At 40.5% G+C, this 60948-nt stretch overlaps 1 protein-coding gene across 6 annotated transcripts; it reads left to right on the top strand.

Moving 5' to 3' along the window:
* The first annotated feature begins 649 nt into the window (after positions 1 to 649).
* Positions 650 to 23912, top strand: fbxw2 (F-box and WD repeat domain containing 2). Of its 6 annotated transcripts, none has more exons than XM_053677042.1 (8): positions 650 to 748; positions 3161 to 3243; positions 3674 to 4183; positions 17303 to 17497; positions 18067 to 18200; positions 21071 to 21157; positions 21535 to 21704; positions 22266 to 23912. In XM_053677042.1, exons 2-8 carry the CDS (start codon positions 3183 to 3185, stop codon positions 22555 to 22557), a joined length of 1449 nt encoding a protein of 482 aa, XP_053533017.1. In that variant the 5' UTR covers positions 650 to 748; positions 3161 to 3182; the 3' UTR covers positions 22558 to 23912. The 6 variants fall into 6 exon arrangements, with proteins under 6 accessions (XP_053533017.1, XP_053533015.1, XP_017316042.1 ...); XM_053677040.1 differs by lacking the exon at positions 650 to 748 and adding an exon at positions 1333 to 1611; XM_017460553.3 differs by lacking the exon at positions 650 to 748 and adding an exon at positions 1333 to 1774.
* Positions 23913 to 60948: the final 37036 nt, after the last annotated feature.

The following is a 60948-nucleotide window of genomic DNA, read 5'->3' as shown; positions in this document are numbered from 1 at the left end:
GAGTCTGGTTCCTCTCAAGGTTTCTTCCTCATATCATCTTAGGGAGTTTTTCCTTGCCACCGTCGCCACTGGCTTGCTCAATAGAGATAAATTCACACACTTAAATTCTGTATTTATATGTTTCTGCAAAGCTGCTTTGAGACAATGTCCACTGTTAAAAGCGCTATACAAATCAAATCAAATTGAACTAAGAGGGCAATCCAAATACAAACAAACTTTCCGGACCAGAAGGCAGGGTTCAAAAAGGGGTTTTCCGCACCTGTTCTAAAACAATGTTTTAAATTAATTATTATTATTATTATTATTATTATTATTATTATTATTATTATTATTATTATTATTTCTACATAATGTTTCACGTTGTTTGTACTAGTAAGAAATGAAAAATATTGACTATAGCACCTTTAAATACTGGCTCGCTGGATGTTCAGTGACGTCAGTATTTCGCGACTGTGTGGTGTGTAACGTTGAATGTCACCGCCACCTACTGGTCATAATGAGATATACAGCGGATACGAGTTCTTCAAACACCTTTTAATTAGAGCTGTTGTTTATCCCTATATATTACCCATATCTGTTTTTAATTTCCCGCGGATTTAAGTGAGAAAAAAAAAAAAAAAACATGCACAGTAAAAATCTATCCTGCACACCGAACTCAAACCAAAATAAAAAAAAGTTTTATTTATTTTAGCATTATTAATGGACGTTATTTCTTCAGTCTGCACTATTCTGGATATTCTTGAAAACTGTGAGTATAATATTTTTTATGTCGTGAGATTGGTTAGTTTAAGACAATTTATTGTATGTTGGCCATCACCCAGTTCTGTTCACTTTTAAGTTATTTAGCTGTAGATTAAGCCCATTCAAATGCAGTGCTAAGGCAATTAGGCTTAAACTAGAACTAGCAATACTAACCAGTGGTGGACAAAATACAAAAATCATGTACTTTAGTGAACGAAAACGCATTAAAACTAGCACATTTTTATAAACCTGTCATTTGTTACAGCCGGATCTGACGTCAGAGCTGTTGTAGAACATGAATGCACATCTGATTCGAGAAGTCAACCGCTCCAAGTGGGCGTGGCTTGTGGCCGGATAACTATACACCATTTTTTTTGTCTTAACCAATCATTCAACTCTTACCTTCGCTCGCGAGTTTCTCGTCTCACCCGTTTTTATTTGTTAGTATACCCCGCCTCCTGGGCCAGGATTGGTTAGTAGTCCATCGTCTAATCAAGGACTGACTGTAAGTTTGAATAACTAGCCAATCACAACACGAGAACTGCGGGTTTGTCGGAATACGGGTGGGAAAATAAGGTGTGAGCTTGCTCTAAACTTCCTTCCGCTCGTGTAGAACCTGCTCTGAGACTGCTAGCGGACTCTTTTCTCGTTATTGATTAGCAGGGCAGTTCATCTTAACGCTGCGGACTCATGAGTGTGTTTGATTGTTTTATGGTCATGTAAATGAGAGGACTATATATTAATGTGTTTATATAATTTAGTATGTCTTATTCGTTTTTAGTTCTGTTAATATTTAACATGGTAGCTGTGAGAAGCTGTCATGCTAGCCAAATATCTAAGGGTTTTCGCTAGCTAGCAGTTCAAGGCTAGGTAAGGTTGGACACCAAGTCATATCACATCAATAACACATCCTTGGTCATTTAGTACAGACGCATCAGCTCTTTTACTAGCACTGGTTATCTAGCGGAAGTGTTTTCTGCCCGCTGGTTCGCTAGCTAGCATCCTCGCTAATGATTGGATTCTCCTGGAAATGGTAAGTCGCTCGCTAGTTAGCTGGATAGCTGTGAGGGGTTTTGGTTAGTACACTTGGTCTGCTTTCCCCACAGAGCTAGTGAACGAGTAAGAAAGGTATGAATATTACACATATTTTTGGTGGCAAGCCTTAACTGACAGTTAGCATTGCTGTGTTGCTAACATGAGTTTTTAAAATAGCCAACACTCTTTTTTTTTTTATTTAAATCAACGACTTTTGATTTATAGCTAAAACCGGGTCAGCTGCATTATTAAATGTGCTATCTAACGACGCTTGCTTAGTAGTATTAGTTTTGATGGCTTTTATGGTAGGAGTAATTAGTTTGTATTGTTAAACCCCTGGTTTGTTGCTGCTGGGTTCGTGTGTGTGGACGGTGTGTGTGTGTGTCACTCGGGTGATTGTTGTAGAGATTTCGGTGGGGTAGCTGATGGGCTGTAGATCACTAGACACCACATGATTTTGGTTTAAATAAAGGATGCCACAGAGCAGATATACTTCCTTGTGTATGGCGTGTAAAATGTGGATTTCTGCCAACATTCAAATTTTTCTACTATGACCACTGCCTGCTTTTAAAACACATGATCCATCATGAACAGAGAAGGCTTTCATTTACATTTACATTACCTTATTCTAACACAACAGAAACTAATAAGTGTGTCAATGGACAGGTTTACACATCACTGAACATTACAGTAAACACCAGCAGTCTTTCATTTCAACCCAAATCCTCTTGCTCCGGATCTCCACACGACGACATAGGGCAGCAGGGTACAGTGTTAAATCCGGGGTGTCGCACTGTTTCTATCTATAGCCGAGTGAGCCGTACCCTAACCACGTACCCGTGCTGAATATGTTTACTCTTGCAGATGAGTGTAGTTTACTGTGTCTCGTGGTCAAGAATTCTCCATGTCAGGAAACCCAGCGACAGTCGCACATATTTTTAACATTTCAATTACATATGTTCATCAGCAATTGCACAACCTTCACCGAACTAACTGGTGGTGCGATGATCTGCACACAGGTGTTCAGTAAGAATTCAGGAGTAGTTCAGGATTGATGCCGCGTTGCACTGATCTTGTCACCGAGCAGTTCGCTGCAGATGTGTGTCTGAAGTGTTTGCAGCATGCAGCTGTTATGTTCCCTTTTTAACAAGTGTTTCAGTCTACACCAGCTGCTTTAGAAGTGCATAAATCTCGAGCCCACATGTTGTGGTGTCGTTTCCTTTTTTTCTTTCTTTTTTTTTCTTTGCTGGCAGTGAAATCAGCCCTTCTTTGACTTTAAATCATTACCTACAAAGATGTCATGAATGTGTAGTCTGTAGATTATTAGAAAAGAGAAAATCAGAAAAGTCATCTAGGCTGTTTGTGCACTGCTCCACTGTTTCAGGAAAATGTGAGGTGTGGGTTAAATGGAGTGGTGTGAATTCAGGAGTAGAGCTATGAAGCATAAGATCACACAGCCAAGCATAGGTCAGTGGTCTGTTACAATAATGAAATGTATAAAATTCTCATTTACTGTTTAAAGTTCATCAGAAATGTTTGGCACTGTTAACATTTAATAAAAAAAAAATTGAAGCTTTAGCCAATGTGATAGTCTGATTACTTGGTACATTGATTCAGAATCTTTTAAAGGAGAACCGTATACTCTTGTTATAGCTGAGTCTTAATCTAATCTTAGAAGCTTATATTTGATTTTTAAAAAAAAAAAATTATTTCCGTGAATTGATTATAGAGATGTCAGACTTACTGCACTGCAATGCCATAAATGTTTTATTCGTCATCAGTTTGGTAAAGAATTGGAGTGTCCAAACACCAGACTGAGAACTGTTACATTCAGTGTTGTCAGTTGTAGATGCTGCCAGCTGAACTTGACTTTTTAAACCATTGTTGCTCTTTTCAGGTAGTCGCCCTCATGTGCCCATGGAGAAGGAGGCCTTCGAGGGATGGCTGGAGTCGGTCTCCACCTCCTTCTTGGCACTGAATGACCAGCAACGCAATCATCTGCTGGACCACCTGATCTCTCTGAGTGGTGCTGTTCAACTCCGGCACCTTTCCAATGGACTGGAGGCACTGCTGAAGCGTGACTTCCTGCGCCTCTTACCCCTGGAGCTGGCCTTCTACCTGCTGCGCTGGCTTGACCCTCAGACGCTGCTCACTTGCTGCTTGGTATGCAAGCAATGGAACAAAGTAGTCAACACCTGCACTGAAGTGTGGCAAGGTGTGTGCAGAGACCTGGGCTGGCGAATCGACGACTCCATCCAGGATGCTGGCCACTGGAAACGTGTCTACCTTAAGGCCAAGCGTCGCATGAAACAGCTGCAAGAGGAGGATGCATTTGAGACCAGCTCCTTGATTGGGCACAGCGCTCGAGTGTATGCCTTGTACTACAAGGATGGCCTCCTCTGCACAGGTGTGGATTTTTACAGCCTAGGAATTGGGTCTTGCTTTTATTTTATGGATTTTGCATTTATAAAGTAGGCTTTTTCACCCAGATTTCTGTTAGACCTAGCTCTGTAACTGGTGGAACAAAATTTTTACATCAGAATGCTACTATAGAGGACTTATTTCTGTGGAAATTTCAGGTTTATATCTGGTCCCTCACCAGAGATATTCAATCCGAATTGAGAGGAATTAAACACATTTCTCGCCCCCATTCAAAAAAAAAAAAAAAAAAAAAGGAAACGTCTCAAACCTGAAATGTTCTGTATGCACACTATCCCTAACGAAGTACCCCCTAAAAATTAAGACAGACTCGGTAGGGGTGGGAATCTCTAGGTGCCTCACGATTCGATTAGGGTTCACAGGGCTGCGATGTGATGATGAAACAATTATCGATGCATCTTTTTATTTATTTATTTATTTATTGTTATATTGACTAATTCGGTGAAACCCGGAAGTATGCCAAATCGCCATTACTGCTTAGTAATGTTGTGGATAAAAAATGTCATAAAATAAACATAAGGGAGAAGAAGGAAAAACGGGCACCTAGACACGTAGAAGCGGGATTAGGCGAACATTGACAGATTGGAATTACGAGCAATTTAAGAGCAGTAATAGTCAAAAAAAAGTCAAAAAGAAGTGTACGAGCTGAGGAGTGCTAAAACACACACACACACACACTCGTGCAGTCAAGGGCGGGCAAGTAGACACAACATACATAAACACACATGAATAACTTTAATAATATCTTATAGTGATAGAGAAACTCTATAAAAAACAGAATAGTAGCATATGCAGGACAGTAGAACTGTAATGATATTAAGAAGTTGGAAGTACAGTAAACCGCTTTTCAAGTAGTATAAATATATATAAACTAAGAAACATAGTGCAAATATGAAAATAAATTATAAACGAGAAATACAGGAAAAAAAGGAAAATATAACTTACTCATGATTCAGATGGTGAAGATTCTCGTCTCGCAAGGAAAGCCTTAATTTTTAGAGAACCATGAAGAAAGCCAGATAAGCGTGGCTGCCCCCCCCCTCGAGATAACGATAAGACCAAGGTCCCTCCCGGTTGTTTAGTCGTCTTGCTTACGTCATTTTTTTAACCTAGGGAAATAGGAATCCTGGTTTTTGAAAACCTAGGTAAAAGAGAATCCTGGTTTTTGAAAACCTAGGTAAAAGAGAATCCTGGTTTTTGAAAACCTAGGTAAATGGGAATCTTGGTTTTTGACAACCTAGGTAACTAGAAACCCTGGGTTTTTGATTCCTGGGTTGTTGGAAATGCCTGGGTTCTGATTTTATGTATAAAGTAAAACCCCTGGTTTCAATTCTATGGGTAAGTGAAATAGGCCTTTTCTGGAAACCTATGGGTTATCTAGTGTGTAAATACAGTATAAATACTGGAGCTTAAGCTCAGGGTATGGGGATCACTTCTGAGAATTCTCATCGGTGTGGATCTCGTGTGGTGGAATGAAACAATAAAGCTGGACCCTTGCTTCTTCTCACTCACGGCTGGTGTATTTTTTCTATCTCCAACTGGTCTCAGAGGTAGATGTGAGTATTGGCTTCTAAGTTGAATTTTAAATGTTTTTGGGTAATAGGCTAAATTCGAGCCAACATTTGGCACCCCAGATGGGACTGGGCTAAGATCTATATGTCTGGAATCTCTCCCGTGGGACTTCGCTCTCTAAGCAACAGACAGGCCGTATAGGAAAAGGCATTGCAGACGCCTGTTATTTCAAAGCTCTGTTTTAGTGGTCTGTTGTTACGATTGAGAAGCCCCGGGGTGGGAAGAAAGACTAAGTGGGTCTCCAAAAGAACCTGGAGTGAGTGAGAAGAGGTAAGAGAGAAGTGTAGATTGTAGAATGTACTTTTTATAATTGTAATAAAGAAATGGTATATGTGTTGTGTGAGTGAAAGTCCTGCAATACCGCTGGAGGAAGGGAAAAAAGGTAGAAAAAAGAGTAGAGAAATAGAGAAATACTCCAGGGCGGGGATAGAAAGCAGGTGGAAAATGAGGCCTCAGACCCCAGATACCGGCTACTAGACTTGACTAGCAGTCTAGTGGTGGCTGCATTGGTGGGGACCCCTAATACCGCTGGAAAAGGATTAGATAAAAGATAGATAGATTAGATTCCAGGGCTGGATAGAGAGGGGAATAAATCCTGGGCCCAGGTCCGGGTCGTGCAATACAGCATGCCCGGTGTATGAATGGAATATGTACTAACAAATGTGTGTGCTTAAAATATATGTGCTTATAATATGTATAATATGAGTGTGGTGTGAGAGCGTGTAAGTTTTGGAGACAGGGAAAATGTATTTATTAGTGCTCTGAACAAGAGAGCTCCATACATTTGACGCTTGATAAGATTTAGGGAAAAAGAAAAAAGGGAAAAAAAAAGGGAGAATAATAATAATAATTTTTTTTGAAAAAGTTGTATTTAATTTATGTGACTGTAAGCTTCATACATGCGAGCTGGTGTGAAGGCGTTTTATATTCTGAGACCACAATGGTGTGTATGTAATAACTAAATATGTGAGAGTGTGTGACACAATGTGTATATGAGTGTGCCGACGTTGTTGATAGAAAGGGGCTGTTAGCCCACAGTTTTGTATTTGTCGGGACCTGCAGATTCTTGCTTCCCCTCAAAAACCAAACCCCAGTCTTTCGCAGTCAGGGGTGGGTGAAAAAACCTCTTACGAGGAAAAATTCCCACCCTGCCAGCACCATGTGCTCAGCAGCACCATTATACTTTTCTGTGCCTGATTGCGTCACACTTTTTTGCCCATCACATTACATGTCATGTCACATATCACAGCATTTTATAACACTCGGCATAACAGTCTCTATCGGCAGTATCCCTCTGTACTCCAGTTGTCTTCGGCTCAAGCACTTTACGTACTGTAGAGAACCACCCTTTGGGGAGAGGTTAGGCTAGCACTTACACCCAGGGTATGGATCATCACATCTTCTTCTCACCCCTCAGGGTTCAGTAGATCTGCAACACAAATGAACATATAGAAAACACCAATAGGTCCCGTTTGTCTCGGATAGGCCCATTACCTTGCCACTACCTTGTACAAACGGGTCCTTGCGCCCCCTTTCCCATCAGTCCTGGCTCATGTCCCGTCTCATGTTCTCGTAGACGCTGGTGTTGCTGCTATCACTGCTCATTGACCCCTGTCTGTCGCTGCTGTCGCTGCTCATTGTCTCCCGTCGCATGGTCTCAATCACCACCCCCCGTTGAGGCGGTAACGCCTCACCCTTAACAACATACTGGCCAGAAAAGGGGGCTGAGGACATCACCATCCACCGTGCGCAGGGGATCACACAGCAGGCCACCAGAGCCATAAGGAGAAGGAGGACGAACAGGGACGCTCCCAAGCGGGTCAGGGCAGCAGTCCAATCTCCAGAAAGAAACCAGGAGAGCCACGGCGGGAGGCGTAGACTAGACCCAAAGCCGGAGTTAGCCGCTTGCTCCGTTTGGAGGGCTTGTAGTTGGCCCAGGACCTTGGAGAGGGCTCCCTCAGAACCAGTGTGCAAAGGGATTGCAGCACAGCACTCGGGACCAATCATTGTACAGACACCTTCCTCCGGGGCCCGCATCTGGTCCAGGACAAAACGGTTCTGAGCAGCCATGAGGGAAGTGGCATGGAGCTGATCACGGACCAGTCCGAGAGCACTCAGCGAGTAGTTAATGAAGCGTTGCTCGTTGTACCACATGTAATTAATCCATGCCACGTTGCGGTTGATCTGCACGGCCGGGAGCAAAATAGACGCTACACCACTGCCAACGGCCTCCATGGCTCTGTAGCGAGCAGGAACGCCAACGGGGGTACCCCAAAGTCAAGATGGACGGTCTCATCAGCAGCCCAGTCAGAATAGTTCGCTGCATCAGCGTCATGGACATACTGAGTCCATTGGGCCACGTCGCGGCGTGAACGGGACCGGCCGGATGACGGTTGGTCAGCCACCAACAAAACACGGGTCTTACCATCCAACCTAACCGGGGCTCAGCATCCCTGCCACTCTGCAGGCAAGGTCTGGCGTACACGTTGGCCCCCGCAAAACCAGAACACATCCGCAAGGGGAACAGTACCACCACTAAGATCAGGTAGGGGAATTACCACGTTGGGGGTGCATGGGGGTGAATCACAAACAGAGGGGGTTTCAATTTGCAAATCATTAGCGAACAGGGAGACATTACATCGGGCAGACATATTTCCCACAGGATATACGCCAACAGAGGAGCAGAGGCAGATGGGAAAGAACGAGGGCAGAGATGGTTGGACGCGGACAAAAGTCGACACTTGAGTGGTTACAGGGTGAAACAGGCATGAGGAGCTTGCATTGTGCATCCACGATGGGCCAAAATCAGCCGAAAGGGCCCCAAGGAGGCACACAGTAGGACACAAAAAATCAACGGAATAGGGGTTGGTGAGACATTCTGTGAGGTTCCCCATAGGCAGCATAAAATGGGGGGTGAGGCTACGATCATGACATACGAGACACGAGCGATCCGTCACAGATCGAGCAGTGTGGACCATCCATGCCATGTACATGTTACTCTGCTCCTCCGTGAGCGAAGTGTTAGCGGTAGAGATTGAATAATATTGTAATTTCATTAATTTATGTGCGAGCGGAGTTGACATCGGGGCAATGAGGAGGGGGTGGAGAGCCCGGGATGCGAAGGGTGACCCTGTACTATCATGGTAAGAACATGCCGTAGCCGAGCAAAGGAACGGTAGCCACAGGGGGCCAATCGTGGGCAGCTCGAAGGAGCACCTACTCGTCCGTGCCCTACCAGTAATTCTAAGATGTCCTACGCGAATCTCCACAGACCGAGCTGGGGAGAAAGTGAATGAGGCCAAATAGGGACTTCTCCCAATCAGGGACTCTTCATGGGCGAGTCTAAGGAGAGCTAACGCGCACATCGAGCTACGGGAACCTATAGTGGAGCCAGGGGCCGTCCAGGATCGAACACGCCTAATACGAGGATAGAGGGCTGTGCGGGAAGTAGCAGTCGCTAGTGGGCGTAATGTATGATAGGAATCCAGGGCATTTCTTTTAAACATTGGGTCGTAGAAAAAGAAAAAGAGTACTATTAGCCCTGCTGTAAAAATCAGTTTACCCACATACGTGCTACTATTCTGTGGAGCTTGTTCCACCGGTCCCCTCCGGAACCGGGGGTAGGGGAGTGCGCAAGGATTCATGCGGAGACTGACGTTCAGGAGTAAGCTCGGGTAAGTTCAACTGTGCTGCTAGAGACTGTAGCGTATCTGAGTTGATTAGGCTCAGAGGCAAAGCGGTGTCGTCAAGGTCCTGCCAGAGAGTGGTGAATGTAGACAGAAAATCCTCCGTTGCTGGGGTTACAACTTCCTGTGGGCAGATAACTACACCCGTCACTTCTATTTGGGGCGTGAGAACGGTGAGGCTACTGGCATCAGACTGAGACAGTCTATCGAGTTTTTCCACAGCTCGCCGCTTATTCTGGGCTCGAGTGCCGTAGGCAGGGCTCAGGGATGCACCCGAATCACTGTCACTATCAGTGAACACCACTGCCCCAGTGGGCTTCCTTGTACTGTCTAGTCTTGAGGTCGATGGTTGTTCGTCGGTAGTGTCTTGCAGTAGCGGTCCCTTACCTGGTTCGGCGCTGCTGCAGTGGTTCAAGTGATACCAGTAATTCCTCCCCTCTACTTTCACAGCCGTGGGGGTTGCAGCGACCACGGTGAATGGTCCTTCCCGACGTCCCGCAAGGGGGCTCTTTCTCTTGAAAACACGAATGTATACCTGGTCCCCCGGTGCCACTAGGCGCACGTCCTCCCGTACCTCGCTCTCTCCATGGACTGCCTCACGAACCTGTGAATACAAATGTCTATGGATTTTGGTGAGGGTTCGCACGTAATCCTGCATTTCGTCCTCCAATTGTGCCAAAGACGGCCCTGTGTATGGACCTCGGGTGAATGCCATAGGCATTGGGCGCCCAGTAAGCATTTCATGAGGAGTCAAGTGCGTCATACGATTGGTCTGAGAACGCATTTTCATCAAGGCCAGTGGTAAGGCCTGTACCCAGTTCAGGCGAGAGCTCTCGCATATTTTTGCCAGTTTATTAACTAGGGTACCATTCACTCGTTCTACCATGCCCTGGGATTGAGGATGATACACACATCCTAGCTTATGATCTATCCCCAAGGCAGATGCCACATTGTCAATGACGTTATTCACAAAGTGGGTACCGTTGTCCGAACTCAGAAAATCTGGAATACCGAACCGGGGAATGACTTCGCGACATAAAAATTTAGCCGCGGTCCTTGCATCTTCCTTGGAAGTTGCAGTTGCTTCCACCCACCTGCTGAAGCGGTCTACTGCTACTAGAATGTAGCGCTTCCCTTCTTTCCGGTTGTCTGCTCCCATGTCTACATAATCCATCATTATATGCCGGAATGGCCCTGTCGGCGGGGGAATATGTCCTAAAGGAGCAGTGAAGTTCTTTCGCACATTGTTCTTGATACACACTTCACATCTATTCAACGCATAGTCCACCATACTGGCCAGAAATGGGGACCACCATTCCTGACGGATTTTTCGGATAGTTTCGGTTCTATGGGCATGATCCAAGCCATGGGCTTCTTTGATCAAGAGCGGGAGGTAACTGGCTGGGGCTATACACAATCCTTCTATGCTGCGCCACAATCCAGTACCCGCCTCTTTTCTCGCCCCCCGTTTTATCCACGCCGATACTTCAGCCACACCTGCGGTGTTCTGCAGCTCCACCAAGTGGGCCACATTGTCTACCTGCGGATGCCGCATCGGACTTTCCCCAGGCTGAGTTAGGGCCATCATCTGGCCCGGCCCTACGGCAGCTTTCTTAGCTGCCTCATCCGCCAGTGAGTTCCCTTTAGTGATAAAGGAGTCATCGGTCCTATGTGCCCTGCATTTCACTACAGCTAATTTTGCGGGCAATGTCATAGCATATAGTAAATCTGAAATCGCCTCCCCGTGGGTCACGGCGGTCCCATCTGCCCGCTGGAATCCCCTTTGAGCCCAGATTGGTCCAAACACATGGCAGACTCCATGAGCATAGGCTGAGTCCGTATATATATTGCAACTCTCATTACGGCCCAAATTACATGCAGCTGTCAACGCCCGTAGTTCAGCTAGCTGGGCCGAGCAGGGTTGGGGGAGCGGAACACTCATCACTACCTCAAACGTCGCCGGGTTTCGTCGTGCTTCTACTACTGCCAACCCAGCCTTATTGCCCGTATCAGTACGATAACAGGAACCGTCCACAAAATACGTATGCTTAGCATTATCAATAGGGCAGTTCTCCAAATCTGAACGCGCTTTCAAAAATATCTCTGATACTGCTACGCACTCATGGGGTACACCATCTATCGGGGTTACCAGTTTATCGGCCGGATTCACCGTGGTGCACCGTTCTATGGTGAGCTCCGGGGCTGACAGAATGGAGTCATATCCTGTTCGACGGGAGTTCGTTATCACAAAGGTCTGACTCGTTAGGAGCGCATGCAGTGCATGGGTCGTATATAATGTAACTGGGTGCCCCATGGTGATTGAGGACGCTTTCTGATATGCAAATGCGGCCGCTGCCAAAGACCGATAACAGGGGGGCATCCCTTTTTCCACGTTATCAAGAGCCGTGCTGTAATAGGAGATGGCCTGTTTTCCCATCCCTTGTTGCTGCTGAGTTAGGACGGCCGATGCGTACCCCTTTCTTTCGGATACATAGAGGTGAAAAGGTTTGCTATAATCTGGGTTAGCCAATGCAGGAGCGGTCATTAAGGCCATTTTAATATCTGCGAGTGCAGCTAGAGCTTCAGGAGTCCAGACGAGGGGGGCATTTGGCTGTGATTGGTCTGCTGCCTTAATCATATCCCGTAATGGTTGGACCCTTAGCGCGAACTCATATATCCATGGACGACTGAACCCCGCCATTCCTAGAAATGCCAACATCTGTCGCACGGTGGTTGGCTGTGGGGCCTTGCGTATGGCCTCTACATGCTTTGGTGCTATAGTACGGCTTTCTCCCTCTAACACACGACCTAAGTATTCCACCTTTTGTCTACAAAATTGCAACTTTTCTTTACTTACTTTGTGGCCATTTTCGGCCAACATTCTTAGAACCTTTAGAGAGTCGTGCTGGCATTGCTCTTTAGACGCACTACAAATCAAAAGGTCGTCGACATATTGCAAGATGGTGCTACGGCACTCCAGGGCTGAGAGGTCTTGAGCCAGTACCTGATTAAATATGGATGGGCTTTCACAGTATCCCTGCGGAAGTCTAGTGTATGTGTACTGCTGCCCTTCGTATGTGAAAGCAAACAAATGCTGTGAGTCTGGGTGCAGTGGCACGCTAAAAAATGCTGAGCATAAATCTATGACAGTATACCATTTGGTCCCTTCTGGAATGTTCGACAATTGACAGTTGAGAAAGATAGGGACGTGTAGATCAAGTAGTTAGTTACTGTAGTGTACTCATACGTATGGCAGTAGTAGTAGTAATAAATGATTAGGGGAACTCAGTTAATCTTATAATCGATGTAGGCAAACAAACGTATAATCAAGGTAGTTAAATTCGAAATGAGATATATATATATACATAGTTAAAAGGAGAAGTAAGTTAAGGGTTAAGAGTTATGGCTAGGTACATCTACACATGTCCGGCGCAAAGTGAATGTAGGGGGGTCCTAAGGCCCATTCTCCAGCTGCCAATCTACTATGAGACCCCAGGGCGCACAACACTAGCACGTCTCCCACCAGGTCTACAAAACCTCCTCAGCTCCTGTTCGGATCAGTGTTGCGTAGAAGTGGTTAATGTAAGGGACCCATTGGATTACGGGGACGACGGGCGCAGGGATTATGGCCTTGTTAGAGTAATCCTCCGACAGCTAGCGGGGGACGGCCATGGGGTGCGGCAGAACCAGTTCCTCCACAGATACCCGCTTAATTAAGGTAGTGTATGAGGCTTCACAGCCTCAGAGGGGGAAATGTTGTGGATAAAAAATGTCATAAAATAAACATAAGGGAGAAGAAGGAAAAACGGGCACCTAGACACGTAGAAGCGGGATTAGGCGGACATTGACAGATTGGAATTACGAGCAATTTAAGAGCAGTAATAGTCAAAAAAAAGTCAAAAAGAAGTGTACGAGCTGAGGAGTGCTAAAACACACACACACACACACTCGTGCAGTCAAGGGCGGGCAAGTAGACACAACATACATAAACACACATGAATAACTTTAATAATATCTTATAGTGATAGAGAAACTCTATAAAAAACAGAATAGTAGCATATGCAGGACAGTAGAACTGTAATGATATTAAGAAGTTGGAAGTACAGTAAACCGCTTTTCAAGTAGTATAAATATATATAAACTAAGAAACATAGTGCAAATATGAAAATAAATTATAAACGAGAAATACAGGAAAAAAAGGAAAATATAACTTACTCATGATTCAGATGGTGAAGATTCTCGTCTCGCAAGGAAAGCCTTAATTTTTAGAGAACCATGAAGAAAGCCAGTTATAAGGGTGGCTGCCCCCCCCCCTCGAGATAACGATAAGACCAAGGTCCCTCCCGGTTGTTTAGTCGTCTTGCTTACGTCATTTTTTTAACCTAGGGAAATAGGAATCCTGGTTTTTGAAAACCTAGGTAAAAGAGAATCCTGGTTTTTGAAAACCTAGGTAAAAGAGAATCCTGGTTTTTGAAAACCTAGGTAAATGGGAATCTTGGTTTTTGACAACCTAGGTAACTAGAAACCCTGGGTTTTTGTTTCCTGGGTTGTTGGAAATGCCTGGGTTCTGATGTTATGTGTAAAGTAAAACCCCTGGTTTCAATTCTATGGGTAAGTGAAATAGGCCTTTTCTGGAAACCTATGGGTTATCTAGTGTGTAAATACAGTATAAATACTGGAGCTTAAGCTCAGGGTATGGGGATCACTTCTGAGAATTCTCATCGGTGTGGATCTCGTGTGGTGGAATGAAACAATAAAGCTGGACCCTTGCTTCTTCTCACTCACGGCTGGTGTATTTTTTCTATCTCCAACTGGTCTCAGAGGTAGATGTGAGTATTGGCTTCTAAGTTGAATTTTAAATGTTTTTGGGTAATAGGCTAAATTCGAGCCAACAGTAACTAAAACTAAATCTTTCTTCGTGATCTGCCTTTCCTCTGCAACATTCTTTAACAGCTCAGACATATTTGCAGCCGTGTGGCTCTCATTCACTGCTCTTGTTTGGAGCACATGAGATGCTAGCTGCTACTCTTCAGTGATAAAATGTACGGTTACTGTGACATAAGATTTTGTGGCAATGGATTTCTGTGCATCACATGTTACAGCTATCCTACCCACTTTCTTCAGTGATTCCATGACTTTGGTTTTGGTCTCATTGTAGAGTGTGGGGATCGCTGGATCAGTAAAATATCTTTGAGATGGGATGTTATATCTCCACTCCAAAGTGCGCAGCGTAGTGTGAAAACCCTGGCTCTCAACGACTGAATATGGGCACAAATCCTTGGCAATAAAAGTTGTGATAGTTTGTAATTCGATTCACACTTTCCAAGTTGGGTGGAAGCCTTTTGTTGGCAGCAACTACAACCGGGTGTTTTTCTTCCTCCTCTGGGTGGAAACGTGTAATACGGTTTCTCACGTTTGTCTTGTTTCTCAAATATTTTATTTTAGTTTGACACAACTTGCATATAGTGTGGCTCTTGTCCAGGTCTTTTTTTCCTCTTCAACTTCATAGAAGCCAAATTGCTTCCATACACTAGCTTTTAATTCAGAGGGTGCGTGGTTGGATTTCTCGCTCAGCCATTGCGCGTCTGTTATGTGCACGCCACAGACTGTCTGGGCACTGCACTTCTGCGTTCTGCCTTTTGCGTTCACCTTATCAAATAACATTTAAAAAATGGATTTTTGACATTTTGTGAATCGATACAGAATTAAGACTCGGACCCTTCCCATTATAAATTGACCCTAAAAGTGGAACTGTGAGCAGTCTTGAACATTTTATTAGGCCTTTAGATCTAAGTCTAAGGAACAAGAATGTGCAAAATGTTAATATACGTTCACGTACTTTGTAATGTGTGCTAAAGATTGTTTTTTGTTCCTAGAAGCTAGGACCATTCTCTGCCGAGATATGCCATGGGACAAACAGGTTTTTATTCCAACCAAGATTTAAATAAATCAAATAATAATAAAAAAAAAAAATCCTTCAAATTTTCCCAGAAGTAATTAACTAGCTAAGACATGCTTCCTCTGTTTGTGTCTTTAGCTATAAGGCGAATGTAGCTAAGAACTAATACAACAACATTTAGCAACTTGAAACTTCATTTAGTACCAGTTCATTTGATATACACAGGTGCCAACATCTATCTGTTAGCTGTAGCATTTTAAGATTTTAACCCCTTGTTATGGTGATTAAGGGAGACGAAAACTATGGTTTTCTGTTGTTGTTTTTTTTTTTTTTTTTTTTTTTTAGCTAAAGCAGTGGTCTCTGATCAAGCGATAATAATAATACATGGTTGAATCAAAGTTTAAAGTGGAAAGGATGCTGGAAGTGAAAGATTTGTGTCTGGTAGCTACTGTTGCTTCACGCTGATATCAAGGTGACATGTGACAAACATCGGTCTTATCAATAAAAAAACAAAACCTGGGCCTGTGATCTCTTTGGTTCGAAAAAAAAAAAAAAAACAGTAGCTGCTCGCTAGAGGTCACGTCAGTCTTTTGCCGTGATATATTTTTCATGTTGCTTTGTCCATGTGGGGGGAAACAAAAACTCGATGCCGCTGTATTGCCGCTCACTTCTGGTGTAAAATTTTAGCGGTGCAGTGCTTACAAACTGCAGTTTTGTTGTCATTTCACATGAGATATCTTTACACACAGCACAAAATTGATGTTTTCCCGCCCTCTTTGATTGACAGGATATAATCGGCCCTGATCACCAGATGTTTTTAAACTATCGGAGATATATATATAAAATTCGACAAACAATTGTTTTTACATGGAAAAAAGCACTGATAACTATTGTGAATTAATAAAATCTCACTTTCAATGCATCTTACGCTTTCTGTTCTTGCTGCCTTTAAGCATATTGTTTAACTTGTGTTTACTTTGATCGTACCGTTTTAATTAGACATTACAGATATTACTTGTGCTCTGTGGCTCAGGTGGTAGAGCGGGTTGTCCACTAATCGTAGGGTTGGTGGTTCGACTCCACATACCAAAGTGTCCTTGGGCAGGACACTGAACCCCAAGTTGCTCCTGATGGCAAGCTATTGCCTTGCATGGCAGCTCTGCTACCATTGGTGTGTGAGTGTAGTCCAGTGTAAAGCGCTTTGGAACCGCTAAGGTTAAAAAAGTGCTATATAAGTGCAGACCATTTACCATTACCCACTGTTTATCACCGCATCTACGCTGCGAGTGAGGAGCAACGCGGCCTCATTACTCATAGATCACTTACATAGCACTCCTCATTAGTAATAGATCACTTACAGATTGCTCCCGTTATAATAAATAACAGAATTTACACTGCAAGCGTGCATATATAGCATATAATAATAAACTTGAATTAAACTAAAACTTTTAAGCAACTCGCACCATTTTTCCTTGCCCCTTGCACACAGTGGAGCATTTTGGATATAAACATAAGTCTGTGCTCATGCGTCACTGTCGTGCTTGCATGCTTGACAATCTCTGCTTTGTAAAGTTTGCCAGTTACAATGTTCTTGGTGGAATTTAATATAGATAATGAGATTCATGGACAACGATTTTCTTAATAAATTATTGTTGATTTTATAAATTAACTGTTGCAGCTCTAGTTTCAATGCAGCATGCAGCACTTATTTCTTAGGTTTTCACTCCTAAACTGCAGGGCAGTTATAACTTTGAATTTTAACCTATACCAGAGTAAGCACTGCTCCTGTAGGGCTACAGGTAGACATATTGAGATCCCAATAATTGAAAACTAGGGATGGGTTACCCCCTAAATTTAATATTTGAACATTTCAAAGTGACTTGGTGCAGATGATTGTTTAACATGAAGGATGTGTGTACTTGTCCTTCAGGTTCTGATGACCTGTCAGCCAAACTGTGGGATGTCCGCACTGGCCAGTGTATCTACGGCATCCAGACACACACCTGTGCTACTGTGAAGTTTGATGAGCAAAAACTAGTGACGGGGTCATTTGACAACACCATTGCATGCTGGGAATGGAGTACAGGCGCCAAAATCCAGCAGTTCCGTGGACACACTGGTGCAGGTTTGTGTCCCACTGCGATGTTGTAGTGTCGGGTATTCTGCGCCATGCAGTAGAAATGATGAATCGAGTTGTGAATATACAGGTATTTAGTGTATGTGCTGTGGCTTTTCGGTCTGCACAAATAGAAATATTATAGTTCATTAGGGTTATGTTACGTAATGTCTGTTGTATAATACGCTTTATCAACAGTTGACACTATAGTTTGGTGGAAAAGAGAGGAGCCTCCCTGTATGTGCATCAGAAAGACCGTTGCAATGGATAATGTTCTTACCCTCTCTCTCGTGTGTTATTTTGCCTGATATTTTTTGCCAAAGAACTCATGGGCTAGAAATAGTCAATTTTGCTTCGTATTAAGGCAGTGCTACAAGGCTTTTGATTTATTTATTGTGGGCTAGTTTTATTTTTACTTTTCTTGTTGATTAACTTGTTCATCAGGATCTTTATCAGGTAAACTGCGATTAAGATAAAATGATTGCTGCAAAGCCTGTACTACATGACCATGCAGGTGCTTACACTGGAGCATTAGGATGTGTTTTTTTTAAGTTTTTTTTTTTATTCTTCCCTCTCAGTGTTCAGCGTAGACTACAATGATGAGTTGGACACACTGGTCAGCGGTTCTGCAGACTTTACTGTCAAAGTGTGGGCTCTGTCAGCCGGAGCATGTCTCAACACCCTCACAGGGCACACGGAGTGGGTCACTAAGGTAATACTTTTATACTTAAGTACATTATTTAAGCACACAAGCAATGTGCCACTCTCTAGCTCGATCAGTTCCATGCTTTCTTACTACAAACAAGCCGGTTTTTGGCCTACAAAACAGGTTTGGTTCCAGCACCAAAACACTGGTGGTCTAGAGCAGTTTTACCTGCAGAATCCTTCGGTACGGTCTGATGAGAGCAGGGGTGCCATGAAAAATCCTTCAAGTGTTTATAAAATGCTAAAATGTGTATAAAACCTTTAATATATATGATGAATATCTGATGTCTGAAATAATAACACAGCCACAGAAATAAGAAGACTGACACACATGCATAACAAATAATAATAAAACATTATATATAAAAAAAACAATTATTCCCTCCCTCTCGACCTGTCAGCAGCACGTCAACATCAGTATGCATAACGTATGTGTGTGTTTTATCCTAATAATTGGCATGATGATGCGTGTGTAGTGTAAAAGAATATGGACAGATTTCTTAAAAGAAAAGCTCCAGATGTTTCTGGACCATCAACTTCATCCTCATGTAGCTGAAGCCTTATTTATACCTTCACCTGGCTCCGCACTGCAAGCCTCCACTGACTGCGTGCGCACCTCCCCAAACAGGCGAGGAGTTTATACTTGACACGCTCGCCATTGTAATATTCTTTGAAACGAATGGGGGCGACTCTGAGTTATCCGCCTATAAAACAACAGGCAGTAGTTTGTTGGAACAACCATAGCTTACAAACAAGGCGTCTCACGTGTAGTTGCTGAATGCTGAGGAGGAATTGTTTTGTTGTTGATGTTTGCTTTCAGTAAACTTCAATAAAACCCACAGTATGGGGGAAAAAAACAGCAAAGAATCATATAAGTATCATATAAAATTAGAGATGCACCGATATGAAATTTCTCAGCTGATACCGATAACCGATTATTCAGTGTGATATCGGCCGATATCAGCGATAGTTCATTTAAATCTTTAAACGGTGTACTGACCCTTTAATTCAGCGCAAGCAGTGCAGCAAAAAAAATCGATGGTCTAGAGCCATGATCGTTGTGTAGTGTGTAGCAATACACTCCAATCTCGATTCGATTCATGACACAAGCTTCACTGTTTTGATTTATGATTCTCAGAATATTTGGAACAAAATTTGAATGAAGAAAAATTATGACCGAAAAGACTCATTTATTTTGTTTTGTTTTTTTGCTCATTTCTGAATTATAAACAATACATTTATAAATTCTTCCAAATTTTGATTGAATAAACAAAGTGTCTACCCGGGCACTTGACTGACTGAAACATGATGAGCTTTGTAGCAGAATCAGCTACAACGTCAGCAAAAATGTCAGATTTCCACAGTCTCTGGTGGTGTTTTGAAAGCTAATGAAGTGTTCTTTTTAACCATTATAACATGTTCAACGTGTAATGCTTGTTTGTTGTTACAATCCGGAGATATCGGCTTCACAAGTGCAGATTTCACATGCTCTCCATGAAAGAACGATCATGTGATCAGGGTGCCCTCTGTATATTTTAACCCTATGGATTGCACAGATGGAGTGAAACTGCATTAGATGTGTAATTAATACAATGTGTCTTCATATGGGGATTATCTAGTATTGGGTCTCAATAGTGTAATAAATAACTTGAATGTCTTGCTTGAGTTTGTACAGCTTCAAAGTGCAGGTGATGTTCCAGTTTGTGTCTGCTAAATAGGCATTTTTTATATGGTTGCTAAGTTGAATAGCGTATTCTTAGAAATCCCACACCTGCATCTGACTGCAGGAAAATGATTGAAGTCAAGCCTTTTGTGTTTCTCGACAATTGTCTGATAACAAATGTCTGATTTATTGGATAACAAATTATAATGTTTACAGTTTATAGTGCTATGTACAGAATGTCATCAGTTATTTATTATTATACCACAGCTCTGTTAAATTCTCGATTCTGATTGGCTTACTTTCTGAGGTCTGCAAATATTTTTCAATAAGTGCACAGCCAAAGTAGGTCCGGTCAGGTTTTGGACGCATTACAGTTCCATATCACTCGGCCAAGTTAACTCAAATAACGGAAAATTTAGTTTAGTGTCCACACAGCACATGCATTGAACAACAAAAAAAAATGAAAACCATTTTGATTTTTCAGAAAACATATAGTAATAATTGATGACGGGCCGTTGAATTATTAGAAAAATAATGCGCATCCGAGGTGGTAATGTGGCCACGAGGCGAAGCGGGGACTTGAGCTGTTGATGTGCAGTTATATGAGAGAGAGAGAGAGCGCAAGGGGGGAAAAAAAAGAGAAAGCCTGAGAGCACATGTGATTGTAGTAATGAGACCCAAAAGATGGCAAACATGTCTAAATATTTATTTATTTATTCATCATATTATTTGCATTAATAAAAAATGAAAGATTCCATGAACAAGTAGGCCGATCAATATCTATTTGTGTTTTTTGTTTGTTCTATTTTTATTTTATCAGCATGAAATGGAAAAAAAAAACCTGAACTCACACTCTCTCTCTAAAATAACTACATATCAATAGTTCAAGCCTCTGTCACTAGCTCTAAAATGATGTTTTGGAAGGCTTGAGGTGGAATGTGTAATACATTAGTTCCACATGAGCGTTTTAAGACAAAAAATATCTGACACATGTCTTGAAATAAAACTTCTGGGCGATGTTGTGAGGTGTAGTGACTGTGGTATAAGCGGAGTAATTGATAACGGTTCATTGAATTATTACAAAAATAATGCACAACAGTGATTTTCACCCCAGGTGTGCATTAAATTCTAAAAATTCAGTGGACTGTCGTCAATTATTCCTTACGTGTAATATGTTTATCTATGATATGAACTTGTCATTCACCCTGACTTAGGTACTACTTCAGAAAAGCCAAGTTGAGTCCATGATGCACAGTCCTGGGGACTACATCTTACTGAGTGCAGATAAATATGAAATCAAGGTAATCTAAAGATCATTTTCACCTTGATTGAAATCACAGTGTTTGTCATTTGCACGGCTGACACATGGGAAACTGCACATCGAATTTCTTATGGTTGTTCCATTGACGGAGACTGGACGTATATTAACAGATAACATCTACTAACAAAATATACTAATGTAAATGCAACATGAAGGATATCCTGGGTAAAAAGAAAAAAAATAATGTACTTTCAGGATGCAAAAATACACACATATTAGAGATACACAATATACATAAATATGAGTGGGTAGTGTGCATACTAAACGTGCATGGTACTATATGATCATTGAATACAATGTGTAAGTATTATGACGGGACTTTACAGAGGGCATGGCCCATCTCTCTGCTCAAAACAGGTGTGGCCTATAGGGAGAGAGATCAACTGTACGTGCTTAAAGACTCTGTCCGTGTCTGAGGATCGCAGTGTCTGTCTGCAGCCCCGCCTACAGTTTGATGGCCGCTACATTGTCTGCAGTTCAGACCTTGGTGTCTACCAGTGGGACTTTGCCAGTTTTGATGTGCTAAGGTAAAGCTTTAATGCCAATTACACAAATTGGAAACCGACAAAAGTCTTCCATACGTGTTCCATGATCTTAATTTTCCTTTCTCTGCATTGTTTATATTACATAATGATGAGTAATATTCCACAGTCTGATTGTATGAGTAGAAGAATTGTCATGTGGTAAAATTTTATGAAATAACAATTATTGTGACCTCTGGATGGAATTATGGGATAATGTATGTAGCAACCTCTTTGCTGGATGTTAGACTACGTTCACATTACAGGGTTGGAGTGTACAAAATAAGTGAATGTAGCAATAAGTTAGTTCATTTAAATATAGCCAAATGTCTTTTCTGTACACATGAATATGTGCACCATGGTTGCAATGGGCTGAGGAGTCATTAAGCCTATCTTGTGGTTATTTACTATAAGTTTCACTTGTGCTTCACTTGTGAAGTCTTTGCCCATGCCTTTGCTTGCTTGTGGCAAAATGTTAATTTGTCTTGCCACCCTCGTATGATTTTATGTAGAATTTGTCACTCTAATCTTTTCTAGTGTGTTACATGTCCTTTATGCCCCTCACAGAGTTATCAAACCACATCAAGACCCAGCCAGTCCCTCCCTTCTAAGCTTTGGTGAGGTATTCGCTCTACTGTTTGACAACCACCACTTGTATGTAATGGACCTGAGGACTGAAGCCATCACAGGCCGTTGGCCGCTGCCAGCCTACCGCAAATCCAAAAGAGGCTCCAGTTTCCTTCCAGGAATCACCTCATGGCTCAATGGCTTTGACGGCAAAAACGATGCCGGCCTGGTGTTTGCCACCAGCATGCCGGACCATAGCATTCATCTGGTTCTGTGGAAAGAGAACGGCTGAAGAAGGAAGTGAGCATGCGCCAACTTTAGTTGACACCAGGGCCGCTAAACAAAAAAGACAAAAAAGGGTGCTTTTGATTTCAAAAACCTGCAGCTTAGATATTGCATGGACCAAAGTCTGTCTTTCTTCATTTCATCTTTTCAGTTTCTGCTGGTTGCTTTTAGGTTTTAGAAGAAACTGGCTCTTTCCTTTGGTCAAGTAAAAACCGTTCTTGCACATTCTGACATGTATTTTGAAGTGCAGTATGTGGATACAATATGAAACCTTGAAGAAGGTGCTGGCTGGGTTGAACCTCTTTCTGATTGCTACAGAAATGTGAAAGCAACTGTGAATCAAGTACTTGACTGAACAGTAATATCCTGCCACAGCTCAATCATCCAAATTCATGAAAACATGAAATTTATATAAAAATAAATTGTCATTTGGATTTTTTTTTTTTAACCCTAAGTATTTAGTTGGTCAAAATTTGTGATCAGAAAACAGGATAATGAAGATTGCCTTAATTTCTTGATTTCCTTTCAGGATTTTTGCAGATAGCCACACCCATGCGCTCTGGCATGTCACGTGTGGTGTACACTTTGTTGTGTGATAAACTATAGACTGTATGGTTGGTTTGTATGACAGTCATTAGGTTTTTACTAATATTGACCCTTCAACTTTCACTTAAAATTAGTCATGTGCCTTTTTCCTTTAACACTTAAATGCCTGCAGGTATGTTATGAAAGATCTTGAAATTCATTAGTACAATCCTTATTGGAACATATTCCAGTATGAAAGGTATATTTATTTTTTACAGTTTCGTTATTTTTAACCCAGTATAATCAACACCACAGTATGTACTCTTACCGTTCTGCAGAGGCTAATTCACTTAAAAATGCTTCATGTGAATCTCTGTGAATGTTAATTTTTTAAGCTTCATTTTTAAAGACTAATCAACTTCATTCGAAGGTTAATGTTATTTTCAGCACAATCCTTTAGTTCTACAGGACGCATAGATGTACAGAAAAATCTAACTTTTTTAACTTGCATCAAAGTACATGGACAAACTTTAACCTAAAATATTTGTCTTTTGGTAGCTGTTCAATAGTCAGGATTGATGGTTGGTTTCAGTAGTGCGAGTCTTCTTATAACATCAGGGGAAGCCTTTTTGCTTTTAGGGCATTACCAGTGGAACCTGGGCTATACCCTCCACATTGCATGGTTTATCACAACACTTCTTTAAGACATAGACCTCACTGTAACATTCACTCATGCCACTGTAGACCATAATGCCATCAGTTCACAATGAGCAATTTCTGGTATGTTGATTGTATATAACATGCTGTCTTTTGAATAAATGAAAATGGCTAAGAAAAGATGGTTCTTTGTGGGGGGTGGGGGGGGGGGGTTCCCTCTTTTTCTTTTTCTTTTTCTTTTTCTTTTTCTTTTTCTTTTTTCTCTCTTTGTGCAAAGAGTGCTGAATATGCAGTAAGTAAAATAGGAGTATTTTCCATCTTACTTCAGGGCTTTGTTCTGTGTTTTATATGCAGAATTTCCTTTAATGTGCCAGCATTATCTGTGTCCCAAATCACACATTTATGAACCACTTATACTTTACACAACTGTGTAGTGCCTTCACACTGAAAATGCAAGCAAATTAAAGTAACAGAAGTGTGAAGCAATGGACACTTTGTCACTGATGTGTCCCATCATCCCATCTGTCTCAAAATTGTAACCGTTACTGAACAAGATGAAAGATGTTAATCAGTTGGTATTGAATCTGACACATTTTATGAATATATTGTGAAACAAAGGCACACACAGGCAGGGTTTGAAATGGCATATTATTTATTCTATCTTACATACTCTTGCTTATAATAAGATAAAAATTAGTTCATTGTTGCACTACACAGTCATGAGACTTGTCAGTGAAATTCACAGAATTGTTTTTGTACAGAGGGTACACTTTGCATGTAAAATATGTTGTATCATTTGGTGATTTAAAGTAAAAAATGAGTCACTGAGGCAGTACTGAAACACATAAACCATCAAAAAACCGCTTTAGCTTTAATTTTGTATGAACTATCATAGCCAGTTAAGAATTCAAGAGATTTTGAGGGAAAATGTTAATTACCAAAAGCCATTCAATTTTCAGATCTTTGTAACTTCCAGAGAGAGAGAGAAAAGAGGCCGGCAAGAGAACGACTGTTTATACTGTAGCTGCTTGTAACATACGTGTAACTTGCTTCATGGAAGTGTTACAACATTAGATGTAATTAAAAACAGATCAAATGTATATGTTGTTATTTTAATGTGGTATTCAAGGAATAAAACACTTAGGGACATGCTGCTATAGGAAAATAATCACATTTGAGATGGTAATACGTTCCAACACTGCTTTGTTGATTATTTTTGCTTTAACATCACATCCAGTGTGTTTTCTTCTTTACATGACATTGGCATTCAATTAAACTAACAAGCTCGTCATCTGTTGCTAACAGCTGGCAGGTAAGGTTTGCTTGATCACAAGGGAAATACATTAGCTATGATTTTTTTTATGTTATTGGATTTACAATGGATAGGGTTATTAAATATTGCCAAGAAGTGCCATGCACATAAAATCTAAATCAAAGCTGCTTCAACAAAGTATTAGTTTACGGGTGTGCACACTCATGAAACTAGGTTATTGCAATTTTTTTTTTCCTTACAAAAATGTCTGTTTTTCGCTTTATTGGTATACTTTACAATTACACATTAAAGGTGAGAAAAGATCTGATATTATTTATCTTAGTTTCATTCTTTTCACAAAAACCTGCCATTTTAACAGGGGTGTGTAGACTTTTTAGATTCACTGTAAATGAATAAATATTACACTATAATCTTTTGAGACAACAATCCATCCATTTTCTGTACCGCCTATCCTACACAGGATCTGGGGGAGCCTGGAGCCTGTCTCCAAAGAGTCTCTGGGCACAAGGCGGAGGACACCCCGGGCAGACTGCCAACCAATCGCAGGGCACAATCATGCGCGCACACACACTATGGACAATTTAGAGATGCCAATCAGCCTAGGCACAGGGAGAACATGCAAACTCCACGCACGCAGGGTGGAGGTGCGAGGCAAACGTGCTAACCACTAAACCACCGTGCCACACCAAAACTTTAAAGTGGCAAATGTGTTCAGAAGTATGAGGTCCCTGGCATCCATTACTAGACGGAGTTTAAAAAAAAATTCTATATTTATAGAATCTGAATTTCTTGATAAAGTACTAATGTGAGAGCTTTTATTGTCTAATAAGATTTTTGTGGAACCTCCACCTCATGCTGTTCATTATTTATTTTGGAAATATTTTAGAATCTTTTAAGATTATAAATTTCCACAATTCCTCTCATCAATCATAATATCAGATTTATTTCTTTGAATTTTCAGTGTAGCTACTGAATAGTACGCCTTAGGTCTTGGGAATCTAAATGGGCATAAGAGGTAAAGTGCAATCTTGGAGTTACATTGTTAAGTGTTAGAAGTCAAAGAAAGATTATATGCCTCAGGTCCTGGTCGATATTTTTTCTTTCTCTTCTTTTTCTCTGGAAAAGGTTTTTATTTTTCTCATAAGAGTTCAACAGTAGACCTGATCCTTTTTCCATGCTCTGAGTAAATGCCCATATTTTTATGTTCTTGACACTTGTCTCAGCCTACTGTCTGGTGTGTACTAAGTGATTCTGAATATACAACCCCAATTCTGAAAAAATTGGGACAGTATGGAAAATGCAAAACAAAAAAACATACAAAAAGATTCATTTGAAAATTCAGTTCACCCTGCCCTGTATTGAAAACACATTATTAACACATTATTTGATGTTTTACTTTGTATAACGGGGTCTTCGTTGCCTTATTTTGAACTTCGTAACGTGCCACGCATTCTCAATCAGAGACAGGTCATGACTGCAGGCAGGCCATGCTAGCACCCGCACTCTCTGCTTACACAATCATGCGCTTGTAATCTGGGTAGAATGTGGTTTGATGTTGTCCTGCTCTGGATGGCAGCATATGTTGCTAGAAAATATGTACTGCATTAATGGTGCCCTCAAAGATGTGCAAGTTACCCATGCCATGGACACTGACACACCGCCATACAATGACAGACGCTGGCTTTTGGACCTGACATTGATGGTCAGCTTGGATAGTCCTTTTCCTCTTTGGCCCGGAGAACACGACGGCTGTTTTGTCCAAAAACTATTTGAAATATTGACTCGTCGGACCACAAAACACGATTCCACTGTGCTACTGTCCATCTCAGATGAGACCGAGTCCAGAGAAATCAACGCCGTTTCTGGACAGCGTTGATGTGTGGCTTCTGCTTTGCATAGTAAAGTCTTAACTTGTATCTCTGGACACAGCGGCGAATGGTGTTGACTGACAAAGTTTTACCAAAGTATTCCCGAGCCCACGTCAGGATATCCATTACAGACTCATGACGGTTTTTAAGATAGTGACGTCTGAGGGATTGGAGATCACATGCATTCAGAAGTGGTTTTCAGCCTTACCCTTTACGCACCGAGATTTGACCGGATTCCTTGAATCTTTTAATGATATTGTACACTGTAGGAGGTGAAATGTCCAGAATCCTACCGATTTGTTTTTGGGGAATGCTGTTCCCAAAGTGTTGGATTATTCACTGACGCATCTGTTGGCAGATTGGCAAGCCTCGACCCATCCTTGCTCTTGAAGGACTAGACCTTTTTTGGAGGCTCCTTATATACTATGATTAGACGATTGCCTCACCTCACATTCTGATTGTTTTCACATCACCTTCTTATTTCAATTTCACATCGCTATTAGTCCTAAATGGCCCTGTCCCAACTTTTTTGGAATGTATGGAATGCATCAATTTCAAAATAAATGTTTACCTACCAAAAACTATGCAGTTGATTAGGTAAAACCTCAACTTCATTGTCTTTATACATTTTCTGTTTAAATACAAGTCAAAGTACATTTACAAATCACTCCTCTTTGTTTTTATTAGCATTTTTCATACTGTCCCAACTTTTTCGGAATTGGGGTTGTGGTAATCCTGGATATCATTACTAGGATATTTCTATATGTTTTTGCTCCTCATTGTTTTCTGTCTTCCTGATGTTGTCATGTTGCTTTAGACACTAGAGGGCTCTAAAGGTTTAAGTCAAATGCTTCCAAGATGACCATAGTGTGAATAATTTAAAAAAAAACAAACAAAAAAAACAATTCTATTCAATAAACAATTTGAAATTCACCATTCTTTCCACACTTTATTTTCTCCATTTCAACAAGTTGTTTCACAATAACTGGTCCCATAAACAGAAAACACATTACTCAAATTAACATTAACACATTAACTAAATTCTAAGATTAAAGTATAATTTCTTACTTATTGAATGTTATTAATTCATATTAACAGAATAAAGAGACTGAATTCTAAAAAAAAAAACCTCCTGTTAGGCTTCACATTCTCTCACCACAAACAAAAGCATTTCTACTTCATCACTGACATCAAACTGTTAATATATAGGCCTAATATAAACTTTTTTTTGATGATATTAACTCACATTAACATTAACTGGATATGAAATATACTACTCTACTGGTCCTTTAATTCAGCGTGAGCAGCGCGCGAGTAGTGTAGGGAAAAACATTAGACTCAACACCGAAACTCCCGCTTCACTGCTGCTCACTTCCGGTGTAAAATTTTTAGTAGTGCAGAGCTTACAAACTGCAGTTTTGTCGTCATTACACACAAGAGACATCTGCTTTACACACAGCACAAAATCGATGTGTTTTTATTGACAGGATATAATCAGCCCTGATCATCGGATGTTTCTAAACTATCGGCCCGATAGCGGGATAAATACCGCTTATCGGTGCATATATATATATATATATATATATATATATATATATATATATATATATATATATATGCACACACACACACATATATGTATGTATGTATGTATGTGTGTATATATATATATATATATATATATATATATATATATATATATATATATATATATATATATATATGTACACATAGACACTGTATACAGTGGTGCTTGAAAGTTTGTGAACTCTTTAGAATTGTCTAAATATCTGCATAAATATGACCCAAAACATCATCAGATTTTCACACTAATTTTATGGAGATGCTGATTTCTGTAAAGGAAATTATTAATTACCTACTTTGTAATAGCTCTGTTCACTCTGTTCATGTTCATCAGTGAATAATGCTGCTTGAGGTGGTGTTATGGGGATTAGTACAGAATGCTCTTTCCTCTTTCATTGACACAAACATTTTATTGTCTTCAGGAATGTCTGCATATCTGCTAAGACCTTGAAACCACCAACTGGCTCAAACTTCCTAGAACTCACTTTGTTAAGTATTGAGTGTTATCACCATACCAAGCGTTTGTTCTCTGTTCCTCGTTTTTTATTCATGTTCTTTGATCGTGTTTCTGGTTTCTCGTTCTCAATTCTTGCCTTGCCTCATTTATGCCTATTTGCTGATCACCTGACCCATTGCCTGTTTTTGACCATACTGTTGTCTTGTGATTTGGATTTGTCTACCTGTCTCTCTTTATTAAAAGCTCTTATCTGCACTTGCATCCGTCCTAACCTTAATTACGATTAAAACTTGACCGAATATTTAGCCTCTCCATTGATGCAGCAGGAAGACAGAGGAGACCTCATGCTATGGAAACCAAGCAAACTGTCCCAGCTTTGGATTCGATCCAGTTTCCTCAGTGTACCCATATGATGGGTTTTTTGGCTATCCATACTATTTTCGTGTTGACTGCCAGATCTATTTTGTAAGCCTAGCGGACCCCAAGCCTGGCGAGGAACAATGGCTAAGGTTCATGTTGTCCCGTTTTTTTGGCCCAGCCTCCAGTGGGCGCAGCGTCTAGTGGCCATGGGATCCAGGGGCCTTGAAAATGTAACTCAGTTTGTGGGACTATTCGTGATGGTGTTCAGCAGTCCAGAATCCAAGGCCATCCTGGAGGATCTTTTGGAGGAGGCCTGCCTCACAGATAAACCTGCCTTGTCGTTCACCACCTATTATGAGTAGGCAAACTGGGTGACCTTCTCCCCAAAGCTCCTGCCTAAGACCCACTATGTGGTCTCCTCTGCCAAGCTCCAGACAGAGGTCAACATGGCGACCTCATCTTCAGAGGTCCAGCCAGAGACCCACAAAGCAGTCTCCCCTACGGAGCTCCAGTGAGAGGTCAACATGGCGACCTCATCTCCAGAGCTCCAACCCGAGACCCATGAGGTGGTCTCAGCTGCTGAGCTCCAGCCGGAGGTCAATGTGGCGACCTCCTCCCCAGAGCTCAAACCTGAGACCCACGAGGTAATCTCACCTGTAGAGCTTCAACATGAGACCCACAAGGCGGTCTCATCCCCAGACCTCCAGCATGAGATGCACGAGGCAGTCTCATCCCCAGAGCTCCTGCATGAGACCCACAATGTAGTCTCATCCCCAGAGCTCCAGCATGAGACCCACGAGGTGGTCTCATCTCCAGAGCTCCAGCATAAAGTCAAGTTCCTGCTAGAGGTCAACGAGGTGACCCCCCATTCTATGTTCCTGTCTGAGGTCGAGGAGACGGCCTCCCAAGCCTGTTTCTGTCTGAAGTCGAAGAGACGGCCTCCCAAGCCAAGTTCCTGTCTGAGGTTGGAGAGATGTCCTCTCAAGCCAAGTTCCTGTCCAAGGTCGAAGAAATGACCTTTCACGCCAAGTTCCTGTCCGACGTCGAAGAGATGGCCTCCCAAGCCAAGTTCATGTCCGAGGTCGAAGAGATAGCTTCCCAAGCCAAGTTTCTGTCCGAGGTCGAAGAGATTTGCCTCTCACGCCAAGTTCCTGTCCGAGGTCGAAGAGACGGCCTCCCAAAACACGGTCCTGTCTGAGGTCGATGAGTTGTCCTCCCACACAAAGTTCCAGCTAAAGGTTGATGAAGTGACCTCCCAAGGTTCTAGTCTGAGAGCGACGATGTGACCTCCCACACCAAGTTCCAGCTAAAGGTCAACGAGGTGACCCTCCACGCCAAATTCCAGTCTGAAATTGTCAATGTGACCTCCCACGCCAAGTTCCAGCTAAAAGTCAACGAGGTGACCTCCCACGCCAAGTTCCAGTCTGAGATCAATGAGGTGACCCTCCACACCAAGTTCCAGTCTGAGATTGACAATGTGACCTCCCACGCCAAGTTCCAGTCTGAGATCGACGATGTGACCTTGCATGACAAGTTCCATTCCGAAATAGACGTCACAACCAACCAGTTTCTGCTCATGCCTGAAATCGACGTCATGACCAACCAGGTTCTGCTCACATCTGAAACCAACGTCACGACCAACTAAGTTTGGCTCACGCCCGAGTCTGCTGACATGGACAACCAGATTCTGTTCACGCCAAAGTCTGCTGACACGGACAACCAAGTTCTGCTCGTGCCCGAGTCTGTTGACACAGGCATCCAATTTCAGCCTGCAGAGTCGATGGAGGACGATGCGCCGCTTTTCTGCTCCACTGAGGATGAGCGCCTGATTATGAGGCGCCACTGAGGACGAGTTCTGTCACGATTTCTCCTCAAGCTAGCGCTGTAGCATACAGCGTGCTCAGAAACCCGAAGCTTGTTTCTGGTTTCTCGTTCTCGATTCTTGCCTTGCCTCATTTATGCCTGTTTGTTGATCACCTGACCCATTGCCTGTTGTTGACCATGCTATTGTCTTATGATTTAGATTTGTCTACCTGTCTCTCTTTATTAAAAGCTCTTATCTGCACTTGCATCCATCCTAACCTTCATTATGTGGAAAACTTGACAAGACCCAACAATACAGACAAGCTGAAGGCCGCTATCAAAGCAACCTGGGCTTCCATAACACCTCAGGCTGATTGCCTCCATGCCACACCGCATTGATGCAGTAATTTGTGCAAAAGGAGTCTCGACCAAGTATTGAATGCATAAAAATTTTCAGAAGGTCGATGTTTCTGTATTATAAATTCTTTATTCTTTATTCTAATCCTTTATTCTGGATTTTTTTTCCCATGAGCTGTAAGCCATAATCATCAAGATTAAAACAAAAACGGCTTGAAATATTTCATTTTATGTGTAATGAATCTAGAATATATGAATGTTCTACTTTTTGAATTAAATTATGGAAGAAAATGGACTTTTCCAAGATATTTTAATTTTTTGAGATGCACATGTATATACAATGTGAAAATGCTTCAGTTTGGCATTCTTTTTGAATTTAACACAAATATTTTAATTACAAATGATATTAGCAGCAATAGCTTGATTTCTTAATATTTGGTATGTACCCTTTATGCTTTCATGACAGTGTGGACTTGAGCTAACGCAGACTCCACAAGTTTGTGTAAAACCTTGTTGCACATTTCCTTTTTTGTTTTAGATTTTTCAAAATTGTAAAACTTTATGTTTATTTCCAATTTTAAACGGAGTGGTGTTTTAAGGCCTGTATACCTTCTTTTGCATGTGTGCACACATGCCAAGACTTTACCACAAAGTCACTTTTTATTTCCTATCAACAACTCTGTCCCTGGAACCTTCTTGCCACATTACCATCAGGTCGGCACTGGTTGGGAGAGACAGGAAACCTTGGCGGTTTACGGGGTTTATAGAACCACAGTTATATAACTAACTAGCCTTCTTTGTATCCACTCATAACTTTAACACCTGGATAACAGATTCCAAAATGACACAAAGAACCAACTCACCTTAGGACTGACTGGAAGGGTACTTGGATATGACCATGACACTCATGCCTTTGAGAGGGGCAATTTTAATCTTTTTGTAACTTGAAAAAAATGCATGGTGATGCACAAGCAGCAACAGAAGAGATGTCCTAGAGCACCTCAAAGTACTGCCCATGAAGAGGAGAGTGGCATATCACAGCAGGGGCAAGGAGCCCAACCTGCCTGTGTGCTGAGGTGGTTGCTTCCACTTTGTTTAGATGGGGGCTTTGTGTGTCTTTCCGCTATAACAGATGAAGAACTGATTTGACAAGCAAATTGCTGCCATGCTGTCCACAATACCATAGTGCATGCACTGGGCAAAGCAACGATCGCTCCTAGGGGAGCATGGTGGGCAAAGGTGCCTCTCTCCCTTCAGAAAGTTTATGGCAAGTTTATATGCATCCAGTCAGAACCAATCCATAGTTCTGTTGTGCACAGCAATGGTTGCTATGTATACATTCAACACAGATGGGGACTATCCATTGTCTAACAGTTCCTGCAGAATGATTAGTACTTTAGGCACTGGTTGTGAAATGTACACCATTTATAGAACAATTTCCACTTGAGAGCATACAGAGCCCATGTACTGGGAGCTCTTGTGTTCAGTAACATTTCTTGTGTTGTTGGGTAACAGTCCTGCTTCTCTCTGAGAGGCCACATACCCAGTCTGAGGGTGCCAAATCAGTCCATCTAATTAAGACAAAAGATCTTGCAGAGGTAGAAGCTGCAAAGGCATTCTGACTCAGCAAGATCAGTGGAGGAAACCAGGGCCTTGTGGGCCACTTGAGGCCATGAACAAATCTCTGTGGTTTGATTGTTAAATTCTTTACAAACATGAATCTTCCCTCTGTAGATTTGCTTCCATCACTGTACCTCCATCTTCACCCTGTTCATCATCCTCATCACTCTCAATTTATCCATGTAGAGTTGCTACCAATCATTTCCCTCATCAATAAATCTCATCCTCGCAATCGTCCACTGGAAACTTTCTATCTTCATGAAAATAACTGGAATGTTGGTTAAAGGTCAATTTTTACTAGTGAAAATATGGTGCTGAAGCCATTTACTGCCTTTACAGACAGTGCAGTTTTACACAGGCATCTATTCTTATGGTACATGGGCCTATATTTGCTTGACCACTAGGGGCCTCTAGTTAGTATTTGAAGCCTTGAGAAATAAACCAATTTTCAACACATCTGGCTAGAAACTACAGCCTTCATAAAGCTTTGTCTTACAATCACTATTAGGTAGTGAGGCCAGTTGTGGGCCAGTACATCCTGATCTTTGGTATTGTCCTGCTCCACCAGGGAGAATCATACAATAAGTGTCTCTGACTTGGCAAACTACTCCCAGTTATGGAACATCATTTCTGGAAGTGGAAGCCATTCTTCTGACTATATGTGCAGCCATGCTCAGTTGCTCATTAGAGAGCTAATCATATATGGGTCCACTTGAGTAGTTTCTGTAACAGAACTGGTAGGAAGAATTTGAGGCGATAGATAGACCACCCTCAGTTCCACTTGATTGATGTGTTCTGTGCTCACACTGAAGTTCCATATGCCTCCTGTCCTTCTGTGATTCCACTGTGATCCACAACCATTGATGGAAACATATGTGGTGATTAACCCCTCCAAGGGGGAACTGCTCCCAGACATATTTCTTTCTGGAGAAAAGCCTCACTTCTCCAGAGAATTAGGGTTCATGCCCCTGTCATTGAGATGAGGACTTCTTGTCTGTCTAATATATTTGGGGTTTAGCCATAGTTTCATGACTCATTTCTGAAAGTTCCTTAACTCCAGCAACATGAAGGGGACTACTAGAATAAAATTGCTATTGAGTAGCCTGAATGAGCTGTGTGCTTGGCAATATAGTGAGTTCTCATCAAAATGTCAGCAGTGCACCTGGACTGAATACTTGGACAACACAAGTCTGAGTGTAGTGCTTCATCTGGCAAAACTACAAGAGAAGCTAAACTAGATCTTGCTTCTAAATTAATACTAGCCATTAAAAAAAGCATCTTTCCTATTATACTGTAGTTATTTTTTTAAACTAGAACAATGACAGCTAGGTAATAAAACATACAGTACTGTTCAAAAGTCTTAGGCACATGCAAAGAAATGCTGTAGAGCAAAGATGCCTTCAAAAATAATGAAATTAAATGTTTATACATGAATAAAAATACTATAAAGAGCAGTAAACAGTAATAAATTAAACAAACTCAATATTTGGTGTGACGACCCTTTGCTTTAAAAAAAAAAAAAAGAAAGAAGGTAATATCAGGTACAGTTTGTGCAGTTTTATAAGGAAATGAGCTGTAAGTTTTATTGAGCATCTTGCAGAACCAGACACGGTTCTTCTGAAGACTTTCACTGTTGCAGGTGCTTCTTATTTTTGCAGCAAAATCCAGCAGCCTTCATTGTGTTTTTGTTGTTGTTGTCTGAAACGTGTCTCTTACATCATATGCTGCTTTCTTTACTGACATACAAACACTTTTCTGTAACATTTCATTTAATTTCATGTTTTGAAATCTAAGATGTTTTTGTACTCACTCAAAAATGTAGAAGTCATAAAATAAAAATCTGTAACACAGTTTGTACTAAAAAATAGGGTGCCTAGACTTTTGCACAGTACTGAACATTTTCACCAACATATTTTGATCAGATACTCTTATTCTATATCAGTTGATCCCCTAGACCCCCAACCTATACATGTCTGGGATAAATGACCCATTTGTCCCCCATGATGTTGGGGATCTCTTAAGTAAAACTGGTCTCTTAAGTAAAATCATGCTTGTACAATTTAGAGTAAATTGCAAAGCTCTCGATCTACCGGGCAATCTTCGTTCCTACCCTCACCTATCACCCTCAACTAGTTTGCAGGTATAAACTGCCGAAATGAGTTTTCTCAGGAGGGTGGCTGGTCTCTCCCTTACAGATAGGGTGAGAAGCTCAGTTATCCGAGAGGAACTCAGAGTAGAGCCATTGCTCCTTTGCATTGAAAGGAGCCAGTTGAGGTGGTTCGGGCACCTGGTAAGGATGCCCCCGGGGCGCCTCCCTAGGGAGGTGTACCAGGCATGTCCAGGTGGGAGGAGACCTCGGGGAACACCCAGGACCAGGTGGAGAGATTATATCTCTACACTGGCCTGGGAATGCCTTGGGATCCCCCAGTCAGAGCTGGTTAATGTGGCTTGGGAAAGGGATGTTTGGGGTCCCCTGCTGGAGCTGCTGCCACCGCGACCCGATAACGGATAAGTGGTTGAGGATGGATGGATGGATTATGTGAATTAATTAAATGAATTAAAAAAAAGTTTATCATTGCTATGTCTAACAGACTCATTACAAGTCATTATTATACATCCATTTTCCATATTGTTTATCCTACCCAGGATCAGGGGTGGGGAAGGTAATCATTAGTCATAATAAAGTGAGCATTTTTCATTTAACAATATCAAGGTCAACCTAAATAAATAAAAATTTGAACTTATTTTCTCTACACACTATGGCAGCACCTGACTTCACATTTATATAAAACTACTGGAAATAAAGATTATGTATAGCTGATGAAGCTTCTTGCAGTATAGATATAGACCGACCACCCCCCCCCCCCCCCCCCCCAACTGTGTGACCAGTTTGTTCAATTAAGCAGTACAAGAAATAAACACCCTTGATCTCATTTTGATTTAAAGTCCAATTTCACAACAATTTTATTAGAATATTTTTCTTTATGTAAAAATCATATCTGGGTGTTAGGATTTAGTCAATGCAAAAAAGAGGTAAATATAATTTGATAATTCTGTGCAACTACATGAACTAAAAAGGACATTGGACTCCAAATTGCTGAATGATTTGAGCAAAAAATGAGCAAAGAACAAGCCAAGCTGCCCAAGTTAAACATTTATTAGAAGGTTTGAAAGTACAAAAGTGGAGTTGTTAACTGAACTTCACATCAAATTCAAAGAACAGAAAGACATACAAATTGTGAAAGTGTGAACATGTGAACGATTAACACAGCACGGTTGCATCCCAAACCGCGTACTTACCTACTATAGGCCTGTAGTAGGAGAAATGCATGCATCTCGGCTACTATATAGACAGTAAGTACGCGGTTTGGGATGCAGCCCACGGCTTCAAGCAGTTGTCTATTTGCACATACAGCATGACAAATAGTTAACTGCACTTGAAGGTTTGTAAAAATTTTTAATAAAAACACCCAAAACTGTATACAGTACCATAACGAAGACGAACTGCATGTTGATACGTGAAATTCTGGAGTGACGGACAGTGTGGCGCGGTGACGTAATGACGTGTGCTGTTAGTTGAACTATGTCCGATAACACGTAAAACAAGTACATGAAAGGAGTATTCTAAAAGCAACTCATGTAAGAACCTTAATCACAATATTGTCTTACTCAGAGTAAGGTGAATAGTTAGATTACTGCTGTCCATGTAAACGTAGTCCCTGTCAATGATTATTACAGCATGTTTGTAACGTTAGCAAGCTAGCTCGAGCAGTGCAGTCAAATCATCGGCAGCTATTTCAAATAAAAATAAACAAAAAAAGAAGCTATTTTCGACTTTAAACCTGAAATAAACAGCCACATCGTAGTTAACGTTCAGTTAAAGAGAAAAGTAGCTTAAATAGTTAACCCATCGACAACTGCTGCTGTCTAATATTGTTGTTGCTAAGTAACCCAGACATTTCCAACGACCACTTTTTTCCCCCATGAAGTTGGCCAACTAATAAAACTAAACGGTAACAATTGTAATAATATTCATGTTTTAAACTTACTTTTGCACCAGTTTGATTCCCACACTGACCAGCGTGCAGGTGAATGATTTCCCTCATTTTGAGAAGCATTTACTAAACACAAACCGTGACCTCAAACAAACTCGTCTTCACAATCATAAGCGTGTTGTGGTACGGACTTTGATTGGCCACCAAAAAATGCGTTCCATCTATATAGTGATGGGAATTCTGACTCATTTTTGTGAATCAGATCAGACTCAGCTCAGCAATAAGAGCCAACTCTTTCGAGTCCAAATGACGCAATGACTTTTTTGATATTTGTTAACAATTAACAAAAAACAAACAAAACAAACTTTCCATTGCATTATATACTGTCCAATGCATTTGAATAACTGTTTCAGCAAGGAACCATGCATGTACATCCATAAAAACAGTAAGCATCCCTGCACTGTTGTTGTGTTCTGTTTTATCTGTGCTTCAGTATGAAGATTTATTTCCATTTAATCCTGCTACGTGCATTAACTTCCCTCAGACACGTTGAGTCAAACACACCATTTGTGCAAACAGCTCAAATGATGCAAAGATATTTTCGTGGGGGTATTTAAGCAGTTACATTGCCTATATCCAGTATTTAAATTAAACAAATGAATGAATAAACAAGTCTACTCTTTAAGATGATTCTTCTATGTGACCATTGAGAGCGAACGACACATCACTAGTCTCCAAGGGTTACAGCGTTGTGAGCTCCCATAGAAACCCTTTTGTGTTTTTGGTAACTATGTGGAATTACCAAGTGGAGGGAAATGTTTATCCAAATATAGTAAATCCAACCATGCCACCCTGGGGGAAATCCAGGGAAATACTCCCAAATAAAAGGCACACAAGTTCTACCAATTGGGGCAAAGAACAGGAGAATGAGACGAATATAAAAAAAAAAAAATTACATTTAATGACACTTAAGCATCGTTAAAACATAAATATAAAATTGCTTTCCCATGAAGCACAATAAGGATTTTAAAACTAAGCACTTCTCCAGGCCCAGGATTGGCAGGAACGAGGCAGGCCAGATACAGCTCGGGAGGTCATCCAAACCCACCTCAAGTCACACCAAAGTCATCAAACACTACCTACACCATAAGGAAGTTGTTGTGTTGGCACACTGTAAAGCACACACCACCAAATAAATGTAGCTAGCCTCCCCTGTCCCACCAAGACTCACTGGCTCCTGGAGAGAAAGAAAGCACTGGTTAACCCACTAATTTACTAATCAGCCTCTCACACTACCTGTGGTTGCAGAACATAAACCAAACATACATCCAAAACAAAAGTCAAAACAACAGCAGGAAACAGACTAGCACAACAAACAATACTAGACAAAGCAAGACAATAAATAAAACAATAAAGAGAATGACAGTAAAGCAAAATAAGCAGAACAAGAAAGAATAACGATAAAGCAAAACAATAAATAAAACCATAAAACAAAACAGCAGCAGCGTCACATGTAGTGTCTTTGGCCAGGGATTAGTCTTAGAGAAGATTTAGATCAGGGGTGTCAAACCTGCCTGCTAGGGTGTTCAATCCAGCCCGCATGATGAATTTTGAAAGTGGAAAAAAAAATGTAATAATATATAAAGATGCATAAAAGACACAAACTAGAAATATTTAATAAAATGCTATTCCTAAATTATCTGCTAGAGGCACACTATCTGCTGGGGCACATTGGGAGCCCCACACCCTCATTAGCCAAAATCTCTTTGTCAAAAAAAGAGAAAAGTGGATACAGAGTAGCGATGTCACTATACCAAAAATCTAGTAGTCGGTACAGATACCACCAAAAGTACACAATACTTGATACCAAAGTCAATACCATGGTGTGATATAAAATAAATAAATAAATACATAAATAAATAAATTTAAATTAAATTTAAATTTTGTTTGTTCAATCTAATGGTAATTGTACCTCTCCTTTTTTCACATTGGGACTTCGTAGATTTAGGTTGACACGCTGATCTTTGTGTTAAGGTGAGAGTGGTCTTCTCTAAGACGAACTCCTATCCGAAGATGCTACATGTGATGCCGCTGCTGTTTTGCTTTACCTGTTTTTTGTTTAACAGTTATTTTCTTCCTTTGATTTATTGTGGTGTGTGTGTTTGTGTGGGTGGGGGTTTCCCCCTCAACACTCGTGTTTTGCTTTATTGGATTGTTTTGCTATAGTGCACTGTTGCTTCATGGTTTCATGTATTTGGCTTTTACTTATTGTTTTGGATGTATGTCTGGTTTGCTTTGTAACCACATATAGTAAGAGTGAGTAATCTGAGAGTGGTAAAATTAGTGTTTTCTAGACTCAAACCTGTTTCAGGTTTGTTATTCCACCTAACCACTTTACTACTGAGAGGGTGTGTGTTGAGCCTTACTGTCTCCATGCGGTAGTGGCCATAATTCTGGTTCTGCTTGGGTGTTATCCACTGCCTCCATTTCTTGTGGTGGTGTCAGTGGGCCTGGGTGTTTATAGCTACATACCACAGTGTTTGTAATATTTGTCTTTCTGTGTCTTGTTGTTTAGTGTTTGTATAATTTTGGGTTAACTGGTGTCTTCTTTCTCTCCAGGAGCCATTGAGTCTTGGTGGGACAGGGGAGGCTAGCTGCATTTAGTTGGTAGTGTGCTTCACAGTGTGCTCAGTGTGCCAACACAACTTCCTTATGGTGCAGGTAGTGTGGGGTTGGGTGTGTTGGGTTTTTTTTTTGTGTGTGTGTGTGTGTGTCTGTGTGTGTGTGTGTGTGTGTGTGTGTGTGTGTGTGTGTGTGTGTGTGTTTGGATGACCTCCTGAGTTGTAGCTGGCCTGCCTTGTCCCTGCTGAGCCTGGGCCTGAAGAAGTTTAGTTTTAAACCCCTTATTGTGTTTCATGGGAAAGTGATTTTATATTTTCATGTTAAGTTTTAAATGATGCCGAAGTGTCTTAAAACAATTTTTTATATTTGTACTCATGTCTCACTCTCATGTTCCTTGCCCTGAATGGTGAAACTTATCTGTGTTCCTTTTGTTTGGGAGTATTTCCCTGGTTCTCCCCAGGGTGGTGTAGTTGGATTTACTGAATTTGGGATAAATGTTTCCCTCCAATTGGGAATACTGCCACATTCTGGTGTGGTCCGCAGGGTAGGCGTGTTCCCTCCACTCGAGGGAATAACCGCCACACAAGCATTAGTTTAAATTCACTGATATTGACTGGACCATCTTTCAGGTGCTTTGCCAAATTCCAGACGTTTCCTCACTTTGTTTGAAATGAACGATAGCATCGGTTACACACCGAAATATTTCCAGACCACCTTTCCTCTCAAGGAGTTGTGGTGGAGCTAAACTTCTGAAGTTTTTCCTGTGTGCTTGTAGTTGTTCACCACTTGTGGACCGACTAAAACACTTGTGTGTATTTGCTGCCCCAATCAGGTCTGGAAGAATTGCAACCTTGGTAACTCCATTAAAATCTGTTCCAACGCTACTCCCGAAAAACCAGTACCGTTACGTTTTAAGAATGTTTCTACGGACTTGGTACCTAAGTATCGGTTCTCATGACATCCCCAATACAGAGTTTAGAGTTTAACAAGAAAAATGGACCGCTTCAGATTTATTCACAGAGATGAATGGGAAACCTGTGTGCTTGGTGTGTATGCAGCAAGTTTCGGTGATCAAGAAATATAATATTCGGCACCACTACTAGACTAATCATGGCAAAAAAATACGACAGCTTGTAAGGACAAATGAGAAGACAGAAGATAAATGAATTGCTGGTGGGTCTGAGGAAACAGTCCATTTTGACCCAGAGCCAAGAGGTCAGTGAAGCAGCAGTAAAAGCCAGCTACATAATTGCTAATGAAATAGCATTAGCATCAAAGCCATATTCTGACGGTGGGTTCACTAAAACATGCATGATGAAGGCTGCAGAACTCGTGTCCCAAGAAGCGACAAGCTTTTGCCAACATTAGTCTGACGAGGAATACCATAGCAGAGAGGATTTCAGAACTACTGGCAGATTTGTACAGCCAGTTCAAACACAGTCAAGTCATTTCTTGCATTTTCTGTTGCAATTGATGAGGGCACTGACATTACAGACATTGCTCAACTGTCCATATTTATTGGTGGGGTTAATGAGACATAGACAGTCACTGAGGACTTCCTTGAGTTGGTGCCTATGATGGACACCACAACAGCTGAGGACATTTTCGGCTCTCTGGTTGGAGCGCTGGCCAGTGTCAGAGTGGACTGGTCCTGCGCTGTCAGCCTGGCTACAGACGGTGCACCATCGATGATCGGAAGAAAAGCAGGCATTGTGACAACTTTCAGAGAGAGAAAGTACAAGCTACTAATGGAAGAGATGGTTTCGGGACATTTCACTGTATATTGCACCAGGAGGCATTGTGTTGCAAGTCGTTAAAAACGGATCACGTTATGGAGGTGGTTGTCCGAACTGTTAATTTCATCCGAGCCAGAGATCTGAATCATCGTCAGTTTGACTGCCTTCTCAGTGACAATCATGTTACCCATTGCCTGCCATACCACACTGAAGTAAGATGGTTAAGTTGAGGTGATGTGCTGAGGCGTTTCTTTGATCTACCAGAGGAAATGGGATAGTTCATAGAGAAAAAAGGAAAACCATTGATGGAATTACAATCTTGGGAATGGCTGCAGGCCCTTGCATTTCTGGTGGATATTACAGAGCACTTGAATAATCTGAACAAAATGTTGCAAGGCTGCAAAAATGTTGTCACACAGTTTTGACAGCATACATGCATTCAAGTTGAAGCCAACTTCATGGGAGACACAGCTGGCAAGTGTTGACCCTGCTCATTTCTACTTGTCTGAGAGGTGCATGCGACAGTCATTAATGCTGACATGAAACAGTATAAAGACAAGATTGTAGGATTGCTGTGGGAGTTTGAGAAATGGTTTCAGGTCTTTGGTGAACTCGACAGAATTTGCGGTTTTTCACTCACCCTTCACAGTGAAAGCTTCTGATGTGCCTGTCGACATCCAACTAGAAATAATTGATTTGCAGTGTGATGCAGATTTGAAGGACAAAATTTGCCTCAGTGGGCTTAGACACATTTTATCATTATCGCTTACCAGGGTACCCCAAATTAACAGCCCTGGCCGCAAAAAAATTTTTGTGCAGGTTTGGGAAAACCTACCTTTTGTGAACAAGTAATGAACATCAATAAAACAAAATTGCACTCAAGGCTCACACACAAACACTTAAATGACATTCTGAGATTGGCTGCTACTCAGGACATGATGCCTGATATTGATGCACTGGTGCAGACCAAAAGATGCCAAGTTTCAGGAGCAGAAACAAAGTCTATACATGACTAACTCCACTGAAATGCTGCTTCGATTGCACTTAAAGGAATACAGTTCTGTGAAAATGAATCCTTGCTGTAGTAATAGTTTAAAAAAAATTGCAATTAAATGTCACTACAAGAGTTTGGTGGAATCCTATTGTTTATGCAATGCCATAAATTTTAAAGTGCAATACTATATTTTTCAGTTCCCAATACCTGAGGCTTAATTTTTTTTTTTTGCATTTGTACAAACACTGTGACCAGTTGTACACACATGTAAGTAATAATCAGATGCAAATTGCACATGTTTGTCTTAAGAAATCTGAGGTTGTTCATGATATGTTTTGTAAAAGTACATTTCATTAAATATGAAGATTTTCCGAATATACTTGTACTTCTTTGCAATGAAAGAAAGTTGAAAACATAGACTTGTTGTTATTTATAGGTAATTATGCTGTGATTTTACTGGCACGGCCCACTTGACATCTAATTAGGCTGCATGTGGCCCCTGAACTAAAATGAGTTTGACACCCCTGATTTAGATGCTCAACTCTCCACTCTTACCTTAACACAAAGATTGGAGTATCAAACTAAATCTACCAAGTCCCAATGTGAAAAAGGGAGAGGGGTGCTTAACATTGGGTTGAACAAACACCAGACGCAAAGTTGAAGGATTACTCACAGGTACCGAGGCTCAATATACATATCATTCAGCCACCGGCTAATGTTGCGATCACTGAACGCGATCCCCGGTGCAATGCACGTGCCACCAGCGCCTCTTCTAAGACTATAAATAAACAGATTAGCCTTGAGATGTTCACCTCATTACACCGTGAGCAAAGCCTGAATGAAAATGGGACCCGGAAATGCCAGGGGTGGCGCGAGGAACACCTATGCGCTTAGCAAAATAAGGGTCCTTAAATAGTCGGGTAGCTCCCACCTTATTGGTCTGCTGAAGCCATACCCCGAACAGAGCCAATAGGATAGTTAAATTACTTTATCGGGTAAACCGATGATTGATTATTACGAATATCAGGTTATGCCAAACTAGCATTTGTATTGTTATTAGGAAAGAGAGAGCCTGTTTGGACTTGCTCAGTCTGTTGTAGGGTTGCTACATCAAATCCAGGTTCACAGTGAGAACTGGCTGCTGAAATGTTTTTGAAAAAAGTACTATTTCATTCATTTATTCTTTTAAAGTTTTTATTGATGAGTAATTTAAGCTTGAGTTTTTTTCCTGACATCAAATAAGATGTCACACTCCAGCCCAGTAAAAATTTTGTACCCCAGATCAATGCCCTCCCATCTAGGACACTTGTTCCTTAGGGCCCACCGCCTACTTAAGAGCCTTAAGTAAACCCTGCATTCACATTTACAGCACCTTCTGCTCCAGCCCACCCTTAAAACACAGACTGCATTACCATTATTATCATTTATCAGTGACAATATGCTACATTTCTATTATGTTCCATGTATAGGTAGTCTGCTGGCTGAAAGTTACAGCTAAATATTATACAGGTTAAAGATTTATAGCTTATGTTTTGTAGAGTAGGACTCTCTACTAAATTATTTCTTCCTCCACATTGAGAGCTTCATTGCCTCCATGTAAAAATAATGAAATGTTCTCAAATACAAAGAATACTTTTTAGCATGTCTTTATTTAACAGCATAGTACATTGCAAATCAAATATAAATGACAGATTTGGATATTGACAAGGGCGCACGGTGGTTAGCACGTTTGCCTCAAACCTCCAGGGTCGGGGGTTCGATTCTCACCATGGCCCTGTGTGTGCGGAGTTAGCATGTTCTCCCCGTGCTGTGGGGGTTTCCTCCCACAGTCCAAAGACATGCATTGGCATGTCCAAAGTGTCCGTAGTGTATGAATGGGTGTGTGAGTGTGTATGTGATTGTGCCCTGTGCTGGATTGGCACCCTGTCCGTGGTGTACCCCGCCTTGTGCCCGATGCTACCTGGGATAGGCTCCAGGTTTCCCCGTGACCCTGAAGAAGGATAAATGGTATAGAAGATGGATGGATGGATGGATGGATATTGACAAGATATTATTTAAAATATTTTATTTAAGGCTTTTTTTTATTATCAACAACAAGAGGACAAATAATAAATCAAAAACAAGTACTACTTTCCCAGCTCTTTTACACTTTGTCAGAAAATGGGGATACAGAACCATAAATGTAGCTTAGTTTTTGAGTGATGTAACTTATGAAGAACGTTAAATTGTATCAATCTATATTTTAAGTCAGTGTAACACTTTGAAATCCTATGTAGGTTCTCCTCCCAAACCATGTCTGACAAAGACTTCTGACATGTTTTCACAGCCTTACCTCCCTATAGTCAGCATTGTGGGGTATAGATATGAGCGAAACAAATGGATATTAAATACAGGGAAAATGCATGAGTGAGGAAATTTTTAAAAAGTATCTATTTATTGGTTTAGACATATAATTTGGAATATTTCTTTGATTATAATGTCTGACTTGCAGATACTGAAAAAATGCATACGAGGAAGAATAAATTTCAGTTATAAATCCCTCCAGGATTTTGCGATTGCAGAAATTAACACAAAGTCAAGCAAACTCTGCAGTATTTGGAGGAGCTAGCAATTTTTCAGAATTACCACAGATTTTCCGCAGATTTGGGCCAAGATACGTCATGTGACGTAATCACAATGCACATTCTACCAACACACTCTTTGATTTACATGTGTTGAGTATGAGCACAGATAAAAGGGTTCATTTACCAACAAACATCTCTGTGAAAGGCCTTGCAAAATTTTGTGAAATTGCAATTTTCACCAATTCAAGTAGCTTTCCACAAAAATAGGACCAAAAAATCCACACATTGCAATGAAAATTTTTAAACAAACCCGCAGCAAAATCTAATATTTTTTTCCACAACAACAAAAAAATCCACAAAATTCTGTAAGGACTGATTAATAAATTGTTCTCAATAAACTGTTATCTATTTATCTATTTTATAATGAAGCAATGTTGATTAAGCAGACATGATTCTGTACTAGTTAGTAGGGCTGTACAATTAATTGAATATCGATCACAATTACGATTTTGACTGGCCACGAATAAATGAACATGGTCGACTGCGATATTAACGTTTAAAGTTTGTCCTCCACTAATAGAAAACTCCACTTCATATCAAATCAAGCACTTCCTACACTTACAGCCAATCACGTAGAGCAGCACAGGGATGATGTCATTTTGTAGTGCCAAAACCCCGAAATGGAGTTAGCATTTTAGCCCTCGAGCTGCCAGTTTCTCTTCGAGCTCCAGTGCTTTGCGCGAGGAGAAATCATGACATTAATATGATGTTAAATGGCACTACAGAGGTCGGGGACATTAAACTTCATCACGCCGAACGGGAAAAAACTTCGCAGATAAACTCAGGGCTCTACAGTGCGACCATTTCACTCGTGTTTGTGACTGAAAAGTATTTTGTGCAACTGTGAATAAATATTTATTTGCACCGGTGCGAGTGACCTGTTCGGAGTTGTATAATAAAATCAGTTGTATAATATCAATTTAACATTAAGCTTAGTTCGCTATTTCCTTAGAAAGTAATTAGCCTTTTTCCTAATATGGATCATTTTTGTGTTAGTCTACTTTTAATTAGGACTCTCTATTGTTTTTAAGATATTTAAAAATAAATATTTTATGCTTGTTTATTTATCAATTAACCAACAGTTTTTCTCACTGCTATTATTTTAACTCAATTAACAGTGACCATGAGCAGAGAGCTTACATTTAACTGTTTATGACAGACCTCCTGAGGGCGCACGGTGGCTTAGTGGTTAGCACGTTCACACCTCCAGGGTCCGGGGTTCGAGTCCTGCCGGGGCCATGTGTGTGCGGAATTTGCATGTTCTCCCTGAATTTGCATGAATTTTCCTGAGTTTGCATGTTCTCCTTCCCACTCCCTGTGCTGCGGGGGTTTCCTCCGGGTATTCCGGTTTTCCTCCCCCAAAGACATGTATGGTTGTACATAGTGCTTGCCGTGTCTAAAGTGTCCATAGTGTATGAATGTACACTATGTATGAATGTGTATGTGAGTGTGTGATGGCACCCTGTCCAGGGTGTACCCATTGGCACTCATTGGCACCCTGTCCAGGATGTACCTCACCTTGTGCCTGATGCTCCCTGGGATACGTTCCAGGTTCCCCGTGACCCTGAAAAGGAGTAAGCGGTAGAAAATGGATGGACAGACCTCCTGATTAAAGTTGAAACAAAAAAAGATTGGTATCTGGATCGGAATCAGCTGTAAAAATCCGTCAGTAATGAACACCATTAAACTGAAGCGCTTTGCATCTGAGGGGTAAATGAACTCACTCAATCACATCCTATATGAGATTATTCAGATATATATACAATATACACAGAGCAGTTCGAGAACTGACTCCCGCCTAGAACCATGACAGCAGAAAATGTCTAATAGTGTAGCTTTAAATATATTTAAGAGGAGCAGACTTCAAACACTGAACATTGATGTTTATTGTATTTGTTTACGAGGTGGAACAGGTTAACAGTTATTTTTTGCATACAGTCTGTAAAATTAACTGAAAATATAAAATTTAGTTTATCAGAAGGTAAATTAATTTGTCATGGCTCACACTATGTTCATAAATTCTGTCATAATTGACCAGCTCAAGTTTTCTCATGCGTACTTGTGTTTTATATTGTGGCATGAGAAAACTTAATAAATGTGAAAGTGCAATAAAAATATGTTGTCACTAAAATCAATTAATAATCGTGATAAATAATCGAGATCTCAATATTGGTCAAAATAATCAAGATTATCATTTTGGCCATAATCATGCAGCCCTACTAGTTAGTGTAAATTTTCACATTAGGAGTGTCCAAGTTACCTGCAGCTCTGACCATGGTCACAAGTTGTTACAGGAATGTGTGCCTGCATACATTCCGTCTTGCACCCTGTATTATCAAGATACGCTCCAGGTCCTCCACAATCATGACCAAGAGAAAGCAACTATTGATGAATGAATGAGTGAATGTAGTGCCCAAATTTCCCCTTGAGAACCAATATCAGGTCAAGTTGAGAAGGTTTGTATTGTGTTGAGTATCCTGACTGCCTCAGGGAAGAAGCTGTTTTGGATGGATGCTCCTGTACCTTGGCAGATGGCAGGAGGGTGAAGAGTCCATGAGAGTGGTGGGAGTTCATCCACAATGCTTCTGGACTTGCAGATACAGCGTTTGTGGTAAGAGGTGTCATTGGTGGGTAGAGAGACCTCGATGATCTTTGTAGCTGTTCTGACAATTCACATGAGGGTCTTGAGGTCTGAGACAGTGCAGTTCCCATACAAGACATTGAGACAGCTGGTCTGGATGCGCTCTATTGTCCCCCAGTAGAAGTTGAAGTGTAGGGTTTGCTCTCCTTAAACTCCACAGGAAGTAAAGGAGCTGCTGGTTTGTCTTAACCAGGAAGGAGGTCCTTCATGATGTGCACACAGAGGAACTTGGAGCTTTTGGCTGTTTCCACAGTTACAATATAAGTGGTTACAGACAATGTACAAATAGTTTAAATGTTTGCTTTAATGACTAGGTGTCTGTTTGGAAAAGAGAAGGCTGCTGTGGCTCCACCAGCATCTGCCAAGTATTTCAGTGGTGCGCCTTTACCTTTCAAACAGAATAAATGTATTGTGAGAGTTTTGTTTCAGAGTAGACCATCATAGTCTGTATTAAAGCATACTCAAGGAATGTGTGGATTAGAGAATGTCAAAAGGCTAAAGACGTTCTCCTTAGTTAAAAATTAAAACACTATTTTTACTTAGGCCACACACAACATTTTTTATTTCACTATAACTGTAAGATACTCACTGAGGAAACCTTTATAAACCCCATATTTTTATGCTTACCCAGATGACTGTCAGGCAGATGCTACAAAGAATTTAATAAAAACCAACAAGTGTATATATACATTAATTGTGCCTTAATCATGCCTTGAATTGAGTTTAGGGTCATCTTTGCTCTTGTTAAGTGTCTCTATATAAAGACAGGATCTCACACAGACACATACTTGTGTTTAGTTTCACTTTCCACAAACCAAACATGATTACAAGTCACAGAGTCAATATTTAGATATTGTGGTTTGATCCTTGCACCAGCTATTCTCTTCTCTTTTGCTCTTGTCACTCTGATATATATATTTGTGCGTGTGAGTTTGTGTGTGATTGTGTGTGTGTGAGAGAGAAAGGTTTTACCTACTATACTATATAGTAAAATACAGTAAGCATGACACAGCTCCATGGTCCCTGGTTCAATCCTGAGGTCAGGTTACAGCCTGAGTTTCTGTGAACATTCTCCCTGTACATGTGGGTTTTACTGTATCTTACAGTGTTTCCTCACAGATCCCAAAAACATGCCAGTAAGTGGATTGACTTCAATGACCCTAGTTGTGACTGGCTGTGTGAATGTTTGTGTGCATGGTGCCCTGTGATGGAATGGTCTAGAGTCCTGATCAGGATAAAGTGGTTACTGAAAGTAAATGCGTTTTTGCATTTGCATCTGCATTTTGTATCTGTTCTGAGACCGAACACTGTCTGTGTCGACCAAGATTTGTGATATTCACAATGCATTTCTCCTAGCCTCACTCCACTTCTCCTTAGGGAAGGCAATTCATCATTCACACACCCCAGGCCTCCACACCATGATTGGCTCAGAGGTAGGATAAGGCCTCATAGGAACTTAAGACCATTAACTGCAGTGATGTCTTGTCGTCTTACACAAATCAACAACAAACTGTTTATGTAAAAATATTTATTTACATTCTCTTTGTAGGTTGTGTTTCATTTATTATTATTATTATTATTATTATTATTATTATTATTATTATTATTATTATTATTAACGTGATGTATTAAAAATGTAATCTTTTGGGCCCTGATATTTCAAGTGTCAAGAAAGAAAACTGTCCATTAGCATCAATTCAGCTCCACTTGTACTTAAATGTAAATTGCTCAAAATAACTTTACTATCAGTCAGGCTACATAATAGTCCAAAATGTAAGTGAGCTCACTTCAAAATGGGGAGAATATATGGGAAAGTTTATTTCCATGTTATGATTGAAGTTAAGGAACAGAGCCTTAGCAACTTATAAAGTGGGATTCCAAGTCTGTCTCAAAGAGCTTGCCTCAACAACTTCAGTAATGTGTTCGCCAATCCAACTAGGTCATGGATGGATGTAGTTCTAAAAGATAGACCTGTGGGATTGGTTAGTCACAAACAAAAGTACTAAACATCTAGAACAGTAGTAGAGCTTTTGTCAGGTTGTGACACATATATTTATCTACAGCAAGTGGTGCTGGACCAAAGCCAGGAAAATAGTGCAGGACCTCAGCCATCTGAACAATTGACTCTTCTCTCTGTTACGGCCAGGGAAACACTTCTGCTATCTGAAGACCAACACAGGGAGAATGAGGAGCTTTTTCCCACAGGCCATTCAGGCCCTTCAGGGTTTGTTTGCACAACACCCACACCCCTGTTAATATATAATATAGTACATTCCTGTTAATATAACCATTTTATAATGTATTAATATATATAAATATTTATTATATATGTTAGCTGTCTTATTTTATTTTTTTTAGATTTTTCTTTTTCTTTTATTGCAAGTAAATTCTGGTTTATGTAAATTCTGTTTTTATGTCACCGGACATTCATAAAAAGCATTTCATACTGTGTGTGGTTGTGTGTGTGACCAAAAAAATTTGAATTAGAATTTATACAGACTTGAAACCAGTTTAGAATCATTTAAACCTGTTGTAAAGATTTATAATTTAGCATCCCTGAAGTTCTTCCATGATAGCCATAAGAGTATGACTTACACACAGAACCTTTATTACATTTAACATGGATATATAATCACTGAACACGTTGGAAAACTTTACACCCATTCTTTCATGCAATGATCTAATCAGTCAATCATGTGGCAACAGTGAAATGCATAAAAACGTGCAGATAAGGCCAGCTTGAGGTAATGTTCACATCAACCATCAGAACTGGAAAAAAGTGATCTCATTTTGACCATGGCATGATTGTTGGTGCCAGACAGGCTGGTTTGTGTATTTCTATAACTGCTGATCTCCTGTGATTTCCATGCATAACATTCTCTAGAGTTTACTCAGAAATCTTCAATAAAGAAAAACATCCAGTGAGCGGCAGTTCTGTGGACGGAAATGCCTTGTTGATGAGAGAGGTCAATGGAGAATGGCTAGACTGACAAACCTCTCTGTGTAATTGTGGTAAACAGAAAAGCATCTCAAAATGCACAACATGTTGAAACTTTAGGTGGATGGGCTAGAACAGCAGAATAACCCACTGGGTTCCAGTTCTGTCAGCCAAGAACAGAAAGGTGATGATGCAGTGGGCACAGGCTCACCAAATCTGGACAGTTAAAACTGGAAAAATCTAGCCTGGTCTGATAAATCTTGATTTCTACTGAGGCACACAGATGGTAGGGTCAGAATTTGGCAACAGTGACATGAATCCATGGACCCAACCTGCCTTGCATCAAAACTCCAGGCTGGTGAAGGTGGTTTAATACTCCGGGTAATGTTTTTTGGCACACTTTGGGCCCATTAATACCAATCAATCTTTGCTTGAATGGCCTATTTGAGTATTGTTGCTGACCATGTGGCTCCCTTCCCAAAATTTACCTATCTTCTAATGGCTACTTCCAGGATGATAGTGCACCAAGTCACAAAGCAAAAGTCATCTCAAACTGTTTTCATGAACATGACAATGATTTCAGTGTTCTTCAGTGCCCTTCCTAATCATGGGATCTGATTCCAGTAAAACACCTTTGGGATGTGGTAGAATGGGAGATTTGCAGCATGAAAGTGCGCCTGAAAAATCTGCAGGAATTGTATGATGCAATCATTATTCTGCACCAGAATCTCAAATGAATGTTTCCAACATCTTGTGGAATCCATAGCACTGAGGATGTTTTGAGAGCAAATAGGGGCTCTACCCAGTATTAGTATAGTGTTCCTAATAAAGTGTTTGGTGAGAGTATTAGTGCCTGGTTTCCATCAGATAAAATTATTCTTAAAGGATCATTAGGTGATATTACAACAATACAAATCATTGCAACCTAGACCACCATGAACACTCTCCTCCTGTCCTGCCTTATCAAACACAACAGTGGAAAGATAAAAGACTGCTTTAGGACCAAATGAGATCTTGTTTTATTTTCCCCATAAAGTGCTTCTCTTCAGAGCATACTAATTGAGAAGAGTTTCCATGTAAACTGAAAACAATTCAGTTCAACTACATTTTATTGTACAGTGCTTTTAACAATAGACATTGCCATAAAGCAAATTTACAGAAATCTGGATGTAGATGTAGTCTAACAGTGACAAGGAAGACCTCCCTGAGAGGGCATGATGCAGTAACCTTGAGAGGAACTAAAAGGACTCAGAAAGGACCCCAACATCTTTTGAGTGACACCGGATAATGGGATTATACACTGATCAGCCATAACAGTATACTATGAGGTCAGTGTGTTTGTGTGTGTGTGTGTGTGTGTGTGTGTGTGTGTGTATGTGAGTTCAATTGATGTTCATTATGAACATAAGTCTTTATGATTCAGGAGCAGTTCTTAGTTTCAAGTCCATAGTATCCATGTGAGATTATCCACTGAAGCCAGGGTGATACTTGGTTTAAACTGTTTGTAGGAAGTGTTTATGGTATTCATGTGGGATCATCTACAATACCAGAAAAACAGAGCCTGCATATACATGCTTATATTGTTCAATGTCTCAATGCTACTGTTAGTCCTGTTTAATGTCCTCAAATGGCTCCTGCTTCTTCTATTGCCTCCACTTTCTGTATGTGAGAAAACTAAGCGTTGACTGTATAAATATAACATAAACTGTGCGGTGAACTGGCTGTGAGCAACCATTCAGACCACCCAGGACTCATGAAGGCCATGGTTTTGTCCAACAACAACACACCAGTGGCATATATATATTGACAAGATAGCATCAGATTCCAAACACACTGCTTGAGTACAGCAGTATCAGACAGCCCAGTGAGTCCAACATCAATGAACAGCTTTCAAAGAATCAGACCTATAAATAGACACACTGTGGTATTTTCTCACAATTTTGATATACCAAAAACTAAAGTAAAAAATTATCTCTGCAGTTTATAGTTTTCTTAAATACTTTATTTTATACCTAAAGTTAAATACAGTTTAACTTTTGCACTGCTTCATGTGGGAGGTAGAAAGTCCAAAAGCCAGGGCAAAGCTTTATACATTTAGCAGACATTTTTATCAGCTCATATTCTCCTTCCATCTCACAAAGTGAGCAGAAATCCTCTGTTACTACAACTTTCCAGCTGCTGCCTCTGTCTATTTGTCTTTCTGTCAGTCTGGTCCTTTCATTTGTTCCTTTAATCTGCTTTCTCCATCATTTTCTGCCTCTTCATCTGGATGACATGTCCACTGGAATCAGGCTTCACTCTTCACTTTCAAGAAGAGACAAATACTGTAAAAAGAGAGAAAATCAATCAAACAACAATTTGGAATGGCCTGAAAAATAAAGAAACCAACATTGTACTGAGCAACAGACACTGAATTGGGAAGCCAAGGATAACAGCTGATGACAGAAAAATTATGAGAGCTATGAAGAAAAAAAAACAAAATCAACAACCAGTGACATCACCAACAACCTCCACAGGTCAGGGTGAAGGTATCACAAGCCACTGTTCAATGAAGACTTTCAGAGCAGAAATATAGAGGCCATACCACAAGATTGGAATTCGCAAAGAAATACAGAGATGAGCCAAAAAAAATGCCAAAGTGATGGAAAGGCCAAAGTGTGGAGAAAGAAAGGATCTGATCATGATCCAAAGCATACAAGCTTATCTGTGAAACATGGTGGAGGTAGTGTCATGGCTTCGGTTTGCATGGTTGCTTCTGGAACAGGCTCACTAATCTTTATTGATAATGTAACCCCTGATGGTAGCAGCAGAATGATTTCAGAACTTCAGAGGAACATATTGTCTGATGATTTACAGAGAAATGAATCCACATTAATCAGAAGGAACTTTATCACGCAGCAAGACCAATTCAAAACACATTGCCAACTCAACAAAGGACTTTATCAGGGTGGAAAAGTGAAAGGTTTTAGACTAGCTAAGTCAATCAACAGACCTTAACCCAACTGAGCAGCATTTCACCTCCCAAGAGGAGACTGAAGGGAGAAACCCCCCAAAACAAACAACTGAAAGCGCCTGCTGTAAAAGCCTGGAAAAAGCATCACAAAAGAAGAAGCCAACAAGTTGGTGATGTTAATGAGTTGCAGGCTTGATGCAGTTATTGCAAACAAGGGTATGCATCCAAATATTAAGTGTTATCTATTAATTTACTTAAACTAACTTTAATTTACTTTAACTAAAACTTATCTCTTCTTATACTTTTGCTTGCCTAAAAATTGGGTGCTCTGATACACAAGGTGTTTTATGTTGTTTAACATAACTAGATGTAAATACAAGGAAATAAAAGCTGAAATCCTAAAATCTCCTCTCATATCCATCTTTTCATTCTTTGGTGTATAGCAAAAACAAATTAATTGACCATGCTGTCCCAATAGTTTCAGATGGGACTGTAGTTGATGTTTTCTTGTGGCCTTTCCAGCTCATGGCTTGTTTTCTCCAAGACTGACCATTAGTCATAAATATTCATAAAGCTGACACCAATTTTATAATAATATCCATAAGTGAAATTAGCTAAATGTCCAGTTAAGCCAAGAAACTCTGACCACACACTGATAGGCTCCCTTAACGCTATCCTATCAGCCACGCTTCTCCATTCACATAACCCACAAAACCTGTGCGCACTACTATCCTCCCCTCCTCCCCAGCACCACTGTCTAGATCTGCCGGGAGTGAGGTTATGTTGGGGGGGGCTTCTCCTTCCGTACCCTTTGCAGCAGCAGCATGCTTCTCTGCTTTTCTATGTCTGTCCATGTCTATCAGAGCAAGTATTCATACGTGGTCAGCAGCAGCAGCATAGCACATCTAGTCTTCCAAAAGCAAACCTATTTACACTCCATCCCCATCTATAAAAGCTCACAGTTTCACTCTGAGAGTTGTGATGGCTGAACTGTGTTTATTGTTCCACATCTTATATTAGCAGATTTTTACTAATAGTATATGAAAATATTGGGCCATTGACTGTGTGTTGATTGACCACCATGGGCTAATCACATTAAGGTATTCAAATGGCTCTCTGGTGATTTCGATAAGGTCTGTGATTTTAAATGTGAGAGTTTTTGTCACTGCTGGACTAAACAAAATGCAGGAGTTAGCATTTTCTCATTATTGTACTTCCTTATAATCACTATACAGTGGATATAAAAAGTCTATTTTAACATCCCTGTTAACCCCTTTTTTATTTTAACCCCTGTTAATATTGCAGGCTTTTGTGATATAAAAAATGAAACCAAGATACATCATGTCAGATCTTTTTCCAACTTTATTATGATATAGCAACCAACAAAATTCAAGTGTTAATCAAGTTTTAGGAAAAAAGTAAAAAAAAAAAAAAAAGTATAATATCCAGGTTGCATAAGTGTGCACACCTTTTATAATGAGGCATGTGAGTGTGCTCAGAATTAATCAATTACATTTAATCTCATGTTCAAAAGTAATTATCATCTACTGGCCATTAATGAAGCAATTCTGATCAACTCCAAATAGAGGTCTGCTGTTTCTGTAGGTATTTCTTGACATGTATGCACTTATTTTTACATTGTTTTTACATTACAAAAGCCTGCAAGATTCACAGGGTGTGTAGACTTTTTATACCCACTGAACCACTGCAAAACACACAAAAATAATTTTTTGCAACATACTGCCTTTAAAGGAGACCTATTATTCCCCTTTTTACAAGATGTAATATAAGTATCAGGTGTCCCCAGAATGTGTCTGTTTCACCTCAAAGTACCCCACAGATCATTTATTATACCATGCTGTAAATACCCCTTTTTGGGTGGAATCAAAAACACGCTGTTTTTGTGTGTGTCTCTTTAAATGCAAATCTGCTGCTCCCCGCCCCCTTTCCAGAAGACGACTGTGACTTTTCACAGCTAGTGCTTCTTATACTACAGCAACAACAAATCAGGAGAACCAGTATGACTGACACCATAAATACAGGTGTTCAGCCCTATATGTACATACTATGTACAATTCTCACATTCCAAAAACATGCCACATAGGTGGACCGACTACACTGAAGTTCCCCATGATTTATATTTTGATGCTCTGAGTTGGACTGGCATCAAGTAACTCAATAACACAATAAGTGTTTATGGACAATTAATTTTTCCTGTTTGTCAGTTACAATTTTACCTCGAAGCAATTTGTTGAGCATTTCCTTAGAAAAAAGAGCACTGATTAAAGCTCTCAAACTGATCTAGAAACAGCAGTTACACTCTTACAAGCTCGAGATCATGCCCTCAGGACACGTTTCTTCAGGACACTGAAATATACAGTTGGTGCAAACACCCATTCAAAGCCTTTAGAAAAAACTACAGCAAGGAAGTGTGCTGAGTTTAATGTTTACAATAATTTCATGATCATTGGAGATGTATGTTGTTAACATTATGGATTGTAATTCCAGTTTGTTTTGGGCTGCTGTGGATTTATTCCAGTGGCCCCTGATTATTGTGTGCTTTTCGGTGACTACTGGCCTTTCTTCTTATAACATTATTTACATTTTCTTTACTCTTAACTTTATTTCTTAAACTAAGCTTTTGACCCAGTTCCCAACCACCTTCTCTGCATCCAATCAGACCTGCTTTCATGTGTATTTCGTGGAACATAAATGTCTTTCTTGGCTTGCCTACGTTCCTGGTTTCTTTGTGGGATATGGAGGGATTTTCCTGTGGGAACAAAAGCACTTCTGTCTGACAGGCTACCACTGCCCTGTCTGTGTATGATAGGTGTGTGTTCCTATCTCAGTATGTAAGAGGCAGGAGAAAAGCAAACTGGCCAACCACAAACTACAATATTTGTTTCAAACAAGTCACACGTTCATATCCTAGACCTTAGTGAAACAATTAGTGTAAATGCTGACTAATATTTAACCACACAAAAGTAAATCCTGTCTTAAAATGTGGGCAGCAGGAGGATTTTGGTGAAGTATTTGAAATGTAACCTACCAAATCCTTAGTACAGACACACATCATGGCCTAAGTGTCTACCCACTAGTAATACAATATGCATGACTCTCTCTCTCTCTCTCTCTGCTTGTGTGTGTGTGTGATAAATAAGGCTAATAATGGTAGTTTCTTACCCAGTTAACTAATGTGGAGAGCAAAAGGTACACCCCTGTTTGCTTCCAGTATGTATATTTATTATCCAGTTCTGTGTTCTTTTAGTTAGCTAGGTATGTATGTTGCTGCCATTGGCTCTGTGTGACACTAGATGCGATGATGTATGATGTATCCGTAATGGTGCATGATGCATGTGTGAAAAGCTATGAATCAGTTACTATTACAAGCTTACCAGGGTGACTTAAGATTTTTTTTTAGTGTGAAAGTAAAAGAAAGTTCATTATGGTTTTTATATGAAGTCTGTTTGTTGAACTAGTCCACTGTTCACCAAAGGAGACCTGAGTGCAAAACTGCATGTGGTAATTGCATTCCCAAGGCCATAGTAGCGAGACATTCATAGAGAGAATGTCCATGTGGAATTGAGGTCCAAAACCATTTCCATGGTACTTCAAGCGGTACCATCCTGAGCAATCTCCAGGCTGTAGCCTCCAGTTGATGAGAGCTCCATCCAGAGATAGGGCATCAGGATGGTTCAAGCAGGTCCGGAGTGCAGAAAGGGTCAGGATTACTGCATCTCCATAAAGTCATGTGTGGCTTGACAGAAGAAGAGAGGGAGAGGGAGGTAAAGAGAGGGAGAGATTATTAAGTATGCTTACTATCCCGTGATGGATAAGACTGCATATTTTGTGTAAACGAAATTCTATCCATGCTAAGCTTGAGTAAACAAATACGTTTTAAGCCTAGACTTAACCACTGAGACTGTGTCTGAGTCCTGAACACTAATTGGAAGGATGTTTCATAACTGTGGGGCTTTGTAAGAGAAAGCTCTTTTCCCTGCTGTAGCCTTCACTATTCGAGGTACCAACAAATAGCCTGCACCTTTTGATCAATGTAGGTGTGGCGGATCATAGAAGACCAAAAGTTCGCTTAGGTCCTGTGGCACGTAACCTTTTAGTGTTTTATAGGTCAGTAGTTGTACTGGGAGCCAATGCAGTGTGGATAATATCGGGGTGATTTGGTCATATCTTCTGGTTCTAGTAAGGACTCCTGTAGCTGCATTCTGGGCTGGAGTTTGTTTATGCACCTACTGGAACATCCAAACAGTCTCAAAGCAGCTTTACAGAAATATCAACACGGTATACAGATATTAAAGGTGAGAATTTATCCCAGCTGAGCAAGCCACTGAGTGGCGACGGTGGCAAGGAAAAACACCCTAAGATGTTTTAAGAGGAAGAAACCTTGAGAGGAACCATACTCAGAAGGGAACCCATCCTCATCTGCGTAACAACAGATATTATGAAAAAGTTAATTATTGACTTATATGAAGTCTGTATGGCCTTTGAAGCAGCCGTAGTCCCAGCAATCTGGAATTGGAGTAGATTAGAGCGCCATCCAGAGGCAGGACATCCAAAATGGATCAGGCAGGTCCGGAGATCAGAAAGGATCAGGATCTCTGCTATCTCCAAAAAATTTAGTGATATTATATTTCTTATCTTAGCAATATTTCTGAGATGAAAGAAGGCTATCCTAGTAATATTATCTACATGAGCATTAAATGAAAGACTGGAGTCAATAATCACACCAAGGTCTTTTATTGCTGTACCTGATGAAACAGAAAGGCCATCCAGAGCTACTGTGTAATAAGAAATCTTACTTCTAGCTACACGTGGTCCTAGTAGAAGTGCCTTGTCTTGTCAGAATTAAGTAAGAGGAAGTTAATAAGCATCCAATGTTTAATGTCCTTTACACAATTCTCAACTTTATGCAGCTGCTGTCTGTCATCTGGCTTTGCTGAAACATACAACTGTGTATCATCAGCATAACAGTGGAAGCTAATTCCATGTTTACGAATAATTTGACCCAGAGGTAGCATATATAAAGTAAAAAGCAGTGGGCCTACAGTGCATGTCTTTGGACTGGGGTAGGAAACTGGAGTACCTGGAGGAAACCCCCAAAACATGAGGAGAACATGCAAACTCTGCAGACACAGTGCAGAGCCAAACGTTCTAACCACTAGGCGTTTTTTTTTTTTAACCTTTTATCTCCCTTCTATACACTCTTTCTCTCATCTATCCATCCACCCATCCACACTTTATAGCCTGCAGGGGCTTTCACAAAAGTTCTGTGTTAAGTGTCAAACAAAGTATCACAGTGAGAACTGATGCTTTGTTGGGCAAACAAGGCTCTAATCAGCTAAGTGTATCCTCACACTGTCTGTCACAGCTACAAAGCAACAACTGCTCAAAGCTCATGGGTTCTGCATTCAAACAGGAGGAATTATATCATTTGCTCTGTAGGGTGCAACATATGGTTCTCATATCCAGAGCTTAAAGGGGCCCCTTTTGGTGCAGATGCAAAAACTCATTCAGAAACATTTGCTTAAGATATGAAACAAAAACAGACAGTTAAACAAACAGTGTAGCAAAAGAAAGAAATGAGAAGAGAGTGATAGACGGTTAGCAGCTGTTTCTATTAATGTAGAGAGAAAGAGAAAGAATGCAAGATCCAGGCTGTTCTGGCAACTTTTTCACAGCCATGCCTTTTGGGAGCCTTTTGGATGAAGGAGGGTCTCGTGAATCTCGTGAATTAGCAGCGAGGATCCAGCGTGTGTAATCAATTGTGACAGCAATGGAGACGCTGAGGCTATTGGCCCAGCAGTGAGAGACTAGACGACTCATGCATCTTTTTTACAGCAAACTTGGCATCCCATTCTGGAATTGTTATTATATCGTTTCCTGAAGCTGCTTGTCATTTCAAAAGCAGGAGGAAATGGGAAAGTGAGATTTTAAAATACACCAATGATCAATTTCTACTTAATAAAAATGCAAATAATTAAATACGCAACATATTTTATCCTTAGTTTTGTTTTATGTTATAGTTACTAGTTGCTTGTCCAAATAATTTTACCACATCATTTGGCACATACGTCAACAATACAGAGGTGTCCAAGTCCAGTTGTAGAGGACCTCATTCCTACAGGAATTTGTGTGTTTTTTCTTACATCACACCAAACTAGGCACTTGGAGGCCTCAGTAATTAGCCGATGAGTTGCTCAGGTGTGATAAATCAAGTTAAATAATCAAGGGCATTCTCTGTCTGTAGATTAATGAAATTGCTGGATTGCTGATGGCATGGTTCGGGATAATGTTTTTTATTTTTTTTTTTTTTTTTTACAAGTTAAGTAAAATTAAGATGTAAAGTAGCTGTCTGGTTGAGTGTTCAGGTTGTAATAAAAGTGGGAGATTTGGCACCCATTGCAGCTCTGGCCAGCTGCCAAAATGACATCATTAGGGCAAAGAAACCCAGTATTGATCATCAGAGGCAAACCTAGATTATGTGGAAGTGAAGATATTTTGTGAATAAAGACTTTGTTGTAGTGTTTTGCACACCCAAAGCATTCATATCACTTCATAAAATTGGGATTAAACCACTGGAGTCACATGGATTACTTTTATGATGCCTTTATGAGCTTTTTGGAGCTTGAAAGTTTTGATTACATGGACTGTAAATGGATTGACAGAAATCTCTGACATGAACAACATGAGGGTGAGTAATTGATGACAGAATTTTCAGTTTTGGTTGAACTATCGCTTTAATATTATTTATATTACAGTGCTATTGAAATCTCAAGTCCAACTGGACAGTTGGTGTTTAATTTCCTATAACAGCAGCCCTCTCAGTAGTGTGGGGTGCATGGTAAATCAAATGCAAGGTTTAAATTAATGCACTCATTCTAATATATGCACTCATTCTAATAACATTTCTGTAGTAACAGCTAATTCACTGAGACTTATATAGCTCACATAAATAGATTTAATACATGCCAATAAATAATCATTAATATGGTAAAGCTTTCTATAAGAAGTTTATTTTACTGTTATGGAAGGAGCCTCTGATGTCACCACTTTGTAACAGTCAGAGGTAAACCATTTCCTTTAGGTTTTCCACCATGGGAGAGTCTTCAGTACAGAGCACTTTATGCTTTTTGGTTTCTCAGTAACATGACAAACTGCAGACTTTTGTCTTATTAACTTCAATGATAAAATTAGTTTTATTGAATATTATAGAATTAATGTTTATAGTTGTTATGAACTGACAAAAAGTATGATGTCACTCATTCACTTTCAGTAAAAAGAACAAGAGCCTATCCCATGAACACTGTGCATTAGGCGGGAATACACCCTGGATGGGACATGAGTCCATTGCAGGGCACCATTCACACACACCT

The sequence above is a fragment of the Ictalurus punctatus genome, chromosome 28, assembly GCF_001660625.3.
Source record: "Ictalurus punctatus breed USDA103 chromosome 28, Coco_2.0, whole genome shotgun sequence".
NCBI lineage: Eukaryota > Metazoa > Chordata > Actinopteri > Siluriformes > Ictaluridae > Ictalurus > Ictalurus punctatus.
This window is presented reverse-complemented; position numbering and strand designations above follow the sequence as displayed.

Bases quoted from the DNA above. Each gene is read 5' to 3' on its own strand.
- fbxw2 (XM_053677042.1), top strand. From the start codon at position 3,183: ATGGAGTGGTGTGAATTCAGGAGTAGAGCTATGAAGCATAAGATCACA. The intron at 4,184-17,302 runs GTGTGGATTTTT...CTTGTCCTTCAG, and splicing joins GGATGGCCTCCTCTGCACAG to GTTCTGATGACCTGTCAGCC. The intron at 21,705-22,265 runs GTAAAGCTTTAA...TGCCCCTCACAG, and splicing joins GCCAGTTTTGATGTGCTAAG to AGTTATCAAACCACATCAAG.